A 72089-nucleotide genomic window follows, 5' to 3' on the forward strand; every position below is an offset into this window, starting at 1 on the left:
TTTTTCCTATTCATTGTATTCATTAGACCAATGTATTTCGGTCATTAGATTAGGATTATATGAAGAATACATTAATAGGAGAATTAGGTTTCATTTATGCATCATTTAGAAGTAATTTGAGATGAATTTGAGTCACATGGATGGCATGTAGTAGTTCCGGCCATGTGAGCTCAAATTCACTTCAAATCACTCCAAAATGACACCTAAATGAAGGTAGCAATCCGGTTTAAGCATGTGAGTGGCCAAAGTTTGAATTTCAAATTCAAAATTTGAAATTCAAACTTGGCGCCAACTATGCCTACTTGGTTGTCGCCAAGCTTGACCTAATTTTCCTCCTATAATTGTATCTCTTCCCTCCTTGTAAAAACACTTTTGAATATATGAGAATTTCTGAACATTTTCTTCAGCTAATTCCCTCAAGAGTCACCGAAAATTCCAAGAGAGAAAACCTAAGAGAATGCCTTCAAAATCCTTAGGAAAACCTAGTTTCCTTCACTTTGAAGTGTGCAATCCCTTGAGTTATTGAGCTTGGATGCTTCCTTCTTCCATTTCCGCAAGTGTTCTTCATCTTCACGAGTTCTTCAAGTGTGTTTCCATCTCCATTGAAGAAGATCCGATCCTAGGAGGAGCTTAGGAGGAGTTTGTGTTTCACTTCTTCTACTCACCTCCATCAGAATATGCGGGAGTTCAATAATGTGAACCCTTTATATATAGATATCGAAGGGACAAATGAAGAGACGCGTCATAAGTTATGCTTGATTACCCAACGAATATTTTTGTACAAGAGAAACTAAGGCACGAATCCCTAAGACACGTGACTATGAAAATGACGCAATTAATGCACCTCTGTACAGCCCCGAGACAACAAATGCAAACCCCAAGGCACGAAAAAATAGCTTGTCGCATCAATAACATGTAACCACACATGCACGCACCAAAGACACCTTTTTTCAGGTACCCATTCGGCCATCCAAAAACGCAAACACCCCTTCCAAATGCACAACCATACATGAAGAGTCATCCATTTGATCCCGCTGGGATACGAACACCCCTTCCACACACCTCTCATGAAAGGGCATACCATTCGACCCTCAAAAGGTACGAGCATGCTTTCCAACCATGTATTCACATATAGGTACACCCATTCGGCCATCCCAAACATGAAACTCCTCAACATCACTCACATGCTTAAGCCCCCCGAGGACACCCCCCTTAGGGATTCCTAATTCAAACCCCTTCGTCTGGCGTACTCGGGCTTGGGAGGAGGAAGTATACTAGGAAAACAAGATGACCCTTCGAATAATACACGAGCCGAACACCCCTATCAAACTGAGCACCTCGAAGTTAGAGAGCCCAAAATACCTTTTGATCAAAGAACGACCTGAATAGCCCAATCATTCAACCCATGACACGAGTTGAACATCCCTCGGTCATCACCCAAGCCGAGTACCCCTTCGACAAGGCATGTCGCAGCCCGAAAATTTTCGATCTTTGATGATAGACGTCCATTTCTTTATTTGTATGCCCCCCGAACGAAATTGGGTGTCTATAGCTGTCCCTCTTTACTTGTCCTTTGGAATAGCTATGAGTTGCTTTTCTAAAGGCAAGTAAAGACGTAGACATTTTGTCTAGGTCTTCTATTTGTCTCTTTGTGTGACGCTTCTACATTACTTCCCTTAAATAGGTGTATTTGCTTGTATCGTTACCTTTTAGAGCAGCTGAGTATTGGGTTGCATACTCTATGGGTAACAAGGGTGACAAACTATACACGTGATCTTTAGTCTTCGAGTAGATGCTCCATTGTTTTTCTTGTGATAGTGTGTTCCTTTATTTGTAGCTTGTTTAAGAGGGAGTATTTTCGTAGCCTCTCCAGGCTGGACTGATATTTTAAGGCTTCAGCCGGCCTCTTCTAAAGGTAGGTAACCTTCTTTGTTGTTGTAGTATTTAAATAGCCTCTCCAAGCTGTAGTATTTTCATAGTCTCCCCAAGCCGTAGTGTTTTCATAGCCTCTCCAGGCCGTAGTATTTTCATAGCCTCTCCAGGCCGTAGTATTTTCATAGCCTCTCCAGGCCGTAGTATTTTCATAGCCTCTCCAGGCCGTAGTATTTTCATAGCCTCTCTAGGCCGTAGTATTTTCGTAGCCTCTCCAGGCCGTAGTATTTTCGTAGCCTCTCCAAGTTGTAGTATTTTCATAGCCTCTCCAGGCCGTAGTATTTTCGTAGCCTCTCCAGGCTGTAGTATTTTCATAGCCTCTCCAGGCTGTAGTATTTTCATAGCCTCTCCAAGTCATCTGCTGGTGCTAATGATGTGATTGCCCCTTGACGAGGATTGTTGGTAAGTGGTGCCCTTGTGCTGGTGGGCAAAGGAGTAGATGGTTGATAGAGATTCTGATGCTGCCCCTGCCATGTGAGTCTTGTGATGCCTCTTCAGGTGCCTGCTTGTGGTAGATTTTTTCTTAATTTCATTTTTGTTTAGCTTTGGCTCTTTCATGTTTGAAGCTTGCCTTTTTATTGCTATTTTTTTTAAATTCTTCGGTTTTTTCAACATTTACGAAACTTGCCTTTTTCTCATGTTGTTTTTGCTTTTTTACTGTCATCATTGGTGGAGGGATCTATTCCCATGATGTTATTTTCTGAATCTTTATTGATGAGTATTATTTTTGAAGCCACTCATGGCTTTGGTTAGGAAGTCATTCCTGGTCTTGGCATTATCTTAGATCATCCTTCATTCGGTTGAGGAGTAGAGCGCGATGGCCTCTTCATGCTTATGGGCTTGCTTATTCAATCTATTCCATTCTATTCCACTATTGATATGTCTTTGCTTAGTGGGCACATAGAATTACTTGGGGTTACCATTTGACATCGCTTCAACTCATGCTTAGCTATTGAAATTTTATGAGTGCTTTGTCCTGATGACTCCTTCTAACCCATAACAAGTAGCATACATGGATGCATGGATGCAATGAAAATGGAAGATAGGAATGATTCTTTTATTTTTGTGTAACACTCTTCCATATGCCCCTAACTCATATGCATTCGATGTAGTTTATGCTCATGTGTTTAGTCTTAAACATGCAATTAATTTTTTTTTTATGTCGGGAGATTAACCTGTGCACGTTAAGGTTAAAGTTGACGATTCCTTTTTATTCGTGTCGTTTGTGATTATTACCGGGATATGTTCTTTTGAACTGAAGGTTTCAATGGCTCCTTAATTATCAGTGTGTAGTCAAATGTCTCTAAACTCCGTTAAGGGACATCTTAGTCTTCCCTCTGTGAGTATTCACTGTGCATTTTCTGTGTATCTTTTCGGTACCATTTTAATGCCATAAGGGTCAAGAGAAAAGAAGAAAAGAGATGTTTGTATTTTTTCAAAAGGTTGTTAGAAGGGATTTTTTTTCAAAAGGGGTTTTTAGAAGAATGACTGGTCAAGGTGGGCTTTAGTGTTTATGGCTATTAAACAAATCATATTTGCTACAAAGAAGTTATCATTGTGTTTAGCCTATTTGGAAAGTGAAGTGATGACTTGGGGTCGTACTCTGATTGGATGATTCCTCTGAGTCGCCTTTCGGTTTTCAACTCAGGTTGCTGCTTTAACGTCCTAACTTTTGCCTAGGTCACTTGAGATGTGTTCCCTAGCAGACATTTTTCTTTTGATCTTTTCTTTTGCCTAGGTTACCCATTTTTACTTGTGGGTTGCCTAGCAGATCTCGCCCTAACTTTTGCGCAGCCCCCTTAGTGGGTTTCCTGTCGGGCCTTCACTTTTTGCAGCACTCGTGAGGTATGGGATGTCTTTATTTTATCAAACCCTAGTCATGTTTGAATTCACGTGATTACTTCTCTCCTACCCTTTCCATGCTATTGTCCGAATAAAATTTTTATTGCAAATAAGCTTTGTTTATTTGGGGTTAGTGGATGAGGCCCAGAGTGAATATTTAAAGGGAAAAAAGAAATGAAGGAGTGTTATGGCATTTAAAACAGTATTTTCAATTTACACGTGCCCCTTTAACAAAGCTCGAAGGCTCGGGCATGCCCCGAGTTCGTGATTCATACACAGAGAGATAGACAGAGGTTGCCCCCTAGAGAGTCATGAATGATTTGATAATTTCAAAAGAAAACCTTTCCACTTGCTTGAATGTCGGTGTTTTGCATTTGGAGTGAAACCTTTGTGAATTATTGCTTTCAAAGGGAATACTCCAGCCACCTTTTGATTCCAACTCAGATAGACATTTCTTATTTTTATATATCCCTAACTTTTGCATAGGACGTATCCTATCAGAATTTTGATTCTTTTTTTTTTCACCCTAATTTTTGCCTAGGATGCCCTTTACGGGTTTTCATCCTAGCGGGTTTTTGTCATGTAATGCCTTTATTTTTCAATTGTGTTTTATCTTGTAATTCCCTAGAAACAAGGATTCGTCCATTCTTAATCATTCCTCTTATCCCGGCAATTGTCGTTTTCGCATGGGAAAGTCTTGGTGATTGAATCATCGGGCGTGTGATGCCCCCAATTACTGATAAGTGTTTCCCGATTTGATGTGTCGGGTTCGCATTTGATTACAGTAATTTCCCATTATCTGGCTAACACGCACAAATTAAATTACACGATTGACCCTAAAACGTCTACATGATTGCTTTTGTTATAACAATGTATATTAAAAATAAGAAATAAAAGAGAGAAGAAGATTAAATACAATACCTCGTGGCAAGCTTTGTTAGATCTTCAAATATGGAAAATCTAGGTGCTTTGTGGCAACCTTTCACACTACAATTGCCTCACAATACTCAAGAAATACAATAGGAGAGAGAGAGAAATTTTAAGCTCTAAAGAGTCCTGGACGAAATTTTGGGGGCCTTGAGAACTGTGCCCAAACTGTCTATTTATAGGCATCAGAATGGGGGCCAGAACGACCCGTTTTAGATTCATAACGGCCCGTTATGGATCCGAACGTTGTGTGTTAATTTCGTACATTAGAACGGCCCGTTTTGAAACCAGAACGACCTGTTCCAGAGGTGCGTTTAACACATAATTGCTATGCTGGAACGGCCCGTTCCAAACGTAGGTTTTAGCCCCTTTTTTTAAGAGCTTGGAATGGCCCGTTCCAATTTAGGAAAGGCCCGTTCTAATTTAGGAACGACCCGTTCTAATTTAGGAACGACCTGTTCCAAACTAGGGTTTTAGGCCCTTTTTGTAAATTGGAACGGCTCGTTCCAGTTTTGGAACAGCCCGTTCTGGGCTACTAAAACTAGCTTATTTGGGCTTTTATCCTTCTGATGTCGTGTCCTATTATTTCCATGCTTGGGAGCTCCATTTCTTTGATAATAGACGTCCATTTCTTTGTTTGTATACCCCCCGGACGATATTGGGTATCTACAAGGCATAACTTGAAGGGGTATTCGACCATAAAGAATGTCGAATCCTTTATTATTAAGATTACTGTCCTAATTATGATTATATGGTGAGCATCCATGTCAGCCTAAGTTAGGGCTAAAAACTTAGATTACCAATCTCTTAATCCAAAAGGCCCACCAGGCACAAATACGTCACTATAAATACAACATTGACAAGACATGAAAGACAAGTAGATCATTTAATATTATAGTATTTATTTCTCTAAATCGAATACTCACTTGAGCGTTGGAGTGTCTTTGTAGGTACCCTCCCCACCATTCGGAACAAGGATTCATGCGAGTACAACCTTAGAGCTTTGAAGATCAGGTATTAAAGAGAAAATTAGCAAGGTAGTGTTTCTTCTAAGAACACTATATTTTAAAAATAATTTTAGTAATTTTTAAAAATAAGTATATTGACCTAATTAATATTAATAATTTAAATATGCTTTTAAATAGGCTAATAGGTCAAGTTAGACTTTAAAAAGGCTAGACTAGACTTATAAAAAAGGTCTACGACAGATAATAAGCCAGATTAGACTCAACCTATATATTCAAAGTCTGGTCTAGCTTGACCTATTCCCATCCCTACTGGTAGCTCTGTTGGTGAAAACATAACACTAAATCCAATTAATACTCTATAATTGTTTCAATTTGTCATTTTTATATGTGTTATTGGTGACTCAAATTTAAATAAATATTTTTAATCATGTAATTTTTAAAAATCTTGTTTTAGTCGCTTAAGTCACCAATAACACATATGAAAATGATAAATTAAGATAATTATGAAATATTAATTAGATTTAATATTATATTTTTATTAATAGAAATACCGGTAGATATATTTTGTAAAACAATATTTGACAAATTTTCTAAAAAAATAAATACAAAGACTAAAATAATTTTTTTAAAATTACAAAATTAAAAAAAATTAATTTTAAATTTAAAGAATCAAAAATAAATTTATCATACATTTGATCGACTAAAAATATATTTAAATTTAATTTAATTTTATAAATCTTATAAAATTAACTATGATAATTACTTATATTATCCGTGTGATTGAGTTAAAACTGCGGACACCGTAATTATTGTTCAACAATTACTAATATTTTAGACTTAAAGAGTTCGTACCTTGCCTCCTATATCCATTGCTGCTGTCATCATTGTCCAATTCTGTGGTTTTCTTTTTCCTTTTTCCTTATGTTTTTGAAGTAAAGCATCTAAAAGGGTAGGAAAGCCAGAAATATTCTAGTAACTTTTTCTGGGTATTGTTTGCCTTTCGTGGATGTTTTATTCATCAGAATCATGGGTTATTCCCAATTCTATGTTGTTTTGCTTTTGTCCATCTTTGTGGGAATATGCTTAGCTTCCCCAATAGAGGACCAAAAGAGGGATAGGGTTACCGAGCTGCCAGGACAACCAAACAATGTGAAATTTGCTCAGTATTCTGGCTATGTAACTGTTAATGAGCAAGCTGGGAGAGCATTGTTTTACTGGCTGGTTGAGACACCAGCTAGTGATACTGATGGACCAAGTTCAAGGCCACTGGTGTTGTGGCTTAATGGTGGCCCTGGATGCTCCTCTATTGCCTATGGAGCAGCTGAAGAAATCGGCCCTTTTCGTGTTAGTCCTGATGGGAGTTCACTTTACTTGAATCCTTATGCTTGGAACAATTGTAAGGGAAGTTCACACCCAAACAAGTGTTTTGGTCTTTTTAAATAACATATTTTTACTTTCTTTTGTGTTCTGTAGTGGCAAATCTACTCTTCCTTGAGTCTCCTGCTGGTGTTGGTTTTTCATATTCTAACACAACATCAGATCTGTATACAGCAGGTGACCAAAGAACAGGTAATGTGGTTGCAGCATTTATGGTGTGTGTTTCATCCATATTTGATTCATTTTGGCTTGTTTGTTTCATCCATTATGTGTGTTGAAAAAATTGTGAAAATTAAATTATTTAAATAATTGATTATATGTATATCTGAGTATGAGGAAGGATGTACTTACTAAAAGTAATTTTTGGTATACTTACTCTATTCAATAACTCATGTTCTATATCAAATTTTATCCAACTGTTAAATTAAAAATTCTTAATGGATAGATAAGTCTGTAAATTTTAAAAATTTTGAAAATTATTTGATACTTCATTATATTTACTCAAATTGGTGGATAATCATGAAAACATTTTATACTTTGATTTAAATCTATATAATAAAGTATCATATAATTTTTAATTTTTTTTAAAAATTTGTAAACTTGATTTATGCATTAAAAAATTTTAATTTAACATTTGAATTGTTGTAATTTGATGCAAAAATGAGTTATTGAGTAGAGTAAGCCTAGAAAGACCTACTCTTGGAATAAGTAAATCCTTCCTTATTGATTTTGAGATATTTAATTTTGTTTGATTACAACAAAAAATGAGCTTTTAAGTAGTAAATTAGCTTGAGAAGAGAAAATGTTGCTGAAAAATAATCATGACCTTCAAATTTTCATATTCAAGAGAACAACTTTTTTAGAAAGAAAAATAAAACTGTTTGTAAATTTAATAATTGTCCCAAATAACTAGCTTATTTTACAAACAACATTTTTTTTTCTTCATTAAAACAGATGAAATGGTGTTTGTATGATTTTGACTTGCTTATGTGTGTCCTGGCTGAATTTGCAGCTGAAGATGCATATACTTTCCTTGTGAATTGGTTTGAAAGATTTCCTCAATATAAGCATAGGGATTTCTACATTGCTGGTGAAAGTTATGCAGGTCCTTCTAACTAGTTTCCTTCCTTTGGATTTCGTTTCCATTAATTGAGTGCCTTAGATTCTCCGACACTTTACAAATTCATTTCAGGTCACTATGTTCCTCAATTGGCTCAAATTGTTAACCAGAAAAATAAAGGAATCAAGGATCCAGATATAAATTTGAAGGGGTTTCTGGTAAGCTTGTAACTTCATGAAACAATGGTACATGCCTTTTGGACCTTATTTATGCTAATGAATTATGATAACTTTGTTGAAAATCTTCTAATGGGTGTGATTTTTTTCTGTGATCACTCAGGTTGGGAATGCTGTCACTGATGATTACCATGATTACATTGGTACATTTGAGTACTGGTGGGTCCACGGTTTGATTTCAGACGCCACATATAGGATGCTGGGAATTGCCTGTGACTTCGGGTCCTCTCAGCATCCATCAGACCAATGCTTAGAAACTCTCAAACTTGCAACAGTGGAGCAAGGAAACATTGATCCATATAGCATTTATACACAGACATGCAATGATACAGCATCACTCAAACACAACTTAGGGGGTCGCTACGTAAGCTTTTATGTCAACATATTCAATTTTCTTAATAACATGACTCTTAGATAGTAGATACAAGTCCTTGCATGCCATTGTAGTTGAGAATCTGAACAATATAGTTTTAATGGCAAATGTTGTCTTGAAACTGGTTTCTAAGCCATTTCAACTCAGCTCAAGTGGTCAGCTCAGATCAAGTGTTGGCGTGGGTCATGGATATGGGAAAAAAGGATAGGCTCAAGTCAAAAGAATAACTTTTTGTTGGTTTTAGTGCCACTTGAGAAACATCTATCAATGATGGTACCTTCTGAAATTGTCGTATTGGTGGAATCTGTGAAACTAAAATTAACAGGAGAAGCCTTTGGAGTATTGGGATGTTGTTACAAGTCAAAAATCCTAGTTGGGATGAATTTCTAGAGATGTAAATAGTATTGGCAGCGTTGAAAACACGAGGGGCGGAGTTACCCACATAAATAAGCTTAACACTACCACTACATGTTAATTCAAAACCTTAATGCATCAGGTTTATGTGTCTTTTTCTCTTATATGATACTCAACATACTCAACATTAGACTTTATTCACACTTACACACTGATAGACAAACTGTTTCACCCAAGAGAACCTACAAAGGATGGTATACACACAACTAAAAGTTAAAGATAGAGCTAAAAAGAAAGTAGCATATGCTAGTATATACCCCTAGACTTCCAAGTTCTAACTAGAAATTCTGAAGCTTTATAATTTTTCAGCTGATCTTCTCATCCTTTTAACCTACAAAACCGATTAAAAAAATTGTTGTGTATAGTTTTTTAATTGATTTTATTAATCATTTGACTTTTTTTGGTGATACTTATTTAGGATTTAGGAATTAGGAATTAGTCTTTGTATGAAAAAACTCAAGTTTTGGTGGGCGTATAGTAACTAAAACTAAAGAAACATAGTATTTGGGTGTTAATGCCAACCTGCCTTGAGGAATATAGATGTTTGAGGTTTTCATTACTTATCTCAGTGTTAAAATGTAGTGCTAGTAGTTGTTCCTATTTTGGTCACCTCCTTCCAGCCTCCACGCATACTCTTCTGATTTTTATTTTCTTGCAAAACTTAGCCATGGATGTCTCGAGCATATGATCCCTGTACTGAGAGGTACTCTGACTTGTATTTTAATAATCCAGAAGTTCAGAAGGCACTCCATGCCAATGTGACTGGCATTTCTTATTCATGGAAGACATGCAGGTACATTGATTATATGGAATATTTGAGATGCTTTCATGAGACTATTAGATTTTTTCAATCTTGACTCGAAAGAGTTTTCTTAACAGTGATATTGTTGGGGTTGAGGATTATTGGGCTGATTCTCCGCTATCTATGCTTCCAATATATCAAGAACTTATTGAAGCTGGTCTTAGGATATGGGTATTCAGGTAATCTGATTAGTAAACCCTGGTGATTTCAGTTTTTAAATGCTGGCAAATTGAGAATATATTTTGCATTATGTGAATGATGGGGTATTTTATATTTGTATTTTATAAAAATATATTTGTCAAGAGCATGATGTAATTTTATTCACAAGCTCTTTATATAGATAAAAATTATATATAATAATCAAATATTGATATTATCTTATTTTTAAAATAAAAAAATAAATCTTAAAATAATAAAAATAATAAATCTTGAAGCTTAAATAATGGATTCATAACAAAACTAAGTTATCCTTTCCTTTTAAAACTAATAATATTTAGGCATATTTTCAACATCTTTCATTCACTTAATATTTTTCATAGTAGTCAATAGCAGTTGTAGTGGCCGTTATCGCGGCGCATCAGAGTGAAGCGGCTTCATGCCGCTACGGAAAGCTTGTTGTGAAGTGCTTTAAAGGAGTGGTTGGAGTGGCCGCAAAAGTAGCAAAGTGTGGTGGCGAATTACTTTTTTTTGGCAGATCTCCTATAGATTTTTCTTCTTCTCCAATAGATCTCTGCACATTTTTCTTCTTCGACATATCTTTAGATCTGCCTTCTCCCATAGGTGTCGAATCTGTCTTCTCCGAGGCGGCTCTCTCTTTTCCAGCATATGCAAACTCATTTTTTTCCAAGAGGAAAGGTAGGCGGTGACTTATGAGTCTCTTAGGGTTAAAAGGGTTGTAGTTAAAAATTAAGGTTGGAAAAGTTGGACCAAAAGGACCCAAGTTTTATTTTCTCTTTTAGTTTGGTTAATGGCCTTTTACTTCTTTATTTTTTCAGACAATAATAAGTACTTCTCTTTATTTTTAATTGTTATTATAATTTAGATAATATTTTAAGTAATAATAAATTTTATATAAGACCATAAATATTTGTTTTCTTAATTTTTTTATTTTATTTAACTACTATAAAGTTTTATTATTGAAAATATTTAATATATAAATTAGGTTATGTTTCTTTTTTTTATATGTATATTATTATTTATATGTATTAAAAATTATTTAATATATATATATATATATATATATAAATTAGAATGGCGGTATCCCGCTATCCGCTACCTCGTTATTCCGCTTTTGGAGTCGGCCACTTCGCTTTTATGATGTTTTTATCAACCGATTTGAATTTCAACTTTGCAATCTACCTTTTTTCTTCCTTTTATTTTTGTTATCACAATCTTTCTTAAATGGGACAACTTTTGAATTTCAGAATACAGAGCTTTTTTTTAAGGTTATTTTTCATCATCTTTGTTCTTATTTTGAACATCAAGCTTCTTAAAAATACATCCATCTTTGTCCTCATCATTTGTATCTTCATCATCTATAGTTGACTTGTCTATTTTATCTAAAGCAAAGCTCTTCCCTTTCATCTAAACATTGATCATTTCTTTGTTGTTTGTACCTCTAATCACACAGTTATCTTCAAATAAAACTTTGTATACTTTCTCCAACAACTGAGCAACACTTACAATATTTTGATGAATTCACATGCCTTTTACTACAATGTGTGCTTCATTCCCCGTTGTGAATATCAGTTTTGTTCAACTCTCAGTTATAAGTCATATGGTTTATACAACTACTATCAATACGCCAAACTTTTGTGGGTTTGTTGGTTGTAAAGCATGACATTGTAATAATTGTTCATCTTTCTCTTATTGATTTTCAACAATGTTGGCTTCTTGTTGTTGCTTGTGAGACTTGCATATTTTTTCAATGTGTCTTGAATGGAAACACTTGTGTTAAAACAATTGTTTTGTATATGTTGTTCAACTTTTCAAAAGCTGTCTTTTGGCTCTATCTGTCAAAAAGAGGTGCAACTTCTTAGGCTGAAACTAGCTTCTGAGTAGTGTATCTTTTGTTCATATATATATATATAATATACCAGTTGAGATCTCTCTCATATTTTTTGCCAAGAATTCAAATCTTAACTTGGTATCAGAGCAGGTTCGATCCCGCTCTACAGTCCCTTCTTATTTGTCATCCGTCGCCGTCGTCTGTTGGCGACCTTAGGGTTTTGCGCGCCTTGTTGAGCGTGACCTAACCCTGATGGTTTTGGGGACAGAGGAGATCCCACGCGCTCTCACGCGTCGATCCAAACTTCTGCCCAGTCACGCACGTGTGGTTCACGCATCGCCTTCTGCTCGTTGGAGCTCCGTCGTGTTGTCACCGTTGTGCTCATCCACTCCTTCTAAGTTTGTTCCAATCCTTAATTCACTATTCTAGGTGGCTGCTTGGAGCGTGACTACTATTCATCTTCTTCTCTTTCTCCTTTGTTAATAAAATGACCTCCGCAGGTCCTATTTTTCCCTTTACTGGTACTCCCACCATTACTTCTACAAAGGCTATCAAATGTGTTTTTCTGGGATATTCTCATCTTCAAAAAGGATACAAATGTTATTCTCCAACTACCAAAAAGTATTATATGTCTGCTGATGTTACCTTCTTTGAGGACACACCATTTTTCTCACCCTCCATAAACAACCATTTTTTTGTTCAACAGGTTCTTCCTGTCCCATTCTCTGATCCAATTATTGTTAGAAAATAATGACTCAATCCAAGAGGGGGGTGAATTGGATTCTATGACACTTAAAAAATTTTCAGAGTTCTAAGGATCTTTATTTCAACTTAAACTTTTTTAATATGAATTCTCAAAGAAGTTCCTTGAAAGACTTGCCAATGGGAATGAGTCGTATATGGTCTCTTGATTAATCTTGATTAAGTTCAATGTTAAGAACAACTAATATGCAATACTTTGATTCAGTTTAAAACAATGTTATGCATACAAACATATTAATCAAGATCAGCTACTTTAACACTCAACCAAGATTTTTCTCAATGTAAAAGATAAGAGTGAGAGAGAAGAATGCATAAGTATTTTATCTTGGTTCAGCCACTCCACATGTGACCTACATCTAGTCCTCAATCATAACCTGATCAAGATCTGTTCCATTATCTCAATGAAGAAGTTTTACAAGCATAGCACACATGCATATACTCCTACATTCAAGATAACCACTTTCTTGCCCCCAAGAAAACACTTCTTGTAGAAACCTACTACAAGAATTCCTTACCACTTGAGACACCTACTCGAGATTTCCCTTACACTTTACACATGGAATTAAAGGAATGAATTCACCTGGAAGCTGAACAAATCAGACTGTGAATTCCAAAAGCAAATCTTAATCTTCCTCTCCCAAGAATGTAGTGATGATGATGATCTCTTTCAAAGCATTTCAAAAATGTTTTTCTTCTTGGTTTCACAAAGAAAACACTCCAAGAAGGTCACAAAGACTCCACAATATAGTTTTTCTCTCGTTGATTCTCAATTCATCTTTGTTCTGAAGTTTCAAAGTGTGAAAACTATTTATAAAAATTTCAGAACCAGATAATCAATTATTTTAAAGGATAATCGATTATGTTGCTCTTCATGATTTCTAGAGATCACTCAAGAATAGAATAATCGATTATTTTGCAGGATAATCGATTATTCCAGAGAGTGCTTCCTAGAATAATTGATTATTTCACAGATAATCGATTATTACAACAAGGTCATTTCCACTTGTTGTTGGAATAATTGATTACACTTAATGATAATCAATTATTTTGAGTTAGTTTTCAAAAACTCAATTTTATACTTCAAAAATCTTTTCAAGTATTTAAAATCATCATCATACTCACTCTTAGTCAATTTAGATTAAAATTAACTCATGCACAAAGCATACACATGCAAAATAAGCTAATCAAAACAACACAACTCATAAGAACTTATTAACTACTCCTATTACATATTATGATATTCATATCTTCTTCTTGACTTAATTTGTGTCCTTAGTCAGCTTCAACTCTTAGAATCCACCCTTTATTATCATCAAAACTCTCATGCTCTCTCATACGTCAAAGCTTAGTTGATTCACTACTCCATGAATATCAACAATCTCTCCCTTTTTGATGATGACAAACCACTATGTTTTGCCAACCAGCTTTTCATATTGCTAGATATGAGTAGCTTATTCCTTGTTCATATTTAGACACCTACAAAACAAACTCAAACCTTTCTCCCCATTTGGACAACATAAAAAACAAATAGGTACAGATATACATGTCCAGATATGGAGAATCAATTTTTGCAGATTGCATATGTATAGATATATGCACAAGAGTCATTTGCTCAAAATCAATGCCACAAGACTAACTTAATACCAAGAAATCAGTCAAGCATTATCACCATAGGCATTGTTTCAATTAACACAATTGATTACACATGATACATCAACTACAATAATTCACTCAAAAATGCATACCAATGCACAAAATAAACCAATATGGCAACATCAAAATTCAAACCAGAGTAACCAAACACAATATAACCACAATTAAATTCATATTGCACTAGAATTAAAATTGTTCAAACCAAGATAAAACCAAATTCAAATGTTTAGAAATTAAAATCATTACAACCAAATTGAAATTTTGAACTAGAAGTTTTAAAACTAAAACTAGAACTTCTAAAACTCCTAAACGCATCACTCCGAATCATCTTGCATTCCAAGTTGAGCCTTAATCCTTGCAATCTCATGATCAAGGTTATCAAACCGATCAAGAATACCAGAATAATATGACTCATGCTTCCTTGACATTTCCATCACAACATCAAGCTTGTTGATCATAATCTGTTCAAACGGAGAAAACGCTTTCGGTTCCGATTCTTGCTCTTGCACTGGTTCATGCTCCACTTGTGGTGGCAGTTCCTCATCATGAGATGGAACTCCATCTTCGTCCGTTGCCGGTTCTGGTGTTGGAGGAACATCACCTTTGAACACCCATTTATCTTCTTGCTTTAGCATCCCCATATGATGCAAAAAAGATTTTTCAATCTTGTTTGAGGCATGGAGAATTCTCTTTTTCTCCCCTTGAAGATCCACACCAGCTTTCTCAAAAATTCTAGATAGCAATAAAGCATAGGGTATTGGACCATCCTCCTTTCTCCTAGCCTTCCAGATACAATCATTCACAACAGACACCCAGTCTATTTTAACCTTTTTCTTAATAACATGCATGAGAAAAATATCATCTCTAGGCATTTGAGCATGGTTATGAAGCCTAGGTTTAAGCATCCAAGCTATTATAAAAAAAACACCTAGAGTTTTTCTTCATACTTCCAGCCAGAAATTTGTTGTAATTTGTGGTCTCTGGGTTCCTTTGACAATCCCGAAAGGTTGTCAGCTCTTCAAAGTCACCAAAATTGAAGGGTTAGGGCTTCACACTTCCTATTCCACTAAGCCCAGCCACTTCTTTCAAAGTTGGTCCATCAGGCTTTATGAACTTTCCTTTCACCACTGATTGCATTATTCCCTCATTGCTTGAGGCAAAACACAAGAACAGCCTAATGAGCTTCGGGTAATACGGACCTTCCAACTCCAAGAACTTCCCAAGCTCTTGATGCTCCAAGAGAGGAGGAAAACTAAAACCCTCACTCTTGAACCACTCGAAAGTCTTTTTGCTATGCCATGAGACAAGTGCACTACCTAGTAGGTGACAAGTACCACTTGTACTTTTTCTATCTAGTCTACACCTAGCATGGTCTGAATTTGAGTATCCTATCAGACTTAGTGAGACTCCCTTTGGATACCACAAACCTACATTAGTTGTACCTTTCAGATATTTAAGAATTCTCTTTACACATTTCATGTGAGATTCTTTTGGATTAGCCTGAAATCTTGCACACAAGCACACAGCAAACATTATATCAGGCCTACTAGCTGTCAAGTATAAGAGTGATCCAATGATACCTCTATACTTTGAGTTATCAACAGCTATGCCTTTCTCATCCAAGTCAAGATTGCAAGTGTTGGATATTGGTGTGGCAGCCTCCTTACACCCTTCCATACCAAACTTTTTTAATAGTTCATTGCAATACTTGCTTTGACTTATGAAAATTCCATTACTCATTTGTTTGATTTGCAACCCCAAAAAGAATGTAAGTTCCCCCATCATTGACATTTCAAATTCTCCTTGCATGGTCTTAGCAAATTCTTTGCATAGAGAGACATTGGTAGATCCAAATACAATATCATCCACATAGATTTGAACATACATTGTATCCTTTTTAAACTTTTTCACAAATAATGTATTATCTACTTTCCCTCTTACATAGTTATTCTCAATCAAAAATTTGCTCAACCTGTCATACCATGATCTTGGAGCTTGCTTCAAGCCATAGAGTGCATTTTTAGGTTTGTACACATGATTAGGATTTTTAAAATCCACAAAACCTGGTGGTTGCTCCACATACACTTCCTCTTGTATCAACCTATTGAGAAAAACACTTTTCACATCCATTTGATAAAGCTTGAAATTCATTATAGAGGAATAAGCAAGAAGTAATCTAATGGTTTCTATCCTTGCTACAGGGGCAAAGGTTTCATCATAATCAATTCCCTCTTCTTGATTATACCCCTTAGCCATTAGTCTTGCCTTATTTCTGATAATAATTCCTGATTCATCAAGCTTATTTCTAAAAACCCACTTGGTTCCTATAATTGGATAATCAGTTGGTAATGACACTAAATCTCATACTTCATTTCTTTCAAACTGATTTAGTTCCTCTTGTATGGCCATTAATCAACGTTCATCTTTTAGTGCTTCATCAATACTCTTAGGTTCAACTTGTGACACAAAAGCCATAGTATTACAAATATTCTTGATGGCACTTTTAGTTGAAACTCCCTTACCAATATTTCTAATTATATTATCCATTAATAAGTCCCTAGAATTTTTCCATTCCTTAGGCAATTGTTCACTTGTATCCTTAGTGGTTTCATGTGATTCACTTTCTTTAGGCTTTTCATTAGGTTCACTCTCCAATAGAGGTTGATCAAGCAAATCAGTCAAGTCCTCTATTTCAGTTTGCTTTGTCTCTTGTTTGTTTGTCTCATCAAATACAACATGGACTGATTCTTCAATAACTAGAGTTCTCATGTTATAGATTCTATAGACTTTGTTATTTGTAGAATATCCTAAAAAGATTGCCTCATCAGCCTTTGCATCAAATTTTCCGAGTTGCTCTTTCCCATTGTTCAGCACAAAGCACTTACACCCAAACACTCTAAAGTATGAAATATTGGGCTTCCTTCCATTGTAGATTTCATAGAGTGTTTTCTTTAATATGGGCCGGATCAGAACTTTGTTTAACACATGACAAACTGTGTTAATAGCATCAGCCCAAAAATATTTTGGCAATTTTGTCTCATTCAACATAGTCCTAGCTAGTTCTTCAAGAGACCCATTTTTCCTCTCAACAACCCCATTTTGTTGAGGTGTCCTAGGTGCTGAGAAATTATGATTTATACCATGCTCCTCACAGAAATTTCGGAACAAAATGTTTTGGAATTCACCTCCATGGTCACTTCTTATAGAGGTAATGTTTGAATTCTTTTCATTTTGAACAAGCTTGGCAAATTTTCTAAAGGCATTAAAAGCATCATTTTTATTTGCAAGAAACATAACCCATGTGAATCTTGAGTAGTCATTTACAATAACTAAACCGTAGTAGTTTCCACCTAGACTCATGGTTCTTGAAGGACCAAACAAATTCATGTGAATCAATTGCAAAGGTCTAGTTGTGGAAATCTGATTTTTGCTTTTAAAGCTAGCCTTCACTTGCTTGCCCTTTTGACAAGCATCACATAGTTTGTCCTTACTAAACTTGAGTTTAGGTAATCCTACCACTAATTCCTTCCTACTCAGTTTATTTAAATGATCCATGTGAATATGTGCAGCTCTCCTATGCCAAAGCCAAATATTGTCTTCTTTGGTTATTAAACACTTAGTATTAGAAATTGCTATTGAGTGTTCTAAGTCAAGCATGTATATGTTGTCAATTCTCTTTCCAATGAATCTGATTTCCTTTGTCTTTTTATCACATATCAAGCAACATGTATTATCAAATTCAATTTTAAAACCTTTGTCACTTAATTGACTTATACTCAGCAAATTATGTTTCAGCCCATCAACAAGCAATACATTCTCAATCAATGTTTGAGAGGAGTTACCAATATTACCATGACCAAGGATTCTCCTTTTTTTGTTGTCACCATAGGTAACATACCCTTCATTCTTCAACTTCAGACTTGAGAATTTTGAAGGGTCTCCAGTCATGTGCCTTGAGCAGCCACTATCAAGATACCATAGTAAGTTCTTGGCCCTCAAGCATTCCTACAACAAAGATTTAGAGAAAAAATTTAGGTACCCATGTGAAGGGTCCTTGTAGGTTAGTTCTCAGCCTTTGGCTCTTTTCAATCCAAACCATTTCTCCATTTGGAACTCCATATTTCCTAGAGTAGCAATTTCTTATTGTGTGACCTCTTTTACAACAATAATAGCAAGTTGTTTGTCTAGAGAAATTGCTTTTAAATTTTCTGAAATCTTGGTTTTTCTTAAAAGCTTCTTTCTTTGACTTGAATGGCATGTTCATGCTATGATTAAAACCAAGTTCACTCCTATCAAAAGTGTTTCTTTGTTTTCCCAAAAGAATATTCAAATTTGCATTTTCATTTGTGAACTTTGCAAGAGTGGTTTTTAAATCAACATTTTCTTTTTCAAAAGTCTTGCAATTTTCACAAACATCTTTTGAGGAAGAGGAGGTTTCACAATGAGTTTTACTAAAGTTGAAAATAGTTTGAAGATTTTCATGCTCATGTTTCAAATCCTCAAGCTCTTGTTCAGCTTTAATTAAAGCATTTTCAAACCATTTCAGCTTGTTTTTAAGCTTTGAATTTAAGGCACCTAATTTCACAGCCTCTTTATGAATTTGTATAAAAGCTTCTTGGAGTTGATCATAGTCCGGATTAGATTCAAGGTCAGAGTCACTTACAATTGTGTCTTGGTCAGCTCCAGCCATCAAACACAAGTTGTTTTCTTCAAATTTAGATTCATCACTTGTTGTGCTTGAGTCATTATCTTCTCAAGCAATATAGGCTCTCTTCCCTTTGCAATTTTTCTTCATTTTCTTCTCCTCTTGTTGCTTCTTCAAGAGGTTTGGACACTAAGATTTTATATGTCCCGGTTTTCCACACTCAAAGAAATTATAGGAGGATGTACTTGCTTCCTCTTTCTTGTTGGTCTTTTTATTAAACTTGTAGGGGGAATTCTTCTTTTTTTCAAGAATTTTTTGAACTTCTTTACCAGCAAGTTGAAGTTCTCAGTTTCGGAATCATCGGAGCCTGATTCTTCACACACCTGTTTGCCTTTGGCAGATTTCAAGGCCTTTAGTGACACTCCTTTGCCCTTCTTGTCGTGATGTTCATTTTTCTCAAATATGTGCAGATTTTGCTCATGCTCTCTTAGCTTCCCAAAGAGAGTAGCAAGGGTCAAAGAGTTCAAGTCCTTTGATTCTTCTATGGCTGTCACCTTTGCTTGTCATGATCTGTCCAAGCATTGCAGCACTTTTAGATTCAACTCTTCTTTTTCAAATTTCCTGCCAAGGTCAACAAGGTGATTTATCAAGTGTGTAAATCTCTTTTGAAAGTCAGAAATAGATTCACCATTGTTCATTCTAAACAATTCATATTCTCTTATGAGAGTATGCTTTCTAGATCTCTTTACATCACTTGTTCCTTCATGAGTGACTTGCAAAGTATCCCACATTTCTCTAGCAGATTTGCATTGTGATATTCTAAAGAATTCATCAATAGACAATGCAGATGTAATAATGTTTTTGGCTCTATAGTCATATTGGGCTCTTTTTCTTTCATCATCACTCCACTCACTCCAATGTTTTTCTCTCTTCTCATCATCATCTTTTGTCATTGGGATATAGGATACATTTTCAATTGCATTCCATACAGCAATATCAATTGCTTCAATAAAAATTCCCATCCTAATTTTTCAGTAGACATAGTTTTCACCATTGAAAATATGAGGTCTATGAATAGACACACCCTCACCATAGGGTAGGTTGCTATTGGCCATTTTTGAAATCTTGAATAACTCTCAAGAACCTTGCTCTAGATATCAATTGTTAGAAAAGAATGGCTCAATCCAAGAGGGGGGTGAATTGGATTCTATGACACTTTAAAAATTTTCAGAGTATTTAGGATCTTTATTTCAATTAAACTTTTCTAAAAAATGAATTTTCAATGAAGTTTCTTAAAGACTTGTTATTGAAGAATGAATCCTATATGCTTTCTTGATTAACCAATAGAACAATATGTAATACTCAGTTCAAACCAATGTTACTCATGCAAACATGTTAATCAAGAACAATCTTTTCAATATACAATCAAGATGTTACACAAAGTAAAAGATAAAGGTAAGAGAAGATAGCACAAGTCTTTTATCTTGGTTCAGCCACTCCACATGTGACCTACATCCAGTCCTCAATCATAACCTGATCAAGATTTGTTCCACTATCTTAATGAAGAAGGTTTACAAGCATACCACACATGCATATACTCCTACATTCAAGATAACCACTTTCTTGACCTCAAGAAAGCACCCCTTGTAGAAATCGACTACAAGAATTCCTTACCGCTTGAGAAACCTACTCAAGATTTACAAGTATTCACAAAGAATTAAGGAACGAATTCACCTGGAATTCAGAAGCAAATCTTAATCTCTTCCCTTTCAAGAATGTGATGATGATGATCTTTTCTCAAAGCTTTTCAAAAACGTTTTTCCTTCTTGGTTTCACAAAGAAAACTCCCAAGAATGTCACAAAGACTTCACAAACATGTTTTTCTAATTTTGATTCTGAATTCTAACTCTGTTCTGAAGTTTCAAAATGGTCAAACTATTCATAAGATTTTCAGAACCAGATAATCGATTATTTTAAAAAATAATCGATTACTTTGTTCTTCATGATTTCTGGAAATCAACCAAGAATAATTTAATCAATTATTTTGCTGGATAATCGATTATTCCAGAGAGTCATTTCTGGGATAATTGATTATTTCACAAATAATCGATTATTGCAGCAAGGCATCCTTTTTTTGCCTGTTGCTGGAATAATCGATTATATTTAATGATAATCGATTATTTTGAGTTAGTTTTCAAAACTCTTATTTTAAGTCTCAAAATAACTTCTTAATCTTTTAAACTCATCATCATACACTCCTAATCAGATTAGACACAGATTAGCTTATGCACAAAGCACACACAAAAGATAAACTCAATCAAAGCAATCTAAAAGCTATCCCTATTACATAACATTTTCCTTTGACTTTGTTTTTGACTTCTAAGTTGTTGATGTCCTTGGTCAGTATGTTCCACACATTTGTTATCATCAAAACTTTTAATCTTCAGAGGTGATCTCATCAATCTCAGGCTCCCCTAATCTCAACAGGAAGGTCCGTATTACCCGGAGCTCATTAGGTTGTTCTTGTGTTTTGCCTCAAGCAATGAGGGAATAATGCAATCAGTGGTGAAAGGAAAGCTCATAGAGCTTGATGGACCAACTTTGAAAGCAGTGGCTGGGCTTAGTGGAACAGGAAAATTTTGGTGACTTTGAAGAGCTGACAACCTTTCAAGATTTTCAACGGAACCTGGAGACCACAAATTACAACAAATTTTTGGCTGGAGATATTAAGAAAAACTCTAAGTTGATTTCTTTTATAATAGCTTGGATGCTTAAACCTAGGCTTCATAACCATGCTCAAATGCCTAGAGATGATATTTTGCTTATGCATGTCATTAAGAAAAAGGTAAAATAGATTGGGTGTCTGTTGTGAATGATTGTATCTGGAAGGCTAGGAGAAAGGAGGATGGTCCAATATCCTATGCTTTATTGCTATCTAGAATTTTTGAGAAAGCTGGTGTGGATCTTCAAGGGGAGAAAAAGAGAATTCTCCATGCTTCAAACAAGATTGAAAAATCTTCTTTGCATCATATCGGGATGCTAAAGCAAGAAGATAAATGGGTGTTCAAAGGTGATGTTCCTCCAACACCAGAACCGACAACGGACGAAGATGAAGTTCCATCTCATGATGAGGAATTGCCACCACATGTGGAGCATGAACCAGTGCAAGAGCAAGAATCGAAACCGAAAGCGTTTTCTCCATTTGAACAGATTATGATCAACAAGCTTGATGTTGTGATGGAAATGTCAAGGAAGCATGAGTCATATTATTCTGGTATTCTTGATCGGTTTGATAACCTTGATCATGAGATTGCAAGGATTAAGGCTCAACTTGGAATGCAAGATGATTCGGAGTGATGCGTTTAGGAGTTTTAGAAGTTCTAATTTTAGTTTTAAAACTTCTAGTTCAAAATTTCAATTTGGTTGTAATGATTTTAATTCTGAACATTTGAATTTGGTTTTATCTTGGTTTGAACAATTTTAATTCTAGTGCAATATGAATTTAATTGTGGTTATATTGTGTTTGGTTACTCTGGTTTGAATTTTGATGTTGCCATATTGGTTTATTTTGTGCATTGGTATGCATTTTTGAGTGAATTATTGAAGCTGACCAAGGACACAAACTAAGTCAAGAAGAAGATATGAATATCATAATGTGTAATAGGAGTAGTTTATAAGTTCTTATGAGTTATATTGTTTTGATTAGCTTATTTTGCATGTGTATGCTTTGTGAATGAGTTAATTTTAATCTAAATTGAAACATAAATATTTGATTCCTACCAAAACTAGTTTATCCTTTCTTTTTTAAATTAAATATATTTAGGCGTATTCCCAATACTGATAAAGAGTAAATACCCAACTTAATTCCTGAATTTGGAACACGTTGTCATATTAATCTATGAAATTAATAAATTATAAAATGTTCTTGAAAGTGAAAATTGATAATCACATTAGTCCAAAATTCAAAATATCATGAAACTAAAGTGATAACATTGATACATATTCGGGGAATAAGATGATAGTAAGATGTTCAATTTAAGGACTTATTTTACATTATAAGAACTTATTTGACAATTTCTTAGTCTTAAAGACCAATATGACAATGCTCTCAAAATTCAGAGGAAATATTATTTTGTTCATATTTCTGGTTTTCATGGAATCTCCTACCGAAGCTATTTTTATATTTTTGGTTGAATTTATATTATTTTTCTCCAATTGCTCATCATGGTTGTGAGTTATTCATGTGTGCAGTGGAGACACTGATTCAGTGGTTCCTTTAACCGCGACTCGGTACTCAATTGATGCCCTGAACCTACCCACCATCATCAACTGGTACCCGTGGTATGATTATGGCGAGGTTGGTGCTACCTTTGAGAATGACACCAATTAAATTATTTGTTTCTTATTTTTCTGTAATCCTATATATTATGATCTATATGCTGAGAATCTTTTTTTCTCTGAAGGTTGGTGGCTGGAGTCAAGTGTATAAGGGGCTTATATTGGTTACAGTAAGAGGGGCAGGGCATGAGGTTCCACTTCATAAACCTCGCCAAGCACTTATTCTTTTCGGGTCATTCTTGGAGAACAAGTACATGTAGAGTAGAATCATAAATATAATGGGTAAAATAGCATTTGGATCCTCGAAGTTGTGTATGTTATGTTATTGATACTTTAGTCATTGAAAGTATATATAATAAAAAGTCCTTAAAAGTGTTTAAGGTTACTTAGCATGAAATTAAAAAAAAATGCAACTTAAATGATACTATTAAGGTTTAAATAAAATTTTAGTCTCAAATTTAGGATAAATTTATTTTTGACCTTCATATTTAAAATTGTTTTTAGTTCTTGTAATTTTTAAAAATTATTTATCCCCCTGGTTACCTATAACAATTATGCATTATTAATTGGGTTTGATGTGGTATTTTCATTAATAAGAATATTAGTAAGTAAGTTTTATATAATAATATTTGACAGATTCTTTAACAAAATTTAAATATAAAGATAAATCAAGATATTTTGAAATTACATGACTAAAATATCTGATTTTAAATTTAAGGTATTAAAAATAAATTTAACTTAAATTTAAAAAATTAAAAATATATTTAAATCTAATATTAATATATATTTAAAGATTACTTAGTGATTATTTTTATGGACTTAAAAGAAACAATTAGGGGACATTTTTCAAGTTTTCTTACTTTCAAGAAATAAAGTGTCAGGCTAAGAATAGCTACAATTATGTTTGGCTGAGGCAAAATATGTAAGGCATTCCCCAGGAGTCGCTTCTTAGCCTTGTACCCAGAAATTTTGATTATAACTTTTACGAGTGTGGTAGTAATTTTTTTTAATGCATATTATTTACATGAAATTTTATTTTTTTGTAGCTTTGGATTGTAAGTAGTTTGTGCCAGTAATCTCGTGTCTTGTATAAACGCTGTTATCATTTATGAAGATTTGAACCTTTTAACTTTTTCTTCATTGACAATAATGCCCACAGTGTCATGTCTTTTGTGCTTTTTAAGACATGGGGTATTTTTTATCAAAAAAATTTAAGACTAGTTCTATAATATAATGTACTAAAATTAATTTAAAAATGTGACATCTTTTTGACATGTACTGCTCCGTACACATGGACTTTGTACCGTGTACGTCCAGCCAGGCTAAGCAATCATCTCCGGCTCGCCTGTAATGGGCCTTGGAGTCTAAGATCCTAGGCTGTGGCCCCTTAACAGCTAGCAGATTGCATTCTCCTAATCATCGCCTAAGATCTTTGGGTATTGTGGATCAAATTATCAAATATTCTACCTTTCTCTAATTCACAAGAGAATCTCATTAATTAGGCAATATTTTATCTCTATTCACAAAGAAATCTGCTTATTAATTAGATGATCAATGCCATCTTGTCTCCCGAATCACTTGCAGATTCGCATGATATTATTAAGGGACAAAATAAAAAATAATTTAGTTATGATAATATCTAATTAATATTATACACATTGAAATATAATAATAATAATAATAATAATAATAATAATAATTTATTATTGATGTTGTTATTGTTGGTGGTAGTCATGGTGGTGGGAGTGTTGTTAATGTTCTTGTTCTTCAAAGGGCTGGAAGAGTCAACTATCAAAATATCAGAGTAGTATGTCAAGGTTGGAGTAAAAAGGTAGCATCCAGATGTAAATGGGGATGGCAACGGGGCGGGGCGGGTATGGGTTTTAAGATACCAGTCTCCGTCCCCGCAAGTTAAACTCATCCCCATCCCCGTTCCCATACCCGTCGGGTATAGATTTTCATCCTCATCCCCGTCCCCGTCGGGTATCGGGTATACCCGTACCCGTACCCGTATCCGTCAAATTTTTTTTTTTATTTAAAAAAAATGATATTTTTAAATTATTTTTTTTATTATATTATAATTATAATTATAATTAAATTATTTCTTTATCTCATATTATAATAAATAATCACACATAAAAAATATTAAAATTTTTTAATATAATTAAATTTAAAGTGAATATTAAATTAAAAATGAGAACGGGGACGGGTACGGGTACAGGGCGGGTAAGTACATACCCGTACCCGTACCCGATTTAATATATCGGGTTTTAATTACCCGTACCCGGTCAAACCGGGTATTCCATGTCAAAGTCGGGACGGGTTCGCGTATTACCTGCGGGTACGGGTATATTTGCCATCCCTAGATGTAAACACTTCACACCCAAGTCAATATATGGTTTCACATGGTAACACTAAGGTAAAAAAGGATATGAATATACCTAGTCACATTTCAAGGGTTTTATAGGTTGGTGTGAACAATCAACGAAGTAGCTTGTTGGTGTGAACATCGGCATTTGCATGATTAAGTTCCTCTTTGGTTGACGTGGATGTATTTTTGCTTGAGGTAGCTGAAATATAAGTGATAGGATTCTCCCTTCCATGGATGATTTTGACTCTTGAAGAGGGAATCCTTGCCTAAAGATCTTAGGCTCACCAAAGGGAAGAGGTTATGTGGATGTTTAGGGGAAGATGGTTTTGGGACTTCAAGATGATGAAGGGTGAAGGATGGTGTATGGTTTCTCACGGTTGGCTCACTCCAAGTGAAGGTGGAGGCCACTCTAGGGTTTCACTCTCCAAGGGTGGAGAATGAAGGGGGCTAGCCGAACTAACCTAGGGACTAAGGATAGGATATGAGGCAAAGAAATGCTCTCTCAAATTCATATAATCCAAAGTATTTACAAGGTGTGGAGCATTGGGTATTTATAGGAGGGGAGGCATCTAGGGTTGCATTTCATAAGGCAAATGCACTCCAAATGAAATGCAAATGAACCCTAGATGCAACTTGGTGGCCAAGGATGAAATCTTTGGGTTTAGATTGGCTATATCTAGGTGCATGATAAGACCATGCAACCTTTGCCCTCCACTTGGGCCTAAGCCTTTCTAACACCAAAAATAGATCCAATGAACACCAAAAATGTGTCACCCTTCTAATGTAACACCCTAGCCCAAATTAAAAAAACCTAATTATCTAGAGCACCCCATAATACAAGGGTAAAATGGGAAATACAAGGGAAAATAAATTCTATGTCTTAAACACCCCAAAATACAAGGGTAAAATTGGAAGATAAAATTAACTCTATACTAATGAGGCTTAGGAGAGAACTAATACTCTATGATCATGAGGAGAGTGTCCCTTGGTGTGTGAACTCCCTCCTCCTCTTCAACTCTCCTAGCCATGAACCTAGTGATGGGGCCCACATGTGGCTTTAAGGATGGTCCTCCATCATCCCCTCCTTCTTGAGAAGCATCTGTCCTCAGATTAGAATCTTCATCCAAATCCTCAGCTCCTAAAAATGGTGTGAGATCACATACATTAAACGATGAGCTAGTGCCATAATCAGAAGGAAGGTCTAATTTATATGCATTGTCATTTATTTTATGAAGGACTTGGAATGGTCCATCTCCCCTAGGGTTTAGTTTTGACATCCTTTGAGTGGGAAATCTATCCTTCCTCAAATAAAGCCAAACCCAATCCCCAACTTCAAAAGTGAGTTTCTTTCTTCCTTTGTTGTTGTATTTGGCATATTTTTCTATTTGTTTTTCAATTTGACTCTTGATCTTTTCATGATATTTCTTAATAAAATCCGCCCTAGATACTCCTTCTTTGTGAAACAAGGAAGGGGTAATAGATCAAGAGGAGTTATTGGGTTAAAGCCATACACAACTTCAAAGGGTGAAAGATTAGTAGTCTTATGGACTACTCTATTGTATGCAAATTCTAAATGGGGCAGACTATCATCCCAAGTTTTCTTATTCCCTTTGAGGAGTACCCTTAACAAAGTGGATAAAGATCTATTTACTACTTCGGTTTGGCCATCGGTTTGAGGATGACAAGTAGTAGAATGGAGAAGCTTTGTTCCTAGTTTTTCCCATAGTACCTTCCAAAAGTGACTAAGGAACTTAGCATCCCTATCGGACACAATTGTTTTGGGTAGACCATGCAAATGGACCACTTCCCTAAAGAAAAGTTTAGCTATATAGCTAGCATCATCCACTTTGTGGCATGGTATAAAATGAGTCATTTTGCTAAAATGGTCCACTACCACAAAGATGGAGTTAAATCCCCTTTGAGTCCTTGGAAGTCCAAGCACAAAGTCCATACTAATATCTATCCAAGGGGAGCTAGCTATAGGAAGGGGGGTATAAAGTCCATGAGGCATTACTCTTGATTTAGCTTTTAAACAAGTAATGCACTTGGAGCAATGCCTTTGGACATCTATTCTCATGTGTGGCCAATAAAATTTAGCCTTTAAGAAACTTAGGGTTTTGTCAACCCCAAAATGGCCCATGAGACCTCCTTCATGACTCTCTTTGACCAAAAGCTTTCTAATGGATCCTTGGGGTATGCAAAGTTTGCCCATTCTAAAAAGATACCCCTCAAGAAGATAGAATCCATCAAAAGGCTTTTGGAGACATTTGGCATAAGTGGCTTGGAAGTCTAAATCAAGCTCATACAATTCCTTTACATCATCAAAGCCAAGTATTTGTGTTCCTAAGGTGGAGAGCAAGGTATGCCTCCTTGAAAGAGCGTCGGCTACCACATTGCTCTTTCCCTTCTTATATTTGATGATGTAGGGGAATTGTTCAAGGTATTCCACCCACTTTGCATGCCTTTTGTTCAACTTACCTTGCCCTCTAAGATACTTGAGTGACTCATGATCGGTGTGAATAACAAATTCTTTAGTCACTAAGTAGTGCTCCCAAACTTGTAGAGCTCTTATGAGGGCATAGAGTTCCTTGTCATAGGTGGGATAATTCAAGGTGGCACCATGGAATTTTTCACTAAAATAAGCAATGGGGTGACCTCCTTGAAGTAACACAACACCTATGCCTAGACTGGATGCATCACATTCTAGCTCAAAGGTTTGGTCAAAATTTGGTAGAGCTAGAATGGGTGCATTAGTGAGTTTCTCTTTTAGGTTTTCGAAAGCTTTTTCTTGGGCTTCACCCCAAAGGAATGGTACATCCTTCTTAACAAGCTCATTAAGAGGGGATGCAAGTGTGGAAAAGTCTTTAACAAACCTTCTATAGAAGCTAGCTAGGCCATGAAAACTTCTAACTTCTCCAACACTCTTTGGGGTGGGCCATTCTTGGATAGCCTTTATTTTCTCGGAGTCAACTTGTACTCCCTCTTTGCCAACAATGAAGCCCAAAAATTTTACTTGTTCTTGACAAAAAGTACATTTTTCAAGGTTGGCATAGAGATGTTTGACTCTAAGAATTATTAGAACTTTCCTTAAATGTCCAAGATGTTCATCTAAGGTCTTACTATATACAAGGATGTCATCAAAGTAGACAACCACAAATTTTCCTATGCAATCCCTAAGAATATGATTCATTAGGCGCATGAAAGTACTAGGGGCATTAGTGAGGCCAAAAGGCATCACTAACCACTCATATAAACCAAATTTGGTCTTAAAAGCAGTTTTCCACTCATCACCCTCTTTGATTCGAATTTGGTGATAACGACTTTTAAGGTCAATCTTGGAAAATATGATGGCCCCATGAAATTCATCTAACATATCATCTAGCCTAGGGATTGGGTGCCTATATTTTATTGTTATGTTATTGATGGCTCTACAATCAGTGCACATCCTCCATTTGCCATCTTTCTTAGGCACCAAGAGAACGGGGACAACACAAGGGCTAAGGCTCATTTGAACCCAACCCTTCTTCAACAAGTCATCAACTTGAGCTTCTATCTCTTTGGTTTCTTGAGGGTTAGTCCTATAGGCGGGCCTATTAGGAAGACTAGAACTCGGTATGAGGTCTATTTGATGTTCTATTCCTCTTAAGGGTGGAAGTCCACTTGGAACTTCTTGAGGAAATAGGTCATCAAACTCCTTTAAAAGTTTTTGAACCTCATGAGGTAGAGACTCAAGCTCATGACTAGTGGCAGCAAGTGTCTCTTTGAAATAGAGAAGGTACAAAGGTTGTTCAATCAAAAGTGTTTTTTTGATGTCATTTTTAAGGGATAGAACACTTTTGTGAGCAACATCTTTAGAGGGGACACTTGCCTCTAAACTTGGCACCTTCTCTTCCCCTTCTTTATTCTTTAGGGGAAGGTTTTTTTCTTCTTTCCTTTGTTTTCTACTTTTTTTTTCTTCTCCCTCTCTTTTGACTTTCATTTTGAGTTGGTCCTCACACACTTGACAAGGTGATAGAGGACACAACACAATCTTCTTGCCTAAGTGATGGAAACTTATTTTGTTGGTTAGGCCACCATGAATAGTTTTTTTTATCAAATTGCCAAGGCCTTCCAAGTAGAATATGACTAGCATCCAATGGCACTATATCACATAAAACTTCATCTTGGTATTTGCCAATGGAGATAGGTATATTCACTTGTTGACTAACTAAAATACCTCCCTCCTCATTGATCCATTGTAATTTGTAGGGTTTTGGATGAGGTATAGTAGTTAAGGCTAGCTTATCCACTAATCTAGTGCTACAACAATGGCAACTAGATCTACTATCCACAATGAGAGAACAAGTGTTTTCTAAAACTTTGCACCTTGTATGAAACAAGTTCTCTCTTTGGGATTGATCTAGATCACTAGATTGGCTTCCAAGGAGCCTTCTAACCATTAACAAGTCTCCTTCACAAGGGTAGATTTCTTCCTCGGACTCTAAGATTCCTTCTTCATCACTTGAAGAAGAAGAAGTAGCTTCATCAAGGCTACTATAGTGGTCTTGGCCCTTTAAAATCATGGCTTTCTTTGTTGGGCATTGAGAGGCAATGTGCCCTCGACCAAGGCACTTAAAGCACTTGATGTCACTTGTCTTAGTTTCTTTGGAAGATGTTCTTTGAGAGGTTTCTTTTTCTTTTTCTTTAGGAAAAGAGTTGGAAGAGGGGCCCTCCTTCTTGAAACTCTTGGAATAAGATGGAGTGGAGTCTTTTCTAAAATTTTTCCTTTTGAGTTGGTGCTCCACTCTAGAACAAAGTTGAACAAGTTCATTCAAATCTCTATATGGTAAGAGTTCAACTTTGTCTCTTATTTCAAGGTTAAGACCACTTTGGAATCTTGAGACGGTGGTCCTCTCTTCTTCCCTTATCCTAGCCCTCATCATGAGTAACTCCATAGATTGCCTATATTCTTCCACACTAGATGACCCTTGTTTCAATCTTTGTAGCTTGTCCATAAGCTCACGGTCATAGTATGGAGGAATATGCCTCCTTCTCAAGGCACTACGGAGCTCATTCCAATATTGAATTGGAGGCTCATGGTTTATTCTTCTTTCTTTTTCTAAGGAAGTCCACCAATACATGGCATGCCCTTGGAAGCTAAGGCTTGCCAAAGAAACCTTTCTCTCTTCACTCACTCGATGGCAAGAAAATAGTTGTTCTACTTTCATTTCCCAATCCAAATAAGTTTCAACATTGTCTTTGCCATGAAATGGGGGAAGAGGGATGTGGGGTTCCCTATTGGAAGACTCCCTATGTCTATGTTGCCTTGGGGGTCTTTGATAGTAATCATCAATGTGATGACTACTATAGAAGATATCACTTAGAGGTTGGGTATGATGCCCTTCCTCCTCATGAACACTTGAATGAATCATATGCCCCTTACCTTTTGAGGATTTAGGAGAAGTGACTCTGGTTTTGAACCACTAGCCTCTCCTCCCACAACTAGTCTTTCAAGCAAACTTTTTATTTCCTCATTATTTTTTTCAAACTCTTTTTCTTTTCTTCTCAACACTTCCTCTCTTTTTATATTTTCCTCTTCTTTTTTTCTTAGGTACTCTTTTAGTTGCCTAAGTTCATCCCTAACACTAGACCTAGAACTACAAGAGTTATGACCATGTACACTAGAATGATCACTCATCTTTGATCAAGAAAAGGTTTTCACAAATTGTTTTCAATAAAGTTGAAAAAAAGGTTTTTCACAAAGAGTGAGTGATAAAAGGGTTTTCACAAAAAGGTTTTCAAAGTGCAAGATAGGTAGGAAAAGGCCTAAGTGTACAAAGTGAACTTTCAAAGGGAGGTGGACTACTAGGAATCACTTAATAACCAAGCCTTATCAAGTAAGAATCACTAAGCCTTTTCCACTTTTCTCACAAAACAAGTTGGCACAACAATAAGGTGTGTGTGTGCACGTTACCCCTAGTAGGCAAAAGCAAGCCTTCTAAACGTAATTGGAAACAAGGATAAAACCCTAACAATTATACTACCAAAAGCTTTAAAACATGCAAAAAGGAAAGCACTTAAAGCATACTCTAGTCGAAGTCGTAGGTGAAGGTTTTCAAATCACCTTCAACTACACGAACTAAAACCAAAGTGAAAAGGTTTAGGAATGGCCAATTACAAACCAAAAAGAATGAAACCAAGGCCAAGAACACAAGAGGCCGAAAAGAAAATCAAGCAAAAAAAAATATGAAAGACAAAAGTTTGGGTCTTCAACTCCTCCACTTGGGTTCCTTCATAAAGAGCAAACTTGTTAGTCCTCTCCAAGTGTTTAATCACTCCTTTTGTGTGGTGGAAATCCCTCCAAAGCCTAGGTTTGGATTCGGTTCACTCCTCCACTCAAATCCACCAAAGGTGTGCTAGTTTGCTAGATAGGTTCTTCACCTACAAAAAAAATGAAACCAACCCAAAGAGCAAGAGTCCAAGAAATAAAACTGAAAAGCGCAATTAGGAAAGGCTAAACTCAGAGAGAATTGATTGAGACAAAACAAAAGAGGCCAAAGAAAAGACAAACTAAAATTAAGACTCAATTAAAAATAGGAAGCACACAAAAGAGTAATGATGGAATAACACTAAGGCGGAGAAGTCCAAGAGGTGATATATTGAAGGAGGCAAGAAGAATGGGTTAGTGTTGAAAAATTATAGGAGGAGTAAGCCTACTTTTGGGCCTTAGCTCCTAAGTATTTATAGCATTTATTTTTATTTTATTTGCCAATTTTACCCTTGTATTTTGGGGTGCTTAGGACTTAGAATTTATTTTCCCTTGTATTTCACATTTTGCCCTTGTATTATGGGGTGCTCTAGATAATTAGGTTTTTAATTTTGGGCTAGGGTGTTAATTAGAGGGTGACACATGTTTTTGGTGTTATTGGGTCTATTTTTGGTGTTAGAAAGGCTTAGGCCCAAGTGGAGGGCAAAGGTTGCATGGTCTTATCATGCACCTAGATATAGCCAATCTAAACCCAAAGATTCCATCCTTGGCCACCAAGTTGCATCTAGGGTTCATTTGCATTTCATTTGGAATGCATTTGCCTACTCCAAATGCAACCCTAGATGCCTCCCCTCCTATAAATATCCAACACCCCACACCTTGTAAATACTTTGGAATTTATGATATTAAGAGAGCCTTTGTGCCTTAATATTCTTCCTTAGTCCCCATGGTCATTTCGGCCACCTATCCTTCTCATCTTCACTGTGAGTGTTCTCACCTTTAGGAGTGGCCTTCATCCATCAATGAAGTGAGCCAAAACCCTAGAGTACCACCTTAGCATTTGATCAAACACCTAGCCTCCATAAACACCATTCGCCCATCTCCATCTCCAAGGCTAGAAACCTTGAGTTCCATGATCCAAGGAGTCCGGTCATCCCTCTTTCACGCTCTTAACTCAATCCATGCAAGGAGGGTTGCCATCATGTGGTATCTAGAGCCAATAGTTCTTCAAGGGTAATCTCTAGTCTATTTTGAGTCTTTTAAAAATCCGGTCATGTCATGGTGTCTTCTTGCTTGTCTTGAAGTTGTGCTTGATAGATCATATTCATGCTATATTCTCATGGTCTATGTGTCTTGTTTTGTTCATTGATTCATGCCATAAATTTCCTTATGAATCATCTTGGTGCCTAGGTTTCTTTGTAGGATCCGTCCATTTTTGTTTAAGTTTGGGTGGCTGGAAAATTTTGTGCATGATAAGAAAAATGATGATCATGTGTTTTTATTTTATAATCTATTAAGTTTTGTCATAAGAGTATGATTCTCCCTAATTTTTCTTGAAAGAAAAATCCAAATACACATGCCTAAAGACTTTCATGATCAAAATATGATATGCATGCTATATGTTTGTTGAAATGGCCGTGGGATTTAGAGTGCTTTAGAGAGTCAATCATGCATGCTAATTTATCCTAGCATGTTCCTTGATATTTAACCATTCATGTGTGATTTGTATCTTTGCACACATTGCAAAAATCGGCCATCTTGCTTTCCTTTTCCATTTGCACTTAATATGAACATGTTTTGCTTGATAATTTAAGGTTGAAAAGTGATTATATGTGCTTATTTTACTGCTGGAATTTATTACACAAAAAGCTCAAAGAAACTAAAATTATTGACTCATTAAGCCATCAATAATTGCTAAAAGGATACTCCAAATTTTTTGCTAATCAAAATCAACAAACACAAGTGTAAAACCCAAGCAAAGGAGGAATATTAATATATAAAAAAAAGCAAGAAAGTGGCTGGACATTATCATTAAAAAAAAAAAAAAAAAGTGCCAAAACAAGTGAAAAAAAAAATGCAAACAAAAGGGATCCTTTGCTAGACTTGTGGACTTTTGGACAATTTTTCCTACCTTAGCAATTGAAGTTATTCTTTGGACCTTTGGACTATGTTTTAGTGGCTGAATGAGACTTTAAAATTTAACATGTTAAGTGCAACATTTTATCAAACACTTGCTACTCAATTCTAGTGCCATTCTAGGAATTAATCTTTTGAGTACTTGGCTTTCTTAATGTGCCTTAATTTTAGTTTTTGTGTCCTCTTTCTACTCTTAAGTTTTGTCACATATATCTCTACTTGAGTTTAGCCTTTTTAATTGTGCCTTTTTAGTTTTATTTCTTTGGACTCTTGTACTCTTGGGTGGTTTCTTCTTGATCTAGGTGTGGAAAGCTCCTAAAACTCATCACATACACTTTTGGTGAATTGATTGGAGGAGCTGTCCGATTTGATTCCAAGACCTTTGGAAGGATTTCTACTATCAAAAAGAGTGTATACACATTGAGAGGCTAACTTTTGGTTGTTCCTTGTGAAGGGGTGACAAGTGGGAGACTTGAAGACTCAATTTCTTGAATTGTTTTATCTTTTGCACCATTTCTTTTAGGCCACTTGTATTTGGCCTTTGTTTATTCATTTTTTGTTTGTAATTGGCCATTTCTAAACCTCTTCACTTTGGTTTTAGTTCGTGTAGTTGAAGGTGATTTGAAAACCTTCACCTAGGACTTCGACTAGAGTATGTTTTAAGTGCTTTCCTTTTGCATGTTTTATAGTTTTTGGTAGTATAATTGTTAGGGTTTTAACTTTGCTTCCAATTACGTTTAGAAGGCTTGCTTTGCCTACTAGGGGTAACGTGCACACACACACTTTATTGTTGTGCCAACTTGTTTTGTGAGAAAAGTGGAAAGGGCTTTGTGATTTTTACTTGATAAGGCTTGGTTTTTAAGTGATTCCTAGTAGTCCACCTCCCTTTGATAGTTCACTTTGTACACTTAAGCCTTTTCCTACCTATCTTGCACCTTAAAAGCCTTTTTGAAAACCTTTTATCACTCACTCTTTGTGAAAACTTTTTCAAACCTTTTTGAAAACAACTTTGTAAAAACCTTTTTGGATCAAAGATGAGTGATCATTCTAGTGTCCATGGTCATAATTCTTGTAGTTCTAAGTCTAGTGTTAGGGATGAACTTAGGCAACTCAAAGAGTACCTAAGAAGAAAAGAAGAGGAAAATATAAAAAAAGAAGAAGAATTGAGAAGAAAAGAAAAAAAGTTTGAAAAAAATAATGCGGAAATAAAAAGGTTACTTGCAAAATTAGTTGAGAGGAGAGAAACTAGTGGATCCAAACCTAGGGTTGTCTAAACTAGGTATCAAAATTCCAAAGAGGTTAGAATCCCTAAGAGTATGCATGAGGAAGAAAATACAAAAAGAGAGGAAGGACTTAGAAGAAAAGAAAGAAAAGAAAATAGAAAAGAAAGAAAAAATGAAGAAAAGTATAGAGAAAGTTCAAGAGTGGTTAGAAAATGAAACACAACCAACACTCTTAGAGAAGAGTAAGGAGGATAATGTTTCCTCCAAAGGGCTTATGCTTGAAGAGAGTCACTTTCCCATTGAAAATGATTTAAAAGAAACTCTCTTTATTCATCAAGACCTTAACTCTTTCTCTCACATTGCCACTAGTCATGAAGTGGAGATTCAAAAACAAGTCCTTTTTAAAGAAAAAGAATCTCAACTTCAAGATTTAGTGAAGAAGAAGTGGACTTCACTTAGTCCCACTTCTTGTGCTACTTCCTTGGTGGTGCCCAAGGAAGATAAGCCTTCCTTCTTTAAGACTTTCTCCACTTTAGTTCCCTTCATAAAGCACCCTACTTTCAATTTTTATGATTTGTTGGATACATCTCATGGTGTCCTATTTTCTATTTTTGATCTTGAGGGAAGTTCAAACTTAATTGAACTTAACTTGGATACTTCCCTACAAGACAAACTTAGATTATATGAGTTTTCTAAACTTCTCTTAACACCTTTTTCTCATATGTATCTAACAAATTATGCAATACAAAGTTGTTTAGGTAATTTTTTAGTTAAGTTTTCTTTATTTTCCAATACATACCTAGGTCATTACATTGGGCACTTCCAACAAGATATTTTAGTTTTTAGGACTAATACATTAGTGTGCTATAGTTTTAGTCTTTTTACCTTTTTAGGTTTTAGTTATACACCTAGACTTCACCGTGGGGAGGATCCTATCCTTAACATTAGAGAGTCTAGTCCTTTTATGTTTTTGTTGGTCATGATGCCCACCATGAGGAACCTCTTGATTTGAGGTCAAATCCTTTTCAAGAGGGAGGGAATGATGGAATAATACTAAGGCGGAGAAGTCCAAGAGGTGATATATTGAAGGAGGCAAGAGGAATGGGTTAGTGTTGAAAAATTATAGGAGGAGTAAGCCTACTTTTGGGCCTTAGCTCCTAAGTATTTATAGCATTTATTTTTATTTTATTTGCCAATTTTACCCTTGTATTTTGGGGTGCTTAGGACTTAGAATTTATTTTCCCTTGTATTTCCCATTTTGCCCTTGTATTATGGGGTGCTCTAGATAATTAGGTTTTTAATTTTGGGCTAGGGTGTTAATTAGAGGGTGACACATGTTTTTGGTGTTAATGGGTCTATTTTTGGTGTTAGAAAGGCTTAGGCCCAAGTGGAGGGCAAAGGTTGCATGGTCTTATCATGCACCTAGATATAGCCAATCTAAACCCAAAGATTCCATCCTTGGCCACCAAGTTGCATCTAGGGTTCATTTGCATTTCATTTGGAATGCATTTGCCTACTCCAAATGCAACCCTAGATGCCTCCCCTCCTATAAATATCCAACACCCCACACCTTGTAAATACTTTGGAATTTATGATATTAAGAGAGCCTTTGTGCCTTAATATTCTTCCTTAGTCCCCATGGTCATTTTGGCCACCTATCCTTCTCATCTTCACCGTGAGTGTTCTCACCTTTAGGAGTGGCCTTCATCCATCAATGAAGTGAGCCAAAACCTTAGAGTACCACCTTAGCATTTGATCAAACACCTAGCCTCCATAAACACCATTCGCCCATCTCCATCTCCAAGGCTAGAAACCTTGAGTTCCATGATCCAAGGAGTCCGGTCATCCCTCTTTCACGCTCTTAACTCAATCCATGCAAGGAGGGTTGCCATCAAGTAATCCTAGAATGGCACTAGAATGGATTAGTGTTTAAGCCCACTTGATTAAGTCTTTTATGAATTTGGTCCAACCACCTTTAAGGTCTCAAAATGGGTTCAATAAGGTCAATAAGGTCTTGAGTCCAACTCCCAAATGCATAGGTAAAGTCCAAGTCCACAAGTCTAGCAATAAGTCCCTTTTTTTTTGGTCAAATTTTTTTGTTCTTTCTTTTCCTTTCTTTTCACGTCACTTTCTTTTATACTTTGGGTGCAATTTTTTTTAATGTTCAGCCCAATTGTTGCTTAGGTTTTGCACTTGTGGGTGGAGAGAAAATTAGGTCAAATTTTAAGAAAAGGAGAGAAGGACAAGTGGCGGTTTCTTAGAGGTGTTTAGGGTATCTTTTGAGTGGAAAATGATTTGTACTATCTAGTACAAGTTGTTTTGTACAATTTTTCAGCACACCTCTTAGATTCTTTTAGGGTTTTTTTAAGCATAGAATGTTGGCTAAATCAAGTGAGAATGCAAGGAAAGTGGGCAGTTATGCATGTGCAAGAAAATATTTATCAAAAATCACATAGAATAAGTAGCATGCATGAATGACTCCTAGATGGCTCCTATATGTCACGCCCACTTAGAATGATGCATCATGGTATTTTTTGTTCATGTATTCATGCAAAGGTGTTTGACACACACATGGAATCTTTTTGTAGACAAAATATAGGAAACATAAAATATGACAAAACTTAGGTGGATTTAAAAATCAAAAGCATGTTCATAGCATGTTCTTCATGTTCATATGAGACTCAACCTAAAAAATAGAAAAACATGGATATCACCTAGCAATGGAAACCTAAAATGTTCAAGGAAGGTTCACAAGGAATAAGAATATGAACCACAAGCATTCGGCCACACACAAAGAAAGAAAAAGACCGAATGGAAGACACAAAGCTAGAGGTTACCCTTGATGAACCTTGGCTCTAGATACCACTTGATAGGATCCTCCCTTCCATGGATGATTTTGACTCTTGAAGAGGGAATCCTTGCCCAAAGATCTTAGGCTCACCAAAGGGAAGAGGTTATGTGGATGTTTAGGGGAAGATGGTTTTGGGACGTCAAGATGATGAAGGGTGAAGGATGATGTATGGTTGCTCACGGTTGGCTCACTCCAAGTGAAGGTGGAGGCCACTCTAGGGTTTCACTCTCCAAGGGTGGAGAATGAAGGGGGCTAGCCGAACTAACCTAGGGACTAAGGATAGGATTTGAGGCAAAGAAATTCTCTCTCAAATTCATATAATCCAAAGTATTTACAAGGTGTGGAGCATTAGGTATTTATAGGAGGGGAGGCATCTAGGGTTGCATTTCATAAGGCAAATGCACTCCAAATGAAATGCAAATGAACCCTAGATGCAACTTGGTGGCCAAGGATGGAATCTTTGGGTTTAGATTGGCTATATCTAGGTGCATGATAAGACCATGCAACCTTTTCCCTCCACTTGGGCCTAAGCCTTTCTAACACCAAAAATAGATCCAATGAACACCAAAAATGCGTCACCCTTCTAATGTAACACCCTAGCCCAAATTAAAAAAACCTAATTATCTAGAGCACCCCATAATACAAGGGTAAAATGGGAAATACAAGGGAAAATAAATTCTAAGTCTTAAACACCCCAAAATACAAGGGTAAAATTGGCAAATAAAATAAACCCTATACTAATGAGGCTTAGGAGAGAACTAATACTCTATGATCATGAGGAGAGTGTCCCTTGGTGTGTGAACTCCCTCCTCCTCTTCAACTCTCCTAGCCATGGACCTAGTGATGGGGCCCACATGTGTCTTTAAGGATGGTCCTCCATCAATAAGTTAGTTGGTTTTTCAAGTAGCTTTAGGCTCATCATTGTAGGTTAAAAGAATAGGCAGAAGGGGAGTTGAATGTGTGTGATTGTATTTTATAAACTTTTCACAAATGGACAATTATTAGTTCATAAACAAGATTTGTATAAAAGGCATGATGGAGGAGGGATGAAATAAAAACACTTGATATTTTTATATTGGTTCACTCAATCTAAGTCATGTCTAGTTATCTTTAAACTCGAAGGGTTCTACTAACTTGAAAACCTTTACAACAAAATATTTTTCACTACTGCTCTAGGATACTAGTATTCTCTATGCCACTTCTAGCCTACTCGCAATAACACATTACAATATTCTTTAACTAGCATCTTCAAGGTTACAACGACAAAGGCATATAGTGTTTACTATTGACTCTCATAGAAAAGATATTTATGTTTAGGTACTGTAGACACCCAATTTCGTTAGGGGTACCCAAACCAAGGAGAAAAGTCTATTAGAGCGAAACAAACAGCCCTTGAGGGGGCAACATGTTGGGTAAAATTTTTGTTCTGATAATATCTCTCATTACAGATCTAATTTTTACGATCGGATCATTGAAGTTAAATATCAATGTATTGAGAAGGTATCAATAAAATTTCAGCATGATCCAACAGTTAATGAATTCCCTAGAGGCCTCATATTGCAACTGGAAAACAGGAGTCCTATACCAGACAACGTTTTTGTCACGATAGTATCTCTCACTACATACCTAATTTCAACAATCTAACCGTTGAAATTAAAGATCAATATATTGTGAGGATACTATAAAACAATCATCATGATTTGACGGTTAACGAGTTCTCTAGAGGTCCTGCATGATGCCTAGAAAAAGATTGTATTTTTATAAAATTTAGTTTCACATCAGATAACTCTCTTATGCTTATGCCTCCTAGTTAGCTATATAAGAAACCCTCTAGCCAAGGGATTAGGGCACCTCAAGATGCATAGCTTCCCTTCTCTATATAAATCTCTCAGTGATAGTGAGACTTTTTATAGAGTGAAGGGCTGCCAAAATGCGTCTCACACGAATTTGGGAAGATTCCCTTATAAAAGGCTTACTTCAGAGGTTCTAAATTCTTCTCTTTTATTTAGTTTTTATTTATTATTTTATTTATTATTATTTTATTTATTGTTTTATATTATTATTTTATTTATTTCTTTATTTATTTATTTATTTTATTTATAATTGTTATATGTAATAAATAAATAATCATGTAGATAATAGGTATTTTTTGTCATGTAAATAATATTAAATAATTAAAAGAGATCAGATATTTAAATTATTATTTATTAATATGCTAATATCATCATAGGGTATCAATTTAGGGCATTGTAGGGTGCCTAACACCTTCCCTACACGTAACCGACTCTTGAACCCAATGCTGGCTATGAAGGCCTTTACTGTAATTTCACAATGTTTTCTTTTTCTGATATTTTGGGTAAAATATCGATGGCGACTCCTTTGAACCTTTTCAAAAACCATTAATTAGGGACTAGTCTGGTTTCCAAGCATTTCCTAACTGATGAGATTTTCAAAATGGAGGTCTAAACTATTTGTGGGTAAGATCATAATTTTTTGGGTTTCGACAGATGACGACTTCACTGGAAAAGCTTAAAGAGGGTCAGACCCATTAAATGACGAATTTAGAAAAATAAAAACAATAATTCAAATATTTACCCCTTTTATCTTTGTAAATATTTATCTTTTTATTTTAGTTTGAAAGTATTTATCTGATCTTATTAATATTTATCTTTATCTTGTTTAAATATCTTCTATCTTGTTTGCTTATCTTTCATCTTATTTACTTAATCGCGTATCTTGTTATGAGTATTTATCTTCTGTCTTTTTTTTTGTTTAAAATATTTATTTGTTTGTTTTAATATGACTTTAATATCTGTTGCATGTTTAAATTCCACATTTTGTTTGAAATAAAATTTGTTCACAACCTTTGTACACAACAATTCCCCCTATACTTGAGGGCATGGGCATGTAAACATAGGGAGTGGTTGATGTATGATTGGCCCAAGTATGGCCTTAGAGCCTGCGAGCTTTGTCGAAAATCACACTTAAGGTGATAACCGATTACTCTAGCCTGAAATACTATGCAGACCTTAGAGTTTGTTAGATGACGATGATAGAGATACTGGATTCCTATAATGGAGGCACCTTTAGAGCCTTTAAAGACAAGTGAGGATAATTAGAGCCTTCCTACACAAAGCACTTTCTTTGAAGGGACCACAGACCATGGACATGAATGTGACTATTTGTGGGTGTACATTGTTTTAGCATTTGTGTGTTGCATTTGTTTGTTTAAATTATTTTTTTTTCAATAAAAGTCGATTGGAATTTTGAAACAACCAAATGGATAATAAGGAAATAAAAACATAAAATAAAGAAATTTATATCCCTTTGCACATCTTTAGGTCATCATTCCATTAACATCATGTAAGTAGTTTTTCTTAGTAAAAAAATGATGAATAAAAAAAATGTCATGCATTCTTAGGTTAGCTCATTACTCCGTCATGCATTTGTCTTCGTAGGTTATGGAAGGATTAGATAGCAACATGTATAGAAAGTTAAGAAAAGTGAACGCTTTAATATATGATAGTATTTGCACTCTAAAGAAAAGCCCATACCGATTTTTGAAAATACCATGATTGGGCCTTTACTTTGATATGTCTGTTGAAACAAGTTTCCTTAGAATCTAATATGTTATGTTTGCAAAAAGCCCCCTATGACAAAAATGTTTTATTAATAAAAATTTGTGTGTCAAATTACAAGTCCACTAAGACAAATGTTTTGGACGAAAAAAAAAGTGCAGACTTAGGCATTAATAAAGCATGTTTCACACATATATTAGTCACCTTAAAAATTTCTTTAGATTCTCGCTTGATATTGTTAAGATCTATCTAAGTATTCACCGATAAACAAATCAATGAGACTGATATTTATCAATTCTTAACTCTCTCTGCATGGCATTCATCTAAAGCATTATTCCTTCTTTATAAGTAAATAAATGAGAATAAAAAGAGAAATTGACCAATGCGCATTAATCATGGAGAGTAAGCCCCTGGTAACCGAGGCCCCACTCTAGAGCGGGGCACACTTAATGGTTAAACCAATTTCAATCCAAGTGGGTAATGGGAAATGAACTTTGAAACAGTTAACTATCAAGACGCCAAAGCCTTTCCCCATACAAAAAGGATAAAGCTGTGTCGCGAGTTTTCAAAATCCAAGCGCCATCAGTCGAAGATCCATCCAACATCGCCAGGATAGAAGGAATAACTAGGAGTGGATGGATTTACACTCCTTGTAAGCTACAAGATAAAATCTCCAAAGAGAAGGAGAAATGCCAAAAAAAAAAAAATATAAAAAGAACCTTAGAAGGAGGATGAGTTTTTCAAACACACAAGGCAAAGCGGATAGATCTTTCTAACTAGGATAAATCCAAGATGGGAAGAAGCATTATAATCGGAAGCATTGCTAAAATGCCCGCTAGAATGAAAATCCGTATGTAGACACCCAATTTCGTCTGGGAGGCATACAAGTAACAAGATAGGACATCAGAGGGCCCAAAGTCCCAAATCAACTTTTTTTAGTGGCCCGGAACGGGCCGTTCCAAAATCGGAACGGGCCGTTACCAAGTCCGGAACGGGCCGTTCTCAAATTGGAACGAGCCGTTCCGAGGCTTCTAAAAGGCCTAAAAAATATAGGTTGGAACGGGCCGTTCTAGACCCCGTTCCGAACCAATCAAAGGGGCTAAATTTTTTACCCCAGAACGGGCCGTTCTCACTTCAAAACGGGCCGTTCTGGTTCACCGGAACGGGCCGTTCTGATTTCAGAACGGACCGTTCTAGGGTACGTAAAAGCCACATAATGTTCGGATTCGGAACGGGCCATTCCGAATCCAGAACGGGCCGTTCCGGCCCACGTCTGATGCCTATAAATAAGAAATCTCGGGCACAGTTCAAGGGACCTCCAAAATTTTGTCCAAAGCTCCAAAGAGCTCAAAATTTCTCCCTTTTTTCTCTCTCTCTCTCCTATTGTACTTCTTGAGTTTTATGAGACTTATTGTAGTGTGAAAGGTTGCCACAAAGCACCAAAAACCTCCATAGTTGAAGATCCAATAAAGCTTGTTACGAGGTATTACTCATCAATCTCTTGTTTTATCTTTCTCTTCTTTTATTTTACATATTACTATAATAAACACAATTATCTAGATATTTTAGGGGTTTATCGTGTAATTTAATTTTCATGTAAATAATTATTAATAAAGAGGATTAAATATTTAATCTATTAATTCTTATTACGTTATCTTCATCATAGGGTACCAATTTAGGGCGTTGTAGGGGTGTTTAATACCTTCCCTACACGTAACCGACTCCTGAACCCAATTCTAGTTATCAAGGCCATTATTGGACTTTTAAAAAAAATCTTTTCTTTTTCCAATGTTTTAAGTAAAACATTGGTGGCGACTCCATGAACTTATTTTCAAAACCATTGATTAAGGATTAGTCTGGCGTCCGGGCATTCCTTAGTTGATGAGATTTTTAAAAGGATGTCTAAACCATAGGTCGCAAGATCGGAACTTTTCGGGTTGCGACAGATGGTGACTCCACTGGGGACGTTTAAAGAGGGTGAAACCCATTTAATTGATGAAGTTAATAAAATAAAAATAATAATTTAAATATTTTTCCCCTTTACTTTTTTTTTTGCTTTATTTGTTTGGCTTTAATATCTGTTTGCTTGTTTAAATTTTGCATCTTTTTGAAATAAAATTATACACAAACCTTTGCACACAACAGTTCCCCCTACACCCGGGGGCATGAGGGTATTAAACATAGGGAGTGGTTGACGTACGACCGACCCAAGTTTGGCCTAGGAGCCTGCGAGCCTTGTCGGAAATCACACTCAAGGTGATAACCGGTTACTCTAGCCCGAAATACTGCGACAGACCTTAGAGTTTGCCAGGTGACGGCGATAGAGATACTGGGTCCCTATAATGGGGGCACCTTGGGCACCTTAAAGACCAGTGAGATTAGAACCGTCCTATGCAACGCACTTTTCTTGACAGGGACCACAAACCAAGGATTTAATCATGATCGTTCGTGGGTGTACGTTGTTTGAGCATATGTGTGTGCATTTGTTTGTATTATTTTGTTCTAATAAGATGGATTGGAATTTTATAATAAGAAAACAATAAAGATAATAATAATAAAAATTTTATACCCCTTTGTACATTCTTAGGTCAGCATTCCATTAACATCATATAGGTAGTTTCCTTTTTGTAAAAAAAAAAAAATCAATAAAAGAAATCTCATCTTTACCATGCATCATTCCCCTTTAGATAATAGAAACATGATAAAGATTAGGCAAAAAAAAATGACATGCATTCTAGATTAGCTCATTAATTTCATTCATTTTTATTTTATTAGCTAAGGAGGATTGGGTTGCCGTATGTGTAGAAAGTTAAGAAAAGTGAATGCACTAATATACGACAGTATCTGCGCTATAAAGAAAAGCCCAAATCAATTTTTAAAAAAATACTATGGTTGGGCCCTTGCTTTGATATGTTTGTTGAAGTAAGTCTTCTTAGAATCTAATATAGCTTCTTACTTAATACTGTTGAAATCTATTTGAGCATTCACAAATAAACAAATCAATGAGACTGATATTTATTATTCTCAACTTTCTCTACATTCTGCATTACATTCATTTAGAACTATCCCTCCTTGTAAAAGAATAAATAAGAATAAAAAGGGAAATTAACCTATGTGCGTCAGTCGAAAGTAATGAAAGCAAACCAGGAATAAGCGTAAACCGTCAAGACGCCAACTTTTATCCTAAGAGGACAAAGCCATGTCGTGCGACGTGCAATCCAAGCGGAATAGGAATGGACGAATCCACACTCCTAACGAGTTGTAAGCTAATAAAGAGAATCTAAGGATGAAAAATCTCTCAAACATTAAGGCAAAACGATTAGAGCTTTCTCGAAAGGTGATTTCAACAAGAGAGAAGCATTGCTTGTTAAGAAGCTGCTAGAATGAAAACCTGTAAAAGGCGTTCTAGGCAAATCGAGAGACAGCTTGAATATTTCTCTTGATTCTTCATAGAAAGCTCTATCATCGCTTCTACCCATTCCTACATCTCAGGAAAGATACGGGTTGAGAAAACCTTCATGAGAGAAGAAGCCAAAGGCCCTCCCTCTACACGAAATCTTCTGAAGCGCCACATCCAAGCAAGTGGAGGACTAGCTCTACAGTTAGATGACCTAAGCCTCTCTAAGGGGCAACCTCCTTCTTTTTCTTTGTGTACGAATCAAGAACTTGGGGCATGCCCGGGCCCTCAAGCTACATTAAATGGGCACGTGTAAATTGAAAATTCCATTTTAATGCCATACACTTTTCTAATTCATTTCTCTTCTCCCTTTTATCTACTCTAAGCCTCGTCAACAAACCCTAAATGAACAAGTACATTTGAAATAAGGACGTCATTAGAAACAATGGCTTTATACACCAAAAGAAAAAAATAAAAATACATAAAGATCAAATCAAACTTGGCATGACTTATGGATAGAAGCCCAAACGAAAATCAGTGCAAGGGGCATCCCTCTTTGATGGAGTAATGAAAAATGATCACAAATGCTGCAAAGACAAATGCCCGGCAGGAAACCCACTAAGGGGGCTGCACAAAAGTTAGGGCAAGATCTGCTAGGCAACCCACAATTAAAAAGGGTAGCTTAGGAAAAAGTAAGGATCAAAAGAAAATGTTCGCTAGGGAACACATCTCAAGTAACCTAGGCAAAAGTTAGAACAAAGTAGCATCTCGAGCTGAAAATCGAAAGGCGGCTCGAGAAAATCATTTAATCAATATGCAATCCCAAGTCATGCTTAAATCTGAAGGAAATAATAAGCTAACGCGGAAAATGATTTCCTCACTTTGAATGTGCTTTTTCTTCAGCCTAAACCACTAGCCTACCTCGGCCAGCCATTCTTCTATAAATCATTTTTGAAAAAAATCCTTTCTGCCAAAACTTTTACAAAAAATATATACATATATCCTCTTCCTCTCTTTCCTCTTGACCTATATGGCATTAAGATAAATTTGAGAGATACACGGAGTATGCACAGTGAACACTCACAAGGAGAAGATGGAGGTGTCCTAGAACAGAGTCTAGGTACACCTGACCTAAGGGCTAACATATCATATCCGGTACAAGCGAGAGGGCTGAACTACACAAACCTTAGGTTCAAGAAACAACACTGAATTCGACAGGGCTAAAGGCTAACAATCCATGTCATTGATCAATGCGCATATATTAATTTCTTGAAAGTAAAAATAATTTTGCATTGTAAGCATTAGCATAGAAACATCATTGCATAACATGCATATGGCACAAGTATGCACAAAAGGGTATAAGTTCACAAAAAAAAAATTTAAAAAAAAAAATTCAATCCATTCCTGCTTTGCATCTTCTTTTGCATTCTTGCATTCTTTGTGTGTGTCTATCCATCCCTTGTCGGAGGAATCAAGAGGCCGAAGCACTCGTAAAAAAAGATAAACAACTAGACAATGCCTTAAAGCCAAGATCATGTCAAAAAGTATGGCCCTCAACAAGGGCATTCCATACAAGTGGTTTCATGTAGCCACCAAGAAACAAAAGACATGGCAACAGCAAGACGGGATAGAACCGAACGAGGAAGAATAATCAACTCCAATCGAATGAAGAGGCCATCACACCCTACTCCTCAATAAAGATTCAGCAATAAAGATTCAGCAAATAACATCATTGTGGGAATAGATCCCTCCATCAATGATGACAAAAAAAAAAGCAAAAAAAAACATGAGAAAAAGGTGAGCTTTGTAAATGTTGAAAAAGCCGAAGCATTTAGAAAAATAGCAAAAAAAGGCAAGCTTCAAACATGAAAATGCCGAAGCTAAAAAATGAAATACAGAAAAAACCCTTCCGCAAGAAGACGCCGGGAGAGGCATCAAAATACTCACCTTGACAAGAACAACACCAAACTCTTACTAGCCATCCCACAATAAAGGCGCTTGGAGAGGCATCACAATACTCAAGTGGCAGGGGCACAACAAACATCTTCTGCCATCCACCTAGGAGCAGTCTTTCATTCCACAACCATCCATCAACAATCAAATAATCAATCATCAATGAATCAAATACTAAACATTTACTCCTTTGCCCACCATCACAAGGGCACCACCTACTAGCAATCCTCGTCTTCATCAAACGTCCTCCCAAAGAAAAAGGGCAATCACATCATCATCATAAGCAGGCATCCTGGAGAGGCTAGGCATAATAATACTCAGCATTTACTCCTTTGCCCACCATCACAAGGGCACCCCCTATCATCAATCCTCGTCTTCATCATGCGTCCTCCCACAGAAAAGGGGGCAATCACATCATCAATGTCAGTAGGCAGCCTGGAGAGGCCGGCACAATAATACTCACAATGTCAGCAGGCGGCCTGGAGAGGCCGGTACAATAATACTCACAATGTCAGCAGGCGGCTTGGAGAGGCCGGCACAATAATACTCACAATGTCAGCAGGCGGCCTGGAGAGGCCAGCACAATAATACTCATAAGGTCAGCAGGCGGCCTGGAGAGGCCGACACAATAATACTCACAAGGTCAGCAAGCGACCTGAAGAGGCCGGCACAATATACTCACAATGTCAGCAGGCGGCCTGGAGAGGCCGTCACAATAATACTCACAATGTCAGCAGGCGGCCTGAAGAGGCCGGCACAATAATACTCACAAGGTCAGCAGGCGGCCTGGAGAGGCCGGCATAATAATACTCACAATATCAGCAGGCGGCCTGGAGAGGCTGGCATAATAATACTCACAATATCAGCAGGCAGCCTGGAGAGGCCAGGCATAATAATACTCCCTCTTAAACAAGCTACAAATAAAGGGAAACATTATCACAAGAGAAACAATGGAGCTTCTACTCGAAGACTGAAGATCAGGTGTACAGTTTATCAACCTTGTTACCCAATAGAGTACGCAATCAATGCTCAACTACTCTAAAGGGTGAAGATACGAGCAAATACACCTGTCCAAGGGAAGCAATGCAGAAGCACCAACATAGAGACGGGAAGAAGACTCGGACAAAATGTCTACGTCTTTACTTTCCTTTGGAAAAGCAACACAGCTATTCCAAAGGACAAGTAAAGAGGGGCATACAAATAACAAGAAAGGACATCAGAGGGCCCAAAGGCCCAAATTAACTTTTTTTAGTGGCCCGGAACGGGCCATTCCAAAATTGGAACGGGCCGTTCCCAAGTCCGGAACGGGCCGTTCTCAAATTGGAACGGGCCGTTCCGAGGCTTCTAAAAGGCCTAAAAAATATAGGTTGGAACGGGTCGTTCTAGACCAGAACGGGTCGTTCTAGACCAGAACGGGACGTTCCGAACCAATCAAAGGGGCTAAATTTTTTACCCCAGAATGGGCCGTTCTCACTTCAAAACGGGTCGTTCTGGTTCCTCGGAAAGGGCCGTTTTAATTTCAGAACGGGCCGTTCTAGGGTACGAAAAAGCCACATAATGTTCGGATTTGGAACGGGTCGTTCCGAATCCAGAACGGGCCGTTCCGGACCACGTCTGATGCCTATAAATAAGAAATCTCGGGCACAGTTCAAGGGACCTCCAAAATTTCGTCCAAAGCTCCATAGAGCTTGAAATTTCTCCCTTTTTTTTTCTCTCTCTCTCCTATTGTACTTCTTGAGTTTTGTGAGACTTATTGTAGTGTGAAAGGTTGCCACAAAGCACCTAAAACCTCCATAGTTGAAGATCCAATAAATCTTGTTACGAGGTATTACTCATCAATCTCTTGTTTTATCTTTCTCTTCTTTTATTTTACATATTACTATAATAAACACAATTATGTAGATATTTTAGGGGGTTTATCGTGTAATTTAATTTTCATGTAAATAATTATTAATAAAGGGGATTAAATATTTAAACTATTAGTTCTTATTACGTTATCTTCATCATAGGGTACCGATTTAGGGCGTTGTAGGGGTGTTTAATACCTCCTCTACACGTAACCGACCCCCGAACCCAATTCTAGTTATCAAGACCATTATTGGACTTTTAAAAAAAATCTTTTCTTTTTCCAATGTTTTAAGTAAAACATTAGTGGCGACTCCATGAACTTATTTTCAAAACCATTGATTAAGGATTAGTCTAGAGTCCGGGCATTCCTTAGTTGATGAGATTTTCAAAAGGATGTCTAAACCATAGGTCGCAAGATCGGAAATTTTCGGGTTGCGACACCGTAAAGGGCGTTTTAGGCAAAAAGTAGGGTAAAAAAGCCAAAAATTTTGATAAGATACGTTCTATGCAAAAGTTAGGGATAAATGAACAAAACAAAATAAAGAGAAAAAAAAAACAATGTCTGTTTGACATACTATGTCATTCTCTTTTTCCTTGTCCTTCATCATTGTCATTGCCATTATCACTGTCATATCACACTACCCAATGCCATTGATAGTTAATTTAAAGAAAAAATTTCATCAAAATCTTTTTATCAAAACCTTATTTTTTTTGTTTCTTTTACTATCAACCATCCTAGATAGTAAAATAAAAACATTTTCAATATTTTTTTCACAAACTCTTTTCTTTTTCCCCTAAAATTTCTTTTAGAATAAAAAATCACACCACGTGTAACTCGACAGGTCATTACACTTTACAGCTCAACATCTAAGTAGTAGAAAATAATTAAATAAGTTAACTACACTAGGATTATCATGCAACAATACTTGAAAACAGATATACGTATTGGGTGTAGAAAACACAAATACAATTCCTACCTATTTTGACTTGAAAACATAAAGCCCTTTGTTGGGTTACATTAAAAACCTATACATATATACAAATATAAATCTAGTAATAAGTATTGGAAACATGAAGATCGTAACATCAGTAAGCATCTAGTATCCACAACTACATCAAAGTAGCATCAAACAAAAATATCGCCAGCTTGATTCTCAATGAACTTCCTTCTAGCCTAATCTTGTCCTGCTCCCATAATAATATGATCCTCGCAGTCCAATAACTAGGAAAATCAAGGTAAGCTCGTAAACAATAAAGAATCATAATATAGAAATAGATAATGCAACTATAAAATAATCTCATCATCACAACAAAACTACGACTTGATGCACTATTTAACAACACATATAAGCAAACAACATAAATTTACATCTTAACATCATTTCCAACTTAGTATATGGATAACATGACTTATTGATGGAACCAACTTCTCCATTGGGGCTAGTTGTTGATTCCTTCTCTTCTCCAAGTTGGAATGACGTGATGATGATCTCCTCAAGGGAAAGGAAGAGGTGGAGATGGTGTTTGGGCTAGGTGAAGTTGATGCTCAAAGGAAAGGAGAAAAATGGATGGTGTTTGGTGGTGTAGCTCCTTTAGGCTAGATCACTTCACTTAGAATGATGAAGGCCAACCAAGGAAGACCCAAGCTCACTCTAGGTAGAGAGGAGAGGATAGGGGGCCATGGAGTTCCTAGGGGACTAAGGAAGGAATGAAGAGGCACAAAGGCTCACTCAAATTCATTAATTTCCAAAGTGGCTACAAGGTAGGTTACCTAGAGTACTTATAGGGAGAGAAAAGCAGCTAGGGTTTCTTGGGAGAATTCGGCCAAAATTTTGGAGTCCATATGCACCATAAATGAACCCTAAATGCATCCCAAATGAAATGACTCTCATCCCTCCTAAAAGACTAAAGTACCCTTAGGTCAAAAAAAAGAAAGAAATGGACTTTTAACCTTAAAAATAAGGCTTAAGTCCTAAAATAAATCCTAAGACTAATTTTTCCCCATAATACAAAGGCTAAATAAAAATACAAAATATAATCCTAATATCTAATGTACCCCAAAATACAAGGGCAAAATGGGAAAAGAAAGCAACAAATTAAGGAGAGGGCTCAAATTCCACACACATGATGATCATGGCATTTGGTGTGGTGTGTTCTTCATCTTCCTCTACTCTACTAGCCATGGACCTTGTGATAGGCCCTATATGATTCTTCAAGGATGGTCCTCCATCACTTATCAACAACACATAACTAAACAACATATGAATTTGACTAATTTTAGACATAATAAGACAATATATGAACAATGTAGCAACTCAACACAATATAAGGACAACATATACAGTTACAACACATCACAACTTATCAACATATTAACTTAAACAACATTGAAACATGGAAACATAGCAACACAATGTGTTGTTAATCATTTCAATTAAGAGATCTCTTACAATACAAATGAGGATTCTAAGTTGTTTGATCTAACCAAACTAACTTAACAATGCGATCATTTTGGGCTTACTAGATCAACCAAATTTGGATATCGATCCACAACACAATATGATCTCTCAAATTTTGCCACTTAAATTAGGAAAGTTGAGTATCCCTATTAGGAGTAGAATAGCTTGAGTATGGGCCTACCACGACATTAGTATAACTCAATTAAGCCTATATTGAATTAACTCACCGACTACTCACCGACTACCCTCCATAAACCTTAAACCCTATCTTTTCAATAATCAATTAAGAATTTTACCGAGACTTCAAACCTTACTCAATTAGTCACTTCTAAACTGATATGACTCAACTTGACTCTCATATAGTATCAACCAAGAACTTAGAGGATACTTAACACTCCAATTCAAGAGACAACCATACTCAAGAAGGGTTTTCAATAATTTGGCTCTTAAAGCACCACAACATATCCATACAATGAGATATTTCAACTTTAAAAACAAAACATCTCTTCTAGTTCTATGTTTACTACACAAATCAACATCATGCATAATGAAGCTCTGGATTCTTCAAGCTTCATGAACTATCCTTCAAACTCTTCTAGCACTATCCTTGAGAAACTTCAAGGACGGATTCAAAACTTGAAGAGCCAATGTTGAAGCAAGTTGTACTAATCTTCCGGACTAGAACTTGGATGATCCAAAGCTCCAAAGAGGAAGACTTTGAGGAAAATGGAGAGAAAATCTTCTATGGACTTTCGGAGGGAGAGTCAAATTCAAGAAAAAGGAATATCATTAATACCAAAAGTGATTTTTACACGGATCGTATGCTACTTATAGGCTATAGGAAGTGTGCTTGAGAAGCTACTTGACCATGAGTTAATATTAACCATGGTATGGTTTAATATTAACTCTTGCTGCCAAAAGGATTCAAATTTGAAATTCAAATTTTAATTCTTCCTTGCTGCACAACACTAAATCGGGAGCCACATGGGTAAGCTTGCATGTTCATTTAATTTGAGTCACATTTGGAATGGATTTGAGTCACACCATGTGCACCTCCTCACATGGTCGGTCACATGGTCCAAATCCATCCTAAATGTGTTTCAAATTACATGAAACACAAACTCACATGTAATGAACCATAAATGGTCTAAATACATGGCCGAAATCTAACCTTATCTAAATGACCCAAAATACAAGGTCCAAGAAAATTACAAGCCCATTGGGCTAAGCCTTATTCTACATGGCTTTAATGCAAAGCCCAACTAAAAAGCATTATGGGCTTTTTTAGTACTAGCCCATTCTTCACTCATCCTCTTGACCATGGCCCTAGTGATTGGGCCCTTGGCTCATGGGCCTCCATCATCCCCTCCCTCTTGAAGAGGATTTGACCGCAAATCCAAAGATGATTTCTCATGGTCATCAACCCCTATAAAAAGAGATAAATCAGAAATATTAAAACTAGGGTTTACTCCATACTCATTGGGAAGATCGAGGACATAGGAATTATTATTGATTCTCTTGAGGACTTGAAAGGGGCCATCTCCTCTAGGACTAAGTTTAGACTTTCTTTTGGAAGGAAACTTTTCCTTCCTAAGGTGAAGCCAACCTAATCACCTTCATTGAAAATCTCCTCTTTTTTGCCTTTATTGTTGTATTGAGTATATTTCTCTGTTTGAGATTGGATATGATCTCTAACCCTTTCATGTAACTTTTTAATAAACTCAGCCTTAGATGAACCTTCTTTATGGATAAAAGAAGCAACATCAGGGAGAGGTAACAAATGTAAAGGAGTGAGAGGATTAAATCCATAAACAATTTCTAAAGGAGACATTTTTGTGGTTTTGTGCACTACCCTATTGTAGGCAAACTCTACATGGGGTAGGTAGTCATCCCATGACTTTTTATTACCCTCGAGGATTTCCCTTAACATAGTTCCAAGAGACCTATTTACTACTTCAGTTTTCCCATGAGTTTGAGGGTGACATGTAATAGAGAATAGGAGTTTAGTTCCTAGCCTAGACCGACCAAAGGGTTTTCCAAAAGTGACTAAGGAACTTAACATCTCGATCAGAGACTATAGTTTTAGGCAACCCATGCAACCTTACTAAAGTATAAGTGTTAGACAAGAATGGCCCAATCCAAGAGGGGGGTGAATTGGATTTTTCAAACCTTAAAAATTTATCAAAGTTTAAGGATCTTAATTTCTAAAACTTTTCTAAAAACAATTTCCAGAGAAGTATATTAAAAGTCTTAGTATATGGGAATGACTCCTACATGATTGTTTCACTAATCTTTAATGACTGATTTATAGCCAAGTTATCATTGAATGATTATATTTAAATTTAAACCATTTTAATCATACAAGAATATTAATCTTAGTCAACTGTATGTGATGCAAGATAAGATTCAATTAAAGATTGCTTAAAGTAAAAGGATAAGGATTTGAACAAAATGCACAGTTGTTTATCTTGGTTCAACCACTCCATATGTTACCTACATCCAGTCCTCAATCATAACCTGATCAAGATTTGTTCCACTACCTTAATTAAGAAGTTTTACAAACATACCACACTTGCAAACACTTTAAAAAACAAGATAGACCCTTCCTTGCACCCAAGAAAGTACTCCTTGTAGAAACCCTGATAGAAACTTGACATGAAACCGGATTGTGGTTGATTCCTCTTCAAGCTTCTCCCAAGACCTGATGGCATCCTTGCTAGCATTGATGGAGAAATGTTGACCAATGAGAAGGAAACCTTGACTCTTTGGATCAAGTTCTTCAAGATTGACGTCTTTGATGGAGGAAAGGATGAAAATGGAGGTTGGATAGAAGTTGTTTGATGAAAGGCTTGAGAAGGCACTCTAGGGTTTGGCTCACTCCATGGATGATGATGGCCACTTTTAGGGTTTCTCTCAAGGTGAAGATAGGTAGGGTTTGGTAAAATATTAGCCAAGAGTGACTAAGGAAAATATTAATGCATAAGGTTCACTCAATATTATAAATTCCAATGTATTTACAAGGAGGCTAGGCGAGTGATGGACTCCTTCCACCATGGGAGAGACCAAGACGTCCAAGGTGGGAGAGAGGCTCCTTGTTAAGGCCAAGGTGATGACCTCAATGGTGGATGTTCCTTCAAGGGTGGAGAAATAAGGATGATGGGCGTGAGGTATTTATGGTGGGAGAATAGGAGGAAGTGGAAAGGAAATGTGTCTAGGTGGTTCTAGGTTGGCTCACTTCACCAAGTGGGGATGAATGCCACTCAATAAACCCTAAACTCACTCAAGGGAGGAGAGGGAAGGTCTAGGCAGTGGTGACCTAGGTGACTAGGGAGAGGATTTGAGGCAAAAAATGCTCACTCAATTTCATATATTCCAAATTATTTACAAGGTGCATGGTTTAGGGTATTTATAGGGGAGGGAGCATATAGGGTTGCATTTGAAAGTGTATGGCCTAAATTTTCATGCCAAATGCACTTCAAATGAAACCCAAATTAACCTTAGATGCTACTTGGTGGCCAAGGATGGAATCTTTGGGTTTGGTTAAGCCACAACTAGGTGCACGATAAGACCATACAACCTAGGTGCCCTCCACTTGGGCCTAAGCCTTTCCAAGTCCAAAAATAGATCAATGTTCACCAAAAGATATGTCTAGGCCTATTTCTCACCCTAATAGAATACCTTAGTCCAAAAATAAAATCCTATAATCTAAGGCACCCCATAATACAAGGGTAAAATAGGAAATACAAGTGAAAATAAATCCTATGACTAAAATACCCCAAAATACAAGGGTAAAATGGGAAATACAAGTAAAATATATCCTATGTTTAAGATACCCAAAATACAAGGGTAAAAATTGAAAAAATAAAGACAAGGGCAAAATAGGCATAAAAGATAAATTCTATGCTAACAAGGCTTAGGAGATTGATCAATATCCTTTAACCACAAGAAGTATGTCTATAGGTTGTTAGCTTTATATCCTCTTCCAATGCCCTAGCCATGGACCTATTGATGGGACCCATATGAAGCTCCAAGGATGGTCCTCCATCATCCCCTCCTTCTTGAGAAGGATTTGACCTCAAATCTTTAAGCTCATCCATTCCATTGGTCCCTTCAAAAGATGTGAGAACACAATTAGGGAAATAAACTACTAAAACTTTTCTACTCATTCCTTAAGTACATGATTAGATGGATGAGACTGATAGGGGTAGTGGAGAGGCCCAAAAAGGAATCACCAAGCATGCATATAAGCAAATTTAGAAAAAATTTGATGGCCCCATGTAAGCCATTCATCAAATCATCTAGCTTAAGGATTGGGTGCCTATATTTATTGATGGCTTTCTAAAATTGGTGCACATCCTCCATTGCCATCTTTCTTTGGCACCAAAAGAATGAGGATGGCACAAGGGTTAAGGTTCTCTTGAACCTAGCCCTTCCTTATTTCCAAAGGAAAAACTCTTTTCTTTTCTTTTCTTTTTGTTTTTGTTTTTTCTTTTTTCCTCTTCATCTTTCTTGGCTTTCAAATTGAGTTGGTCCTCATTCACTTGAAAAGGTGATTGATGGAGGACCATCGTTGGAGCTTCATGTGGGACCCATCATAGGTCCATGACTAGGATATTGGAGGAGGATAGGAGAGCTAACAACCTATAGACATGCTTCTTGTGGTTAAAGGATATTGATCAATCTCCTAAGCCTTGTTAGCATAAAATTTATCTTTTATGTCTATTTTTCCCTTGTCTTTATTTTCTCCATTTTTACCCTTGTATTTTGTGTATCTTAGACATAGGATTTATTTTACTTGTATTTCCTATTTTACCCTTGTATTTTGGGGGTATTTTAGTCATAAGATTTATTTTCACTTGTATTTCCTATTTTACCCTTGTATTATGGGGTGCCTTAGATTATAGGATTTTATTTTTTGGACTAGGGTATTCTATTATGGTGAGAAATAGGCCTAGACGCATTTTTTGGTGAACATTGATCTATTTTTGGACTTGGAAAGGCTTAGGCCCCAGTGGAGGGCACCTAGGTTGCATGGTGTTATCATGCAACTAGTTGTAGCTTAGTCAAACCCAAAGATTCCATCCTTGGCCACAAAGTAGTATCTAGGGTTAATTTGGGTTTCATCTGAAGTGCATTTTGCATGCAAATTTTTGCCATACACTCCCAAATGCAACCCTAGATGCTCCCTCCCCTATAAATACCCTAAACCATGCACCTTGTAAATACTTTGGAATATATGAATTTGAGTGAGTATATTTTGCCTCAAATCCTCTCCTTAGTCACCTAGGTCATCACGGCCTAGACCTCCCCTCTCCTCCCTTGAGTGAGTTTAGGGTTTATTGAGTTGCCTTCATCCCCACTTGGTGAAGTGAGCCAACCTAGAACCACCTAGAAATATTTCCCTTCCACTTCCTCCTATTCGCCCACCATAATCACCTCACGCCCATCATCCTTATTTCTCCACCCTTGAAGGAACATCCACCATTGAGGTCATCACCTTGGCCTTAGCAAGGAGCCTCTCTCCCACCTTGAAAACATTCCTGGCTTTGGTAGGAAAACATTCCTAGTATTGGCATTTTCATGAATCTTCCATCATTCGGTTGAGGAGTATAACTCGGTCGAAGACAGAAAAAAGCTTGGTGTTTTCTTCATGATTTTGGACTTGAGTATTCTTCCTCTTCTAGTTCTATCCCGTCTTGTTGTTGACGTGTCTTTCTTTTCTTGGTGGCTATATGAAACCACTTGTATGGAATGCCCTTGTTGGGGCTAGGCTTTTTGACATGATCTTGGCTCTTAAGGCACTGTCTAGCTATTGATCTTTTTACGAGTGCTTCGGCCTCTTGATTCCTCCGACAAGTGATGGATAGACACACACAAAGAATGCAAGAATGCAAAAGAAAATGCAAAGCAGGAATGGATTGGATTTTTTCAATTTTTTTTATGAACTTATACCCTTTTATGCACACTTGTGCCATATGCATGTTATGCAATGATGCTTCTATGCTAATGCTTATTTATGCAAGATTTATCTATTTATTTTTTTGAATAATTTCCATTGGATAAAGAAAGTTTTCTATGTGTGTGAAATGCTTGATGGATGCATGCAATGCATGTTTTGATTTTAGTGTTTTTTAGAAGGTGACTTTCCTTTTCTCTTTCTCACGAATAAACTGCTCTAATTGATGCATAAATTTAGTTGTATTGGCCACTTGGTATCAAACTGCCAGGTTTTCTCTTTTTCTTTTTTTCTTTTTTTGTTCAAAAAGCCTAACTTTTGCCTAGGATGTATCCTAGCGGGTATTTTTGCTCTTTTTATTTGCCCTAATTTTTGCCTAAGATTCCCTTTACGAGTTTTGCATCCTAGTGGGTCATTTTTATTTTCTTGTTGACATGTTCAATTTTGACAACCATCAACAATATACGTCATTATGATTGGACAAGGCAGAAAGGACGGGAAATGATGATTTAGAATGGGTGGTTGAGGTAGGTCAGTGTTTAATTTTCTTTTTTTTTTTAAACAAACATTTCCTTGGATAATTATTATAATCATTCTCCTAATTATCTTGGACTACATGTCTGAGTCTTGGGCAAAGTCTTTGTATTTCAGCCTCTTATAGAAGTATTTAAGCCGCCTTTTGGATTCTAGCTTGGAGAGTTGTCACTTGCTATTTTTTCTTTTTAGATCCCTAATTTTTGCCTAGGATGTGTCCTAGCGAGAACTTTTGTTTTTATTTATTTTATTTATTTATTTATTTTTTGCTGAGGACGCCCTTTGCGGGTTTTCATCCTAGTGGTATTTTGCAAGTGATGTTTTTCAGGCATAATACTTCTTTGCTTTGACAAAACTTCTTGTCATCCATATTTGGGAAGACCAGTGCCTTCTACCCCCATCCCATACACCAAAGAGAAAGATGTTGCCCCGGCCTTTGGGTGTCGAGAGTCCTTTCATGCACCAAGATTTATGCTTCCTTTGTCGGCAAAAGATGAGTTGAAGTTATTATTATTTTGTGTAAGACTCCTCTTATGCGATGAGAATCTTATAGTTATGCATTTGATCACTTACTCATCTTTGTGTGTTTTAAGGAAGTTATCTCCTTTTCTGCCTCAGACTCAAACAATGCGTCATAGATGTTCAGAGTTTTGATTAATTTTATTATCTTCAGTCATGTTTTTTTTTTCATGGTGATTGATTTTGGAATTTAATGTGTGACATAAAAGAGAAAAGAATAGACGCAAGGGTTTTATGGAAATGACGTATGTTATTGATGAATGTAAAAAAACAAGCCCTTATTTTGAACTCATGATCGTGGGCGAGGTCATGAGTTGAGCATGAACTTAAAATAATAATTTTTTTTGAAGAGAGAACCCTCAACAACTTTTCAATAGACCATTCCCAGATTACTACTTATCATGGTTGTTCGTTGTTGGCTAGTCTGTTGGCCTCAAACTTGAGTCACCCAGTGTCGATAAGCTCTTGTAGGCGAAGCTTCAAGGCCTTGCAATTTTCAATAGAATGCCTTGTTGCCCCGGCGTGATAATCGCAAGTTTCCTCGAGCCTATACCATAAGGGGTAAGACAATTGTTGCTTTCTTTGCGGTGGGGCTTTTACCAACATCGAGGCCTCCAACATTTGAGGAAACAAGTTTGCATAGCTCATAGGAATTTCGTGAAAAGTCCTTTGTACTTTTGAGACTATTTTAAGCTTCCGAGGAAAGACGGGGAGGGTGGTAGCATGCTTTCCTTTTCTCCCGTAGATCCCTTTTGATTGAATATCCTCGGACCGTGGGGGTTTTGTGATTTCAGCAGCCTCTTTACCGACAAAATTGTGTGTTTCGACAACTCTCAATCTTTCTTCTAGAGTATTCAAACATCTTCTAGTATGGTCGATGTCGTGTTGCATTCTGGTCATGGCATCGACCATCTTAGTCATTTGTTGTTTGAGCTGTATGAACTCCATAAAATGTACACGACTTCCTTCTTGTAGAGCTTCCATGACTCGTTCCCCTTGAGATTCGTGAGTATGGAGTGTTTAGGAGACACCTTCGAGTGACAATGAATAGTTTTCTATTAAACTATTTGGATGTAAATGCATGAAAGGGAATTCCTAACAAAGATTCGATGGCTCATCCTTACCGCGAGGTGAGTTATCGATGTTCCTCTTCATAATATTTTATGATGTCACAGAGGTCACACTGATTTCTTGTCTTTGATACAAATCCCCTTGTGATCTTAAATATATGATATGCATGTTCCTTTTTTTTTTCCTAATCTTTATCATGTTTCTATTATCTAAAAGGGAATGATGCATGGTAAAGATGAGATTTCTTTTATTCATTTTTTTTACAAAGAAAACTACCTATATGATGTTAATGAATACTGACCTAAGAATGTACAAAGGGGTATAAATTTTTTATTTTTTTTATTTTTTATTTTTTTATTATCTATTTGCTTATTTTAAAATTTTGATCCACTCTTATTAGAAGAAATAATACAAATAAATGCACACACATGCTCAACCACCCACGAACAATCGTATTCAAATCCTTGGTTTGTGGTCTCTGTTAAGAAAAGTGCATTGTATAGGATAGTTCTCATCTCACTGGTCTTAAGGCCCCCAAGTTGCCCCCATTATAGGGACCCAGTATCTTTGTCACCGTCACCTGGCAAACTCTAAGGTTTGTCGTAGTATTTCGGGCTAGAGTAACTGGTTATCACCTTGAGTGTGATTTCTGACAAGGCTCACAGGCTCCAAGGCCAAACTTGGGCCGGTCGTACGTCAACCACTCCCTATGTTTATTACCCTCATGCCCCCGAGTGTAGGGAGAACTGTTGTGTGCAAAGAATTGTGTACAATTTTATTCAAACAGGTGCAAAATTTAAACAAGAAAACAGATATGAAAGCCAAACAAATAAAAAATAAAGTAAAGGGGAAAAAATATTTAAATTATTATTCGTATTTTACTAACTTCATCATTTATTGGGCCTGACCCTCTTAAAACGTCCCTAGTGGAGTCACCATTTGTCGCAACTCGAAAATTTTTGATCTCGCGACCTATGGTTTAGACATCATTTTGAAAATATCATCAATTAAAGAATGACCAGACACTAGAATAATCCTTAATTAATGGTTTTTTGAAAAATGAGTTCATGGAGTCGCCACCAATGTTTTACACAACATTGGAAAAAGAATAGGTTTTTAAAAATCCAATAATGGTCTTGATAACCAGAATTGGGTTCGGGGGTCGGTTACGTGTAGGGAAGGTATTAAGCACCCCTACAACACCCTCAATTGGTACCCTAAGATGAAGTTAACATTATAAACAATAATAATATAAATATTAAATTCCCTTTTATTGATGATTATTTACATGCTTTAAATTTAAATTAAACAATTGACTCTAAAATATCTACATGATTGTTTTTATTATAAAAATACTTATAAAAAATAAGAAATAAAAGAGAGAGAAGAAGATTAATTGAAATATCTTGTAGCAAGCTTTGTTAAATCTTCCGATATGGAAATTCTAGGTGTTTTGTGGCAACCTTTCACACTACACAAATACCTCACAAATCTTAAGAAATACAATAGGAGGGAGAGAGAGAAATTTCAAGCTCTAAGGAGTCTTGGACGAAATTTTTGAGGCCCCGATAACTGTGCCCAAGCTATCTATTTATAGGCGTCAAAAGGGTTTCTAGAACGACCCGTTCCAAAATTGGAACGGCCCATTCTGGATCCGAACGTTGTGAGTTAATCGCGCACCTGGGAACGACCCGTTCTAAACTAAGAACGACCCATTCCAGAGATGAGATTAACACTATGTTCCCTTACTTAGAACGACCCGTTCCAAACTAAGTTTTTAGGCCTTTTTAACAGTTTTAGAACGACCCGTTTTGGTTTAGGAACTGTCCGTTCTAGACCAAGTTTTTAGGCCTTTTGATTTGTTTGGAACGGCCCGTTCTGGTTTGGAACGGCCCATTCCAACTAAGATTCTTTAAGCCTTTTAGGTGGCTCGGAACGACCCATTCTAGATTCGGGAATGGCCCGTTTTGATTTTGGAACAGCCCGTTCCAGGCCACTAAAACTAGTTGTTTTGGGCTTTCGACCCTCTAATGTCCTGTCTTGTTGTTTTCCTGCTTTGGGAGTTCCTTTCCTTGATAATAGACGTCCATTTCTTTGTTTGTATGCCCCCTGGATGAAATTGGGTGTCTACAATGCTCTTCCATCAGTGATACCTAGCTAAATCAATTCCTTGGAAAAAATGGAGGAAAACAAGTTTAATATGTAAAATTTAGCCTAGGCCCACCAAAGGTATCTTGGAATAAGAATAGGATCCTCACTATAGTGTAGTCTAAGTGTAAAAGTAAATCCTAAAAATGTGAAAGTACTACAACTATATAAAATTAATGAAGTACTCCTACATACTAAGGTATCTTGCCTAAAGTACCCTATGTAGTAACCTAGGAGCCTACATGAAAACAAAGTGAATATAATAATAAGGAAACTACATAGACAATCCTTGATCCTATTATTTGTTAGATACATCATGGAAGAGGGTGTAAAGAGTTTAGAAGAGTCATATAATTTAATTTGGTCTTGAAGGGAAGTAGTCAAGTTAAGTTCAAAGAAGTTTGAACTTCCCTTAATATCAAAAATAGAAAATAAGACACCATGAAATGTATGTAATTAATAATATAAACCAAAGGTTGGGTGCTTTAGTAAAAAGACTAAAGTAGAATAAGTCTTAAAGTGACAATGGTTGTCTTCTTTAGGCACCAGCAAAGTAGTAACATAAGAAGTAGAACTAGGTGAAGTCCACTTCTTCTTCACTAGACTAGGAACTTAAGATCCTTTCTTTTCAAAAATATTTTGGTTGTGGATCTTAAGCTCTAAGTCTATGGAAGTAGTAGAAAAATAGCTAAAATCTTTGTGAAGAAGAAAAGTCTTTTTACATTCATTTTTAATAGGAAAGTGACTTTCCTTTATCACAATATTTTTGGAGGAGACACTATCCTCCTTACTCTTTTCTAAGAGTAGTGTGTTTTTAGTATTGAGAAGCTAAGGAGGTTGTTCAACTAAAACACATTTTTTAATAGAATATTTTATTGAAAATTGACTTCTAGGAACAACTTCCTTGGAGGAGACACTACCCTCTAACTCTTATAAATACATCCTCATTAAGCCATTGATGTTTATAAGATTTAGGATGGGCTATAGTATTTAGGTTAAGCTTATCAACCAACCTTTGGCTTACAAAGTTATTACAAGATCCACTATCAACAATGGGAAAACAAGTTTTCTTAAAAATTATGCATCTAGAATGAAAAAGGTTCTCCCTCTGTGATTGATCTTTTTCATTAGGTTGGTTGGTAAGTAACCTTTGGACAACCAATAGGTCACCACCACATGGTGCTTCCTCACTAGAACTAAGGCTTGCATCTTCTTCACTTGAGGATGATGAAGAAGATGAAGTGCTTTCCTCACTTAGGATTTCATTGCCCCTAATGATCATGATTTTCTTTGTGGGGCATTGGGAAGCTACGTGTCCCATTCCTAAGCACTTAAAGCACTTGATAGAACTAGTTTTAGGTTCATTGGAAGATTTTTCTTTTTCTTTTTCTTGTTGTTTTTCTAGTGGTCTATCCTTTGAAAAGGAGGAGCGACCCTCCTTCTTGAAGTCCTTCTTAGGGTAAGGGGTAGTTTCTTTCCTTAGGCTTTCTCCTAAGTTGTTGCTCTACCCTCACACAAAGTTGAACTAGTTCATTAAGGTCTCTATAGGGTAGTAGTTCAACCTTGTCCCTAATTTCTAGGCTAAGGCCACTTTGAAATCTTGCAATTGTGGTTCTTTCTTTTTCCCTAATTCATGTTCTTAGCATAAGCAACTCCATTTGTTGCCTATATTACTCCACACTTTGATTTCTTTGTTGGAGTCTTTGGAGCTTGTCCATTAACTCTCTCTCATAATAGGGATGAATGTGCCTTCTCCTTAAGGCACTCCTAAGTTTATTCTAATATTTAATGGAGGGCTCTCTCATAAGTTATTTTTCTCTCACTAGGGAAATCCACCAATGCATGGCACTCCCTTGAAAGGCTAAGGTGACCAAAGGTACTTTCTTTTCTTCACTCACATTGAAGCAAGTGAAGATTTGTTCCACCTTCATCTCCCAATCTAAATAATCTTCTACATTATCTTTACCATGGAAGGGGGGAAGGTCAACTTTAGGTTCCTTTAGAGTGTCATGCCTAGGCCTATGATGCCTAGGGGGTCTTGGATAGTAACCATCATCATGGTGACTACTATAAAGCCATTCACTTGAAGATGAGTGAGTATGTGAGTGAATGCTCTTGGGCCGTGAAACTATCTCACCATCATGTCTTTTGGGCCTAGAAAGCCCATTATCCTCATGGACTTTGTGCTTACTAGCCTCACCATTCACCACTAGCTTGTTAAGCAATTCTCTAATGGTTTCATTGTTTTTTTATTTTCTATTTCTTTTTTCCTAATATAATCTTTACGTTCCTTAAGTTAATCTTTAGTACTCCTATGACTTCTAGGAGTATGATGACCATGCACACTACTATCATGAGAATGATCACTCATTTTTGTTAAGGAAAAGTTTTCACAAATTCTCTAAAGAATTGCAAAATTGAGTGATAAAAGTTTTCACAAAAAGTTTTCTCTTTTTGGTGCAAGACTAAGTACTTGGAGGTCTAAGTATACAAGTTTCACTATCAAGGGAGGTGAGCTACAAGGAGCCACTTAATAACCGAGCCTTTTCAAGTGGAAATTACTAAACCCCCTTATACTTGTCTCACAAATCAATTTTTCACACAAAGCAAGTCAAGTAATAGTGTGTGTGTGTGTGTGCACGAAACCCCTAGTAGGCAAAAAATCCTTCTAAAAGAACTTTGGAAACGTCCCTAATTACAATTAGAAAGTAAACTAATGAATGAAAGCAATTAAAGCATACACTAGTCGAGTTCCCTAGGATGGAAGTCCAAGTGATATTGAGAATCCCTTATAACACTTCCACAAGTACTACACATTCTATAAAAACCATAAAACTAGTTGAATCCTAGTGGAAGCCCAAATGACACTTGAAGCTTTTTGGGGACACTTCCACAAGTACTAATCGGTTTAGTAGTCTTTATTTAAAACTATTTAGGAAGTGGGGGTATTTAAGAAAAAGAAGTTCCCAAACAACCACTCCAAAATGTGAGTTTAATTTAACAAAGAAAAGAAAGAAATGAACCCAAGGATAGGGTTAATGATTTACAAGAAAAAGAATGAAATTCAATACAAGGAATTGAAAATTTTCACAAAAAATTAGTGACCAAATTTGGAGACAACTTTGTGACTGATTTGGAGCCCTTGGTACTGTTCCAGGTAAATCTGTCTCTAAATTCCGTCTCTAAGGTGCAATTTTCCCTTGCTGGAACAGTGCTCTCGAAAATCCGTTGCTAAGATGGTCGCTAATTTTGTCTCAACTGGTTCTAGAATTAGTTTTGCTGGAATCCATCTCCAAATCTGTCTAAAAATATGCCGCCTAAAACAAAAAAAAATTTGGCTGCAAAATGAGAAAACAAGTGAGCCTTTCCAATGTGTTTCACTCAATGATTTTATTACCTCAATCTCCCTCAAGTTGTGGCCTATTTGAGATGAATCCACTATGTCTCAATTATCCACTCCTTTCCAAGTGTAATGGCTTGAAAATGGACTAGTTTCACCAAGATTTAACAACCATCAAGAGAATGTGAAGTCCAATAAAATCAAAACTAAAAATGCACAATTAGAAGAGGCTAAACTCAAATATGAATTCTTGTGACAAACTCAAAGAAAGCCAAGAAAGACACAAAGAAAAAATTAAAGGATAATTTCAACACTAGCACTCAAAGGAATAATCCTAGGAATGGCTTTAGAGTTGATTACAAAGTCAAAAAAAAATTTGTGCTATTATTTTGAGTATTTAGAAATTTTTTTCCAACCACTGGACAACAATTAAATCTCAAAGAAAATTACACAAAAATTTCAAAGGCCAAGTGCTCCTAAACTTGTTTTGTTTTTCATTTTCCTTTTTCTAACTTTTGTTCTTTTGTTTCTTTTTCTTTTATTGCCTTCTTGGATATTTCTTTTCTTTTTTATACTGAATATGAGAACTTAAAAACAGATGCCAAACAATTATAAAAGAGGTTTCCAAGTGGTGGAGAAAAGAGGAGTAAGAAGTGTAAGTGTACAAGTCAAAATTCAATTACAATAGTTACTAGTTTTGCTACTAGTTTGTTTTTATTTTTGTACACCTTTGATTTTCGTTTTTGATACACTTCTTACTCTGTTTTGTTTTTCACAATAGCACACAAAGACACAAGGAATTTCTGGCCTAGGATTGCTAAGAAACAAATAGCAATTGAGGTTAACAAAAATTGACTTTAGAACATGTTAGGACTAATAACATGCATAGGAATCATTTAAAGAGCACATCTAAGAATCAATATATGTTCAGCCACCAATTAGCAACACAAAAAATAGAGACTCAATGTATTAAGATTCAAAAACAAAAAGGCACACAAGATATGTAATGACAAGAAAAACAACTACACATGACTCTAAGACAAAACTAGGAGATTAAGAAATGAAAAATGCTTTGTATTCTAGTTTCTTTTCAGGAATTTCTTTTTGACCAAATTTATAGGAGTGCAATGAAAGATCGAGAAATCCTAAAAATTAAAAAGCACATAGAAAGAATACGTAAAGGTACACATAAAGATTGATTCACAAGAAGTGGTGTATGAATCAAAACAAGCAAGACATAGTAAATTCTTCTTTAGATTTATTAATGTGACACAAGAACAATTCAAGGCACACAAAGACAAGACAATAAAGGAGCAAACGAATGGAAACAAATTTAGACACAATACAGTATGTTTTGACCGAACAAAATTGAAGAAAAAGCTTAAGAACAAATTTACCAAGGAGACCTAGCTCTTGATACCAAATGATGGAAACATGACTTGGAACTAGATTATGGTTGATTCCTCTTCAAGCTTCTCCCTAGACCTTTGGCTCCTTGGTTCTCCTAAGATTCTCCAAAGCCTCCAATGGTGGATGAAGCTTTGGAACTCACCAAAAATGGTGAAGAACACTTTCAAGTGGCGTTACTCCTTGGAAGATGATTAGCCACTTCAAATCTCACCACACTCTTGTATGAAGAGGATAAGAGAAATGGATTAAAATCAAAGAGGTTGAGACTTTTGGAAGAGAGAAAATCTGAAAAATTTCGAAATTCTCTCAATATATGCATCAAAAGTGTTTACAAAGTGAAGAGAAAGGCTTATATAGTGAGAGAAGCTTGTGGTTCAAGCTAGACTAACTATGGTTCAAGGAGAACCATGGTTAGCCTTCTTACACTCAAGCTAACCGGTCTAGTAACTTGGAAGCTTGTGGAACAAGCTTCTAACTTAGAATCTTGGGAAGCAAGCTAAGCTAGAAGCTTGTAGCACAAGCTATCCAAGTGTGTGGTAGAAGCCAAGGTAATTTCGGCCAAGGAAGGTGAGCTAGGCGGCAAAGCTTGTCTCCTACATTTAATCCAATTCAAAACTCTTAGAATTGGTTTAGTTAGGTTCACCAAGTGATGGTGAGACCTAGCTAAATCAAATCCTTGGAAAAAAAATGGAGGAAGACAAGTTTAATATGTAAAATTTAGCCTAGGCACACCAAAGGCCCAATTACTAGCTACATCTACACACATTACTATTTTTCACCCCACTTCTACTACTAAAAATATGAAAATCAATAACCCTTAATACAAGGTCAAATAGAGCAGAAGTCTCCAAGTAACATACCATAAAATCCTATAAGAAAAGAAAGAGAGTGTCTCAGAAATACAAACGCAAAATACACATATACAAGTATCTACTTTATACAAGGTACAAGAATTCAAACTATACAAGGTATGTACAATAGAGACTATGAAACTAAAAAGAGGAATCAGACTCAATGCTCATATTAAGCATAGGTTTAAGAAACACCCCCTCTATAGAAGCCTCCTCTAGCCTCCTAACCATGGACCTAGTTAAAGGCCTAATGGTCATCAAGTGTGAGCTCTCCTATGGATCAACCTTCACCCTTCTTGGTCTTACCTCTTCAAAGAGATCCTTGGGGATTAGATTTCCATCAAACCCACTACAAGAACTCTTACCACTCGAGAAACCTACTCAAGTACCTTACCATACATCACAAAAGATTAAGGAACGAGTTCACCTATACTCTAAAATGATGAATTCTTGTCAAGTCTTTGTTCCTCTTGTCAAGAATATGGATGACGATGATGATCTCTCAAATTCATTCACAAAGATGTTAAATTCTTGGATTTCACAACGAAAACACTCCAAGAAGATATAAAAGTTCACAAAGTTTTACTCAAAATCACTTTCCTAAGTTTCTGAATGAGAAAACCATTTTTATAAAGTTTTCAGACACAGATAATCGATTTTTTTAAGGATAATCTATTATTTTGTTCTTCATGATTCTAGAAATCACTCAAGAATAGAATAATCTATTATTTTGCAGGATAATTGATTATTCCAGAGAGTACATTATGGAATGATCGATTATTTCACATATAATCAATTATTACATCAAGGTTTCTCATCCATTGAAACATAGAGCATAAATAATCGAGTATATTTAATAATAATCGATTATTTTGTATTAGTTCTCAAAAATCGATTTCACACATCTAGAAACTTTCCAAGTTGTTCTTAATCATCATCATACTCACTCTTAGACAATTAGGATTAAGATTTGACGCATGTACAAAGTATAACACTAACATGAACATGCATAGAATAACATAATCAAACAACTAAACAACAACTATACATAAACTACTCCTATTACATATTTATTCATGATCTTCAATCTCCTTCTTTGTTATCATCAAAACATTCAAAGCTTGATTCACCATCCATGAATCTCAACAACAAGTACAATGCAATGAAAAACATAAAGAGTTCAACTACACTAGGGTTCTCATGCAACAATACCTGGACATTCATGCATCAGATATAAGTATATGGTGTAGAAAACATAAAATAGTTTCTAAGCATTTGACATGAAAACATAAAGCCCTTTCTGGGGTTACAATAAAACCCAATAAAAATATACAACAAAAGTACAAAATACTAAATACAAAAGATCCTATCGTCAGTCAAGAAACTCTATACAACTCTTATGTCAAAATAGCTGAACCAAAATAATATTATCTCCATATAGCCAATCTCCAAGCATGCTTTCCACCTAATTTTCACCTTTCCCATATCAAGTATGATCATTGTAGTTTAACAACATGGAAAAACAAGGGATATTTTCTTAAAGAAAACAACATAATAATAATAAGCAACTTAAGAATAACAACTCAACTTTTCAACTTAAAAGCATAACAATAATAAGAATACTACTTAAAACACAATTGAACAACTAAGTAACTAATGTATCATCACACATATCAACTTATGGAGATCTCCTATAACTTAGGTAAACAATCTAAGTGGTTTGACCTTACCAAACCAAAACATCTAACCTATTTTCTCTAGGTCAAGTATAGACCATTTCAGGCATGGTGACTTGTTTAACAACTTATTTTGGTTTCTTAGGTTTCGCCATCTAAAGTACGAAAGTACAATACTATTATTGGGGATAGAATAACTTAGGTGTGAGATTACCACGACCTTAAAATGTATAATTAAGCCTATATGGGATTAGTCTATCAATTACCTAGTAAATGTTATGCACCTTTCTAGTACTTAATTAGGGATTTTTGCCCTCGATCTTGTACCTTATTCAATGACAACTTATGATAAGTATGGTTCAACCTCCTCCATACTATTTCAATTGAAATACCTAGAGGATACAACTTAAAACAAATTCCCATTTAGGAACTTTTCTTTTCTCTAGTTTTTATGCAAATTAACCACTTAAAACTCCAAACAAAAACTAATCTCAACTTTAGACAACTTAAATCATCATCATATATCATAGATCAATATACAATGAAGAAAATCAAACATCATGTACACAACCAACTCACATAACAAGCTTTCAACATTTAAGCAACATAATCACAAGTTTACACTCAACATAACCACACCTGACTTAACCAAGTTAGAGATCTCCTAATTTCCTCACGCTCAACGCTATCTATCCTGTGCACGATGTTAATGAGGCAGAAAGCCCTTGACTTGTATCATCACACCTGACGCGTGATGTTGTGCCTAGCGCAATTATGATTTTCACACTTAGTAGAATTGCAATTTTGGCTCAAACTTGAAAAGTACTAATATAACACCAACATGCAACTTGCAATTTTATACATATACATCACCACTAGCTCAAATTTATCAATAGAAAAAAAAAATGCAACCATTAAACTCAAGGATCACCAAATTCCTTTTCAAAACCCTTCGAAAAGTAATACTTAAGACAATTATCCTTCACTTTTGATTCAATCAATATAACTAGAAGAATAGTGAATTCAAAGCATAAATCAAGTAATACAATTCAACAAAATTTACAAACATTCCTTACCTCAAATTGCTCAGAAATAAGAAAAGTGAAGGAAGAACAATGGCTCTTTAGGAGTTCATTATGCGACACTCTCTACCTTGATTCTTATCTCACAACCTTGAATCCTCTAATCTAACATTGTAACTTAGCTACGGGGAAAGGTTTGGAAACTTCTATGGAGTTAGAAGGAAAATGATTCTCTCTAATTCTAATGTCTATCTTTCTAACTTCTCTCTAATTTCCTTAGGATGTCAACTTATGAAGTTTAAATCTTAAGGAAAACCTTAATACCTTACTCATGGCATCCTTGCTTGCATTGATGAAGAGATGAGACTCAATGGCAAGGGACACCTTAGACTCCTTGGATCATAGCTCCTCAAGGGCATCTTTGATGGAGGGAATGGCGAAAATGGAAGTGTGGATGAAGTGTTTGATGAAAGGTTTGAGAGGGAGACTCTAGGTTTTGGCTCACTCCAAGGTAGTTGAAGGAAACTTCTAAGGTTTTCACTCAAGGTGGAGATGGTAGGGTGGTGGCTGAAAATAGCCGAGGGGACTAAGGAAAATATTAAGGCCCAAAAGGCTCACTTAATATTATAATTTCCAAAGTGATTACAAGTTGCATAGCCTAGGGTATTTATAGAAGGGAAGGAGCATTTAGGGTTTCATTTGAGAGTGTATTGGCCGAAAATGCAATGCTAAATGCACTTCAAATGAAACCTAAATTAACCCTAGATGCTACTTGGTGGCCAAGGATGGAATCTTTGGGTTTGGCTAAGCTACAACTAGGTGCATGATAAGACCATGCAACCTAGGTGCCCTCCACTTAGGCCTAAGCCTTACCAAGTCCAAAAATAATTCCAAGACTACCAAAAATACATGTAGGACTTTTTCCTAACTCGAATAAAATACCCTAGCTATAAAATAAAATCCTATAATCTAAGGCACCCCATAATACAAGGTTAAAATGGGAAATACAAGTAAAAATAAATCTTATGACTAAGATACCCCAAAATACAAGGGTAAAATGGGAAATACATGTAAAATAAATACTATGTCTAAGATACCCAAAATACGAAGGTAAAACGGGAATAAACATAAATGCTATGCTAATAAAAACTTAGGACCTAAGGCCCAAAAGTAGGCTCACTCCTCCTGATGGAAATCTAATCCCCAAGGATCCCTTTGGAAGAGGTAAGACCAAGACGGGTGAAGGGTGATCCAAGGATGCTCACACTTGAAGACCATTGAGCCTTTAACTAGGTCCATGGTTAGGAGGCTAGAGGAGGCTTCTAGAGAGGAGGTGCTTCTTAGACCTATGCTCAATATGAGTATTGAGTATGATTCCTCTTGTTAGTCTCATAGTCTCTATTGTAAATACATTGTATAGTTTGATTTCTTGTACCTTGTATATAGTAGATACTTGTATAGGTGTATTTTTGCCTTTGTATTTGTGAGGCACTTTATTTCCTTTTTAGTAGCTATTGTATATTGTTTCTAGGGTAGGTTACTTGGGCACTTTGACTCCATTTAACCTAACCTAGAAATACATTCCTTTCTTAGTTTTCTAGTAGTAGGATTGGGAGTGTCTTTAGCAAGCTAGAGAGTGCCATTAGCAAGCTAGAGAGTGTTACTAGCAATTTAGCCAAAAGGTGGTCCTAGGCTAAAATTTACATATTGGACTCATTTTACTCCTAATTTTTCATAGATTTGATTTAGCTAGGTTCCATTCACATTGGATGAACCTAACTAAACCAAATTAACAATTTCAAAACCGGTTGGAGTAAATTAATTCCAAAGATCCACCCACCTAGATGTGTTCACACTTGTGTTCACACTTGGCCAAATTGCTTGGTTCTTCTCAAGCTTAGAAGCTTGAATCACAAGCTTCTCCTTAGCTTGCTTACTAAGCAAGCTAAGTGAGTAGCTTGCTCTCCAAGCCTCTAGACCAGGGATAGTTAGCTAGACCTTACCATGGTTCCTAGTGAACCATGGTTAAGACTAGCTTGCTCTCCAAGCTTCCTACTCCTATATTTTCGTTTTTCCTTCATTGTAAAACACTTTTGGATGTATAGAGAATTGATTTCTGAAAATATTGTTCAGATTACTCTCTCCTAAAAGTCCCTAAACCT

General features: G+C 36.2%; 1 protein-coding gene across 4 annotated transcripts; it reads left to right on the forward strand.

Annotated features, from left to right (window-relative positions):
• Positions 1–6523: 6523 nt before the first annotated feature.
• On the forward strand, positions 6524–34758 carry LOC109791747 (serine carboxypeptidase-like 27). 4 transcript variants are annotated; one of them, XM_020351088.3, is made up of 9 exons: positions 6527–7065; positions 7143–7238; positions 8059–8151; positions 8239–8324; positions 8446–8706; positions 9795–9922; positions 10009–10110; positions 23251–23356; positions 23463–23717. In XM_020351088.3, the coding sequence occupies exons 1-9, from the start codon at positions 6696–6698 to the stop codon at positions 23595–23597; spliced, it is 1377 nt and encodes a 458-aa protein (XP_020206677.1). In that variant the 5' UTR covers positions 6527–6695; the 3' UTR covers positions 23598–23717. The 4 variants fall into 4 exon arrangements, with proteins under 4 accessions (XP_082917750.1, XP_082917754.1, XP_020206678.1 ...); XM_083061624.1 differs by lacking the exons at positions 23251–23356; positions 23463–23717 and adding an exon at positions 34394–34758 and having other exon boundaries at positions 6524–7065; XM_083061628.1 differs by lacking the exons at positions 23251–23356; positions 23463–23717 and adding an exon at positions 21487–22514 and having other exon boundaries at positions 6525–7065.
• The last annotated feature ends 37331 nt before the right edge of the window (positions 34759–72089 follow it).

Source organism: Cajanus cajan, chromosome 1 (genome assembly GCF_000230855.2).
Source record: "Cajanus cajan strain Asha chromosome 1, NIPB_CcT2T_4, whole genome shotgun sequence".
Taxonomy (NCBI): Eukaryota; Viridiplantae; Streptophyta; class Magnoliopsida; order Fabales; family Fabaceae; genus Cajanus; species Cajanus cajan.

What these genes read in the sequence shown, in the direction of transcription:
- LOC109791747 (XM_020351088.3), top strand. Translation starts at nt 6,696, where the DNA reads ATGGGTTATTCCCAATTCTATGTTGTTTTGCTTTTGTCCATCTTTGTG. An exon ending in AGCAGGTGACCAAAGAACAG is followed by an intron (nt 7,239 to 8,058) that starts GTAATGTGGTTG and finishes CTGAATTTGCAG; the next exon opens with CTGAAGATGCATATACTTTC. An exon ending in CTTAGGATATGGGTATTCAG is followed by an intron (nt 10,111 to 23,250) that starts GTAATCTGATTA and finishes TCATGTGTGCAG; the next exon opens with TGGAGACACTGATTCAGTGG.